At 40.0% G+C, this 72,089-nt stretch overlaps 2 protein-coding genes and 1 long non-coding RNA gene across 6 annotated transcripts in view; 2 read left to right on the top strand and 1 right to left on the bottom strand.

Annotated features, from left to right (window-relative positions):
* Positions 1 to 17,449, top strand: part of LOC105921484 (fibroblast growth factor 14) — a 106,750-nt gene extending 89,301 nt beyond the window's left edge. For all 3 annotated transcript variants that reach the window (XM_036128434.1, XM_021313379.2, XM_012857226.3), the window contains exons 4-5: positions 15,011 to 15,209; positions 15,287 to 17,449. In XM_036128434.1, the coding sequence (XP_035984327.1) occupies positions 15,011 to 15,209; positions 15,287 to 15,435 (348 nt within the window). In that variant the 3' untranslated portion in view covers positions 15,436 to 17,449. The remainder of the gene's footprint in view (positions 1 to 15,010; positions 15,210 to 15,286) is intronic.
* A 30,067-nt stretch (positions 17,450 to 47,516) lies between these two features.
* LOC118557722 lies at positions 47,517 to 49,960 on the top strand. Its single transcript, XR_004927957.1, has 3 exons — positions 47,517 to 47,587; positions 47,733 to 47,932; positions 49,806 to 49,960. It is a non-coding gene; the product is annotated as an uncharacterized LOC118557722 (long non-coding RNA).
* A 4,928-nt stretch (positions 49,961 to 54,888) lies between these two features.
* tubgcp3 (tubulin, gamma complex associated protein 3) lies at positions 54,889 to 71,845 on the bottom strand. 2 transcript variants are annotated; one of them, XM_012857220.3, is made up of 24 exons: positions 71,649 to 71,845; positions 69,973 to 70,080; positions 69,416 to 69,483; positions 68,733 to 68,810; positions 68,142 to 68,350; positions 67,177 to 67,355; positions 66,526 to 66,638; positions 63,965 to 64,090; positions 63,799 to 63,867; positions 63,566 to 63,698; positions 63,303 to 63,469; positions 61,585 to 61,695; positions 61,390 to 61,498; positions 59,394 to 59,583; positions 59,171 to 59,306; positions 59,006 to 59,074; positions 58,792 to 58,927; positions 56,715 to 56,803; positions 56,276 to 56,407; positions 56,043 to 56,183; positions 55,816 to 55,932; positions 55,610 to 55,704; positions 55,384 to 55,399; positions 54,889 to 55,185 (listed from the first exon to the last, which is right to left on the bottom strand). In XM_012857220.3, the coding sequence occupies exons 1-24, from the start codon at positions 71,722 to 71,724 to the stop codon at positions 55,114 to 55,116; spliced, it is 2,739 nt and encodes a 912-aa protein (XP_012712674.2). In that variant the 5' UTR covers positions 71,725 to 71,845; the 3' UTR covers positions 54,889 to 55,113. The 2 variants fall into 2 exon arrangements, with proteins under 2 accessions (XP_012712674.2, XP_012712673.2); XM_012857219.3 differs by lacking the exon at positions 55,384 to 55,399.
* Between the last annotated feature and the right edge of the window lie 244 nt (positions 71,846 to 72,089).

Raw genomic sequence — 72,089 nt, 5'->3', positions numbered from 1 at the left:
ACTTTAGTACTGCCATGGTGACAGGAAATAAATAACATGAAAATACAAAACTGTAAAAGTAATCTGTTAAAATTAAAAATCAGCCCAAGGGAAACTTGATTTACTTTCATGCACAGCTGTACGAGTCAGAGATTCAATAGCATTAAGTTGGTAATATTGGAATATTTATTCTCTCATATATACTGTTTGCCCATTTCTTTCAGCTTTTGTTGCCTTCAGCCTGTTAAAAATCAAATAAAGACTGTGGTAAAAGCAGCAGATATTTTTCGACATCAAAGATTTATTCTAAAAACAATTTCGTTTTAGTTTTACTCTAAACGTATCAACACCAAATATCCAAAACACGTTTTGTAAATTAATATTGAAGCATAATAGGAAAAAGTATCCACGTCCTTTGCTATGACATTATAAGTGAGCTTAGTTGTTTTTGCTTCCACAACTAGATTCAGAGTCCACCAGGGGCAAGTTCAGTTAATTGAGCCGGATGTGGAGTGGAGGCTATTGCCTTTCTATGGTCTCACTGTTGACAGCATATCAGAGCTTAAACCACAACATTAAGTCAAATGAACTGAGGACATAAATCTGAAGGAAGATTCTCAAAAGCATTGCGGTCTTCTGAATTTGGACATACAGTAGAAGAAGTTTGAAACCACCAGGACTCTCCCTAGATCTCTCTAATCAGAGAAACAGGTCAGTGAGGTGATCAAGAACCCAATGGTCACTGAGCCAATCTTCTCTTGTGGAGATGGGAAACGTTTTGGCCCTAAAGTGTCACGTGTGGAGTAAACCGGCACAGCCTATCATTTGGGTAATACCATCCCTACTATTAGGCATGGTGGTGGCAGAATCATGCTGTGGGAAAGTGGCCGGGACTTCAATGTGATTAGTCTTTTGGAAAGTCCTAATAAAATCTGTCCACCAACTGCGCCGATCCAGGGTCACTGATCTTGAAAAGCTGCTCGCCAAAGAAACAGGAATGTGAAGCTTGCAGAGATATGGGCAAGAAGGCCTGCTTTGGGTTACTTTTGCAGCTGATTTAGAAAACAAAATCTACTCTTCTAGAATAAATCTGTGACGCAACTATTTGAAAAAAAAAAACAACGTAACATGGGGCGACTACTGGATTTAGATCACAGTTTGGTGTGAACAGTAAACTAAACGGTCATGCCAACACATGGGGCTATTGTCTCAGTCTTGAAGCCTTTCTGTCATGATCCCGTCTGAGAAAGCAGGAATGGAGAGTCAGAATATGCCCCTTCATATCCTCGTCATTTCGGCCGGTTGTCTGTGTGGTTACATTACTACTGGGAGAGAAAAGTTGCAAATTCCCCCAATTTGTTTTTACTGAACATTTCATGTTTCGCTCGTGGTTCCGTCCGTCTGCAGTTTTTTTGTCTAACTCGAAGCCATTGCCATGGAAACTCTCTGTTTTTTCTAAACTTTTTCTCCGTCTTTGAAGGTCTCAGTAAGGGCTTTTGTTTCACCGTCGTTGGTGACGGAGTTGCATTTGATTCTTGTTTTGTAACTTCCAGTTTTTGTAGATTCTTCTAAACATCCAGAAAACACTAGAATATGCCCAGATTTCTCAGAATGTAGTGTAACGTCACAGATAGCTACAAGAAAACTTGGTTGTACTTGGTCGTAGCACAAAGAAACGCACAGCTTTGTCCTTGGTTGGCTGATGAAGCCGTCAAAAGCCTTAAAACAAATTAATCTTTTATTGTCATGTGAAAAAAAGTAGAACCATCTAAACTTTTATTTGGAGAATATTATTGAGTCAGTGTGGAAAAATGGGCAAAAACTGGTTTTAACAAAACATACCCAATCAAACATGTTGGTACCCCTGCTACTAAAATGATATATTACCCTTTAGCCAACAGGACAGCAATTAGTCTTCTCATTTCTGTTTTATAAAGTCGGAGCAGACATAACGAGGGCTTTACACCATTCCACTTTAGACATTTTCTCTGAATTGTCCAGATTCCTGGGTCTTCTCATCTGCTCATCATACAGGTTTTCTCTAGGATTTAGGTCCGAAGACTGCGATGGCCTTGTTGTTTTGGATCATTACACCTTTCAGCCTGTGTAGTCAGCAACACTGCTGTGTAACAAAATAAGTATATTGGACTTTCACAACCTCCCTTTTCCTTTTCTTTACATATACACACACTGTTATACCTAATATCTGCACACTGTAATCCAGGTCAGATTAATTGATTTTGCACAAACCTGGCAGAATAAAGATGATTTGGTTCTGATTATCCGATTGAAGCACCGAGAGACAACTTTTATTTTATTGGTAGATTCGACCAATTTTCTGTTCAAAATGCCCTCTTAGTCTAAGGAGTTTATTATGCCGTGCACGGCAACAAGTTTTTCTGGCCCCTGGAAAGAGAAACAAACTCAAACACATAGTTGGTGAGGGCAAGACGTTTATGGTTGCTGTTATTGTCGTTAATTTTCTCTGACTCTAAATACGGAGCAAGTTTAGGCCGGTAGATATTTTCTTATTGCTCTCACCAGATTAAGGTCAACATACATCTGTCTTACTTGAATGCTCTCCTTTCTTTCCCATTTTTTTAGGGAAACAGGTAGTCACATAGTACTAAGAACATTTTCTTAATCATCCTAAGCCATCTGTATGTATAAATTATTACCAATTATTTCTGTTTGCATACTCTTCCACGTAGTATGGCATTGTTTCAGCGCTGGGGTGACGACTCGGATCCTTACATCCTTTTGAACATCGTGGTCCTGTCATTTCATTTCTTCACACAGCTCCAGTCTGTCTGGACCGCCTCATGTTTCCTTAGAACAGAATGTTTTTGGCAAACATGGAGATGTGTGCTCTGTTCAAACCAAGCAGTGTGTGTCAGCCGGACGTTTGTGTACGTAGGTGTGCGTCTCCGTTCATAACGCAGACGGCGCAGCTCTCAGACGGATCGAGCCCTGCAAATGTCTACATCCGAGGAGATGAAAAGAGAGAGAAGTGGCGCGGGGAGTGGATGTTAGAACATGCAAGTGGTGACAAACACGTATATTTCCCGGTAACTAGAGAATAAATGAGTTACTTGGGAGCCGTTGAGGCTCTACAAGGACACCGTTCGATAAATTGCAACACTGAAGTACCACAGGACAGACTTTGCAATTATAAGTGAGGCTTGAACATATGGAAAGGGATATTATCCGCCGCCGATGATTCATCCAATACTGAATTACATGTTGCTTTTAACTCGCTTTGCTTCGGGGGGAATAGCTCCTTTTATTGATGATCTGAAAATCTTCACAGGTTCAAAGAGAATTACAAACCTTCTCAAACAAGACAGTTTTATACTAACAAAAAAAAAAAAAACGAGCTCGGATGGAGGTTATTCCAGCGCATGATGTGTTTTTCAGTAATTTGCTGTGATTAAAATAATTTAATTGCATAAACAACTTCAAACTTATTCAATTTACATACAGGAACTCACTTAGAATATTAAACTGCCTGATTTTCCCATAATTGGATATTTTCATTTTGGACAGTTCAGAGCGTGCTATTTGTTTTTATTAAACGATGCCACAGTTTGTTGCACTGCTGCCTTGCATTAAGAAGGTCCTGGGTTTGAATCCTGCTTTGGGATCTCTCTGCATGTCTGCATGTTCTTCCCATGCAGGCGTGGGTTCTCTCCAGGTACTCCAGCTTCCTGCCACAGTCCAAAAGCATGACCGTCTGGGTCTCTTTAAATTGCCTTCAGGTATTATATAATTAACCAACATTATGTACAGTTCAAGACAAAATTATTAACGCTCTATGAAAATGGGATGCTTTTAAAAGAATTCCCCATGTATTGTTAAATAGAGCAAAGACATTTTGAAAAGCTTTTATAAACATCATAATGTTTGTTTTGCATACTTGCATTATTTTATTTTGGTATCCAGACAATAAGATCTATCACGGAAACTACCAGATTAAATCGATTAGACCCCCTGATGCCATGAGGTAGTGGTGTGCTTTCACCAGATCACAGCCCAGTCCGTTCCTCTTTGGTTGATCTCTCAGGCTCCTTCAGATCTGATGACCATCTGGGACGGAGCTTCATCTTCTTTTCAACCCACAACGTTTCTGTGGGATTCAAACTAGGGTAGGGGGATATGGCTTAAAAATAAAATGTCACATTTTGTTATATCAAATCCCAGTAATACATTTTTTCCCTCCTTTTCATTTCACAAAGAGACATTAAAGAAATCATTTTAAAATCTTGCTTTTACGTCAAGCATTTTGTCTGGGAGTTGACCTGAATTCAAAGAGCAACCAAATACAAGCTGTGAAACTCATATTGTGGTAAAAAAAAAAAAATTGTTTCCTCTTTACAATATATTTTTCTCTAAACATATGAACGATGGAGATAGGCACCAGCAACCCCCGCGACACCATGAGGGATTAAGCGGGTCAGAAAATGGATGGATGGATGGATGGATGGATATAATCTGCATTGCATGCTATTCTCTTCATGGTAGCCCGATGAGTGCATTGGCAAAATAAAATCCAGATTTACCAAAAATGAAATCTTAGAAAATTGTAAATTCGAATTAATCAATTAAATCAGTTTATCGCACAGTCCTAATTCCATCCCACATCCATGTTTCTTCATCATTCCTTCCACCTTGACATGATTCCCAGCTCCAGACGCTCTGAAGCCGCCGCCATGTTTCCCTATGGAGACGTGCTCTTTGGTCTCTTTGTTCTCCTTGTCCAAACCGATATCTCTGTGATCAACAAGGCTCTAGCTCTGTCTCGTCTGACCAGAGAACAGCTTCCAGCATGCAGAACATTTCTCCAGGCTGTCCTTGCTATGCTTCAGTCTATTTTGGGGTGAAGTGTTTCTTGGTTTGCAACCTTGCAGCCGACTCCTGTCCAAAGCTCCAGAGTTTGTCTTCTTCCAGACTCCAATTCCTGACTTGGGTATAAGTAATTTATTAGTACCTTGCTTTGTCTTGATGTTCTGGGGTCTTTGAAATCTCTCGTTTCCTGAATCATCCATCTTGTTCTGTGCTTGTGAGGCTCTCCTTGATGATATTTCTCACCCCAGATCTTGACACTTGAAAGCACAGTGATAACTGTGTTTATCTTTCTCTTGCTTTGTGATCTTATCTTCTTGTTTCTAAAGTTCGAAATGATTTCTTTTGTTTTTGGCACAATGCTTCCCCTGACTGACAGCTCAAAGCTTTCCTCAGGTTTTTACACTGTGGGTAAATTCGGAGAAAACCCGCGGTTTGCCTTGGTTTTTACGATCTTTGAGCACTAACAGAGTTAAAGAGCTAATATTGCACAACAGAGGTTTGCACTGCTGCTCGTTAAAAAGCTTTATTTTATTTCAAATTTATTTCAGACAATTCCACCAACTAAAAAGTGACAGGTAAACAATAATTACAAAGAAATCAACACATCACATATTCATCAGTATAAGCACAAGCACCACCTTACATATCCATGTATGAATTTGAACATAAATTGAAACCACTCATTTAAAAAAAACTATCTAATTGTATAAACCTGAAAGTATACCCTCAGATATGACTTTGATTAGTAGAAAGTGTCTGAAAAGGGTATGAAGAAGTCACGCTTAAAGCTCAGCTTTTAATGGGGCTAATAACGCTGACCTCGGTACTTTTTGGTTTCTACTTTCTTCAGCTACAAGCTGATGCACTTTTTTAAGTTTGCGCCAACTCTAATAATAATTTTTTTATGTGTTAGGAGAAACATCTGAATCTGCAGGTGATCTAATGTGCTAACCGAGCATTGCTCTCCTTGTCTTGCTGGGGTAAATTACCTTTTCTTCATATTACCTGGGCTAAATTAGGACAAGAATTGACCAACATGGAATCATCATAGTAGACATTGAAGTCCAGAGGTAGAATAAAAAACTAAAAGGTATCCGAAATTTTCATTTGCTGCCAGGGAAATATTTTTCACTCCTTGTTTTTCCCAGTTGCAGACCCGTTTTAGTATGAGTTATGGCTTTGCTTACTAGCAGCCTCAGCATTTCCGCCTCGTTTTTATCCACCAACTCCATCTTGTAGTTTACCTCAGATCCCCCCTGAATTCAGGCTAGTTCCTAAGAAGCTGCCGGGTTACCAGTCGCAGCAAAGCGGTAGCTGGATCAGCGCGGTGCGGTCAAAATCCTCCCTCTTTTCTTAAGGCAACCCTCTTCTTTCTGTTCCTCTGTCTCTGCTTTCCTCTCTGGGATTCTTTTCTGTATAATGATTATTTTTTTTACCCACAATCCCCCTGGGTAATTAGTGCTGTGATAATAACTGGTGTTGGAAACAAACACACCCACTCGCTGAACAGTGCACACAAACAGATGCACATACAGCGCATATGCGTACGGGGACGGGCGGGGGAACAACTTTATCGTTACGCAAAGAGGACCACAGAACAGCAGGGACAAACGCATTTTGGACTAAATTAGGTTTTATGCTGAGGGTTATCAAAATAGCAAGTCTGGTGTCTGTAACAAACTAAACCTGTGTGAAAAACAGGTGTTTGTGTGAATTCAGACTCTTGTCTGCCAACAGCAAATCATAAAATCTAATTTCCCCCTTAAGTCAAGCCAAATTTTCTCTGCACTGGTCAGTCATTTTTAAATAAATTAGTTTTTTCGGATATGCCATGTTTGCACACACTGATATCTTTCAGAAGGCTGTCGTTTTGAGATGAGAACTGCTGGGTTCCTACACCGTTCTGGAAAAGTCTGGAACGTGTTTTCAGAGAGAAAAGAGACTTTGTTTCTGATCATTATCCTAGTTGTCGTTCATCCTTGCGTCATTCCTTCTCCCCTTAATTCCCTCCTTCTTCCTTCCTTGTTGCTGCTTTCTTCTGCCCTTATTTTAAACTTTTATTTCTTCCTCTGTCTCCATCCAGCCTTGTGTCCTATCTCAGTTCTTTCTTTTACTCTCTTCTCCCTCATGTTTCCTTCCTTACTTTCTTCCTTCTCTCCTCTTCCTCCCTGTTGTTTTTTCCCCCCCACATTTAAACCCAGACCACTGTATAAATATCGTCTATAATTTCATAGTTAACATTATGTTCATTAAATTAAATGAGGTCTGGACTTTTTTTTTGCATGCAACACATAAAACAACCCTGAACCTGTTGGAGGTTTTCAAATCCTTATTGCATAAACCTGAATTATGCAAAATAAAAACATGAAAGACTGAAAATATTTATTAGCTATCAGTTTTTACACTTCATGCAACACATTTATAAATATAACAACATTATGCTGTAATTATAGACACTGAAGTAAAGTTGCTTACATTCTTTATTAAGTTAATGCACAACTGACTTTAGCTCCTCCCCTGCTGAAAGGACACTGCTTCTGTAATTATGAAATATTGTTGCTTATATTTTTTTTATCAATTTTGCTTCAGAAACTGGATCTGAGCGGTCTGTAATAGTAAACATGACTTCCTTAGAAACGTTTTGCTGAAAAGGATGTTTCTGAATCGTGTATTGGAGATGAAAACGTACTCAGCTGAAGCTGATCTTTGGCTCTTCAGCAGTAAAATGATTCACACCCATTGAACTTTTTGAACCCATTAGCTATGTTTATATGGACAAACGTAATTGGAATAAAGCTGGTAAAGATTCTCAGTCATCCAAGTCATGGTCATTCCAAAAAAAGTCAAAAACAAAGCAACTGGACTTGTTTTCCGTAGTTGAAGACGCTTTTTGAATTGAGAAAGCTTCCTGGAGAGGAAGCGAAACGTCTTCAACTACGGAAAACAAGTCCAGTTGCTTTGTTTTTTTTCTTTTTTTGCATTGGAATAATGGGACGATCGGAATAAAAAAGCGTCACATAAACAAGCCAATTGGAATATGATGATCGGATTAAGCTCAATAGGAATGAAAATGTAATCTGAATGAGAGGGGTGGTTTCTGTCGACTGATAATCCGATCAACGTTCATATAAATAGGCTCAAGTTATTCCGAATGTGTCAAACTGGCTTGAATGCGCCCGACATAAACGTGGCGTATTTCCACATTGGCGAGTGGCTGAAATACGTTGTGAAGGAAAACTGTTGGGGCTCCAGATAAAACCTTTCTGTTCGAAAATATAAAAGAGCGCAAAATTGTGGTTTACTCAGTAATGTTTCAACAGCGATTAGAAGATCGTGAAAGTCCAGCCTGGGCGCTCGGAAGACAATAAAGCTTGTATAATGCTGCTTTGTTTACTATTTTTGTGGTTCAGCATAGGGCTGGGCGATATGGATTAAAAAATAAATCTCCGATTTCATCATAACAAATCCGATTAATCGATTTTTTCCTCCTTTTGTTTCATAAAAAGAAATTAAAGAAATTATTTTAAAACCTTGCTTTTATGTCAAGCATTTCGTCAGGGAGTTGACCTGAATTCAAAGTGCAACTAAAAACAAGCTGTGAAACATGCTTGTAAAACAAGATGGCAGCCGTGCCATTATAAACAATGAAAATATAACAAAACATTTGCTGATTACACATTGAGCTAAGAACAGGCTTCACTGCACTTGTTAACTTCAAAGTTAAAAAAAAAAGTATATAAGTAAATGAAGTACCTCGTATTATGGTAAAAAAAAGTTTCCACTTAACAATATTTTGACAATATATTTGCCTAAAGATATATTCAGCATCACATGCTGTTCTCTTCATGGAAACCCAATGAGTGTATTGGCAAAATAAAATCCAGATTTTCCAAAAATGAAATCTTAAAGAATTGTAAATTCGAATTAATCGATTAAATCGATTTATCGCCCAGCCCTAGTTCAGCAAAGACGGAAGTTCTTCTTCTGAGTTTTTTTTTTTAGGGGATGTCAGAGTGGTTCTATACTGAATAAAGCCGGGTTCATATACACGCACGTTATGTTCGGATTAATTGATTGTGCGCCCATATAAAGGGTACAGTCCGATTCATCCCAATACGTTTTAATGCAATCCTGAAATTTTGTGCATGCAAACATGGCTAATGAACACTCTCGGCGTTGTTGATCGCTGGAAGTGTGTTACTCAGTTAAATTACAAAAATCTTACTAGAATAAAACGGAGCATTGATTATTCGCCCTGGTTTATTGTTGTACTGTGAACGCAAATCGACCGGAACGCTCTCGCATCCAAACCTTGGTGGCGCCACGCATCCATGAGCCAAGTTGCGTTATTAGCACCTCCATGCACCGTGCCAAAACCCAAGATTGCTTTTTTTCCTCCCTGTTTATGAATTCTTTATTTTTAGGTGCCTAATTGAGGAGGGACAAAGTGGCGTCTGTATTGATCTCGGGTGTTCTGGAGCGGGGTCTCTAACATGCTAATAGGATCTTCTGGCTGATCATGGCTGTTCAGCGTGCTCGTTAGAGCCCGCAATTCAAAAGATAACAGCGTCTGTGCGTGGTGTGTGCAGTATGTGCGGCGAATCGCTGCAGAATGTGGAGGGGGGGAAAAAAAAGAGAAGAGCGATGAGAGAAAAAACAAAGATAAGAGCAGACAGGGAGTGAGGGAGAGAGAGAATCCCCTGCTGTTTTTCCAATCAGGAGGCGTCGTCCTCCTCACTTGGTGATTTATTCTCTCTCCCCCACTCCTTCATGTCCCAATTTCCACCCCATACACACCCCGCCCTCCATTTCTTTCATTCATTTCTGCCTGTCTCCTGTCTGTGGGCAGCTTGTGAACATAGCTATTTAGAAATAACGACAGAGACTCATTCGGGCGGGCCTTTCTGTGAGAATGACTCACCTGTATCGCCGGGAGGTTTTCATCCTGGCTCATTCTTACAGTTCACTTATTCTTTCCGAGTACACTTTGGAAGAGTTGTCGCTGGCTCCGACATCGCATTTCTTTTATTCTAAAAGCGCTGTTAAATGATGTATGACCTAACTGACCAGCATTAATAAGTTTCTGGCGCTGCTCCGTGCCCACCAGCAAAGACCATTCTTCTTACCAAATGAATAATGAATCCGGGGTTGCAGGTCAGGACTAAATACATTTATAATTAGGGCTTTCAGTCCACAAATGAAATATAGCAAAGCGGTTCAGGGAGCAACTGTGCTGTTGATAGGAATCAAAATCATTTGCTTTCATGACGGGGAAGAAAAATGGAGCATTCATTCAGTCATTCATTTATTATCACCTGTCTTGTTTTGCTGCCAACCAGTGGTTTAGTCACATTTCCTGCACCTCCTCTCCACTCATTCCCCAGAGCCACAAGTGTGTGTCTGTGCAGCCGGATCCCCCCCCCCCCCAGCAGCCGCCCATACCTCTAATAACCGTGTCACTTCTCTGTTAGCATGAGTGGATGTGGTAGAGCATGAGACGTGGCACATTATTGCTCTGTTAGATTACCAATGCGAGTGTTTATGCGTTTGTGTTTATCTCGGAGGCCTCCCTGTAGACGCACACCCGCTGACCCCTCCCTCTCGGTGCTGGTTGGTTGCCACAGCTACAGTGTCGCCTCTCTTCCCCATGTTGCTATGAGACTCGGACCGACAGACCTGAGCTGAATGACAATGTGTCTGTGGATCTGGCAAGAGGCCTACAGGAACCAATAAGAGGCGGTCTAGACAAACACTTCCCAGTCTGGGGTCCAGGGACCTCAGGAGTGATTGTTTGGGTTGGCAGGAGCCATCTGGTTTTATGATGGCCTGTATGTTCAATCTAGCTCTGGTGTTATTTACAGCAGATGAATCAATTTGTTCAATTGATAATTATTACAATTTCCTGTTTGATGAAAGCGTCGCCCGACATATTCAGACAAAACAAACCCAGGCAGCTTCATGTCAAGAAATACCAGGGTTAAATAAAGTTTAGACAGTCAAAAATCAGCAATTAAAAGGAATTTTATATCTAAATCTATATATCTATATCTATATCTATCTATATGTGTATATATATGTATATATATGTATGTATATGTATATATATGTATATATGTATGTATGTATATATATGTGTATATATATATATATATATATATATATATATATATATATATATATATATATATATATATATATATATGTGTATATATATAATATATAATATGTGTATATATATGTTATTAATATTATATATATATATAATATTTATTATATATATATATATCTATTATTATCTATACTATATATATATATATATGTGTGTGGTATATATATGTATGTATGTATATCGAACACTTTCTGAGCTGACGAAAACTCCTCAAAATGTAAAAATCGCCGGTCAAACTGCTTCGACTATACCTCCTTTCTCTATAAATTAAATCTCACTGACGACATATTTCATATATCTTTTATTTGTCACCTTTCTGTTTGTGACTCTCTCTTTTTATAACTTAGCTTTATTTGACCTGATTAATAAAAATCAGGTCTTATTGAAGAAAATTGCGTGCGACGTGCTTAGAAATTTCTCTTATATGTAGATGGTGCTTTGTTCTGGTTTGGTGATTAACTATCCCATAATCTCAAAATATCTAAGCCTGTTCTGCTGATCGAGATAGCCACACTTGTTTTTTTTCTCACAAAACAATTTAAAGACCAAATTATCTTTAAAAACAAAGTAAATGCTTGATTTGTCATCTTAAATAAATGCATTTTATACAGCAGAGCTTGTTTTGTGAAGGGAACAGCTTAATGAACTTAACATAAAAATGCTTTACAGCCTAATTAACGTACTTTTTTGAAATAAAGATTGTTTTGAAGATAATATCCTAATCAACCTGTCTTGGGATAATGACGCATGTTTTTTCAGGGTAACCTTGGAAAATCTAATAACCTCTAGATAGTGAAATTTGCTTTCTTAACTATTTAGTTATCTTTTTAATTTAAGGTAACATCTTATTTAATATGACAAAGGTTAATGATCTCATCATCTCAACAGTTAATATTTCTAATTATCTTAAAAAACACAGCTAATTTAGTCATGATAGTTTCCAGAAAATTTGGATTAATGGCATCTTCATCTCAGTTTTCAACAATGACATGGTTTCCTTATCTTGTGCTGTCTAATAATAATTTCATTTTTTTCCAAAATATATGAAAAATAACTTAAGTTGATTATCTCAACGTAATATAATTTGTTTGGTCATACAAATGTTTCGTTTTGTTATTTTGAGAAAATTAAGTTTACATTGTTGATTGTTGATGAATTTGTGTTTTATTATTTATCTTTTTTTTTTCAGAAATAGAAATTAATAATCATATCAATGTAATTTATTAATAGTTATATAATAGTTTTGCAATAAAAAAAACAAGAAATACTTTAAGAAAAGACCCCAAACATTAGACATCAGAAAAGCAAAGGAAGACAAGACTAAAATTTGCATTTCATAACATCTCGAGATAAATTTCCATATATATAAATGAAATATACCCCAATATATTAAGTCATTTTGTTGTGATAATGGTTTATTTATGCCATTATTTCAATTTTAAAAACCCACAGCATATAACTGTTCACATCCACAGATGTAACCACAGCAATACTACATAATAAAACTGGATGTATCATTTTTCCAACAATGCAAACTGATTTTGATACCAAAATAAACCCATTCTCTGGGAAAAGCAAGTATTTTTTTCCAAAATAATGATCTAAAACTATTTTGTTATCTCAACATGCTCAGTTGCTGCTGAAAGAGGACTAATTAGCTTCTGCAGCTCTAGAAATTAAACACAACATATTTTTGACATGTGGAAAACCGGCACCTGCTGATTTGCAAGCTGGAGCTCCAGAGCCAGAAACTCACACCTGCTCCATCTCTGACCTCCGCAGCAGAAGACAGATCTGTCTCAGACGTCCTGCTCATAGCTGCTGGGATTGCTGCTAGCGCCGGCGACAGAGAGCAGACGGGTTTTCTCTCCTACTTAGAATAACAACGTGTCCCAGTGCTAAAACATGCTCCATTGGAGGCGCCGGCACCCATGGAGGAGAGTTTTGACACATAGCAGCCGAGCGGATGTGGGTGGGTAGCGGAGATGTTGTGAGCTTTGTGTCACAGGAATCAGTCCGGTGGCTGTTTTTTTTTTTTTTTTTTTTTTTTAGTTGGCTGGTTTGTCGATGTCGAGAAACAAGAAGGTGGTGCTTCCACTCTGTGTTGCTGGAAGTTATTTTTTTTTTAAACTCTTATCGACAACCAAGTACTTACAGTGCAAATACATTGCTTTGCAGCAGTATTCACTGAGAATTTCTTCACATTTTGCTAAAGTTACAAACTTTAGTTTATCAGTGAGAATGCTATACAGCATGACTGCTATATCTCATGGTTATGCTAACTTTTACTCTTTTTAAAATATTTCACTTTTTGTGCGATTTTCTTTGGCTGTTCGCATTGAAATCAATGCAAATTGATACAAATTCCTTCAAATTCTTCACATTCTTCAAATTCTTCCAATTCTTCTCATTGTTCTAATTGTTCTAATTCTTCAAATTTTAATTTTTTTTCAAATTCTTTACATTTTTTCAAATTCTTCAACTTTTTAAAATTCCTTCACATTTTTTAAAATTCTTCAACTTTTTCAAATTTTTTAAATTCCTTCAAATTTTTAAAATTCTTCACATTCTTCTATTTCTTCTAATTCTTTATTTTTTTTTTTAAATTCTTCAAAATGTTAAAATTCTTTAAAGGCATAATATGCAAAATTTTTCAGTTAATTAATGTGTTCCATACCGTTTTGGATGATTAAATGAGTCATTTCAGGTCGAACAAAGGTTTTCTCGGCCGCCCTGGTGGTTTGTGGGGGAAATACAGCACTTGCAATTGCAGGAGCCCTCGGCCCGCACCCACAGAAGTCTCGCTTTACGGCGAGAACTCCATGTGTTTTTGCCCTGCCATTCACTATATGCACGCGCGAAAGCAACAACAAAGAACCGCGTGTTAACGTCAAATAAACATGCAAGCATATCGAGTTTTATTATTATTATTATTTATTTATTTATTTTTATGTTGGCGAGACGCTACCGCGGCGGTGGCGGCGAGGCGGCTGCGGCTTGGCGAGGCGGTAGCGTCTTTTTCGACTTTTCGTTGGGACGTTGCTATTACGCAGGAACAGCTTTTTCTAGTTTTGTTGAAATTTAATGTGGAAAATTCTGCTTTCTTAAGACCACTTTGCTCTGAAGTCCCTAAATGAATTTGAACTGCCTTCAGAAGTCACCTAGTTGGTTAGTCCTCCTCAATTAATCTCATTATAAGTCCAGTTTGGCTGTGGAGGTCTAAGAGGTTTGTTAGAGAACATGAGAGCAAACAGCATCATGAAGACCAAGGAACCCAGCAGACGGGTCAGGGTTGAAGTTGTGGAGAAGTTTAAAGTAGGGTTAGGTTAGAAACAATATCTCAAGCTTCAATCATCTCACTGAGAACCTCTAAAGACACTGTCCACCTAAACTAAGGGGAGCATTAGCAAAGAGGTCTAAAACTCAACCGCACCTGGCCATGGTGGGGCAGGACAATGACGGCCAGAGCTACAGTGGGACGGTTTAGGAAAAAACCATGTCTGTATTAATGTGAAAATGGCCCAGTCAAAGTCCAGATATAAATACATCTAATAAAATATATGCAGCAAGACTTGAAAATATCTGCTAGCAGTGGTTCTCCGTCCAGCTTTGAGCTATTCTGCAAGGAGGCATGCTGTAGTTCCAGTAAATGTCTCAAATTATATAAACAAAATATGATGCATAAGACTGAATACACTTCCTCTTTTTTTATTTGTAAATAACAATAACCAAAATAACATATATAATTCTCCTTACAAAACCCAGTTATGTGTTGTTCTATTATATAAACCCTCCAAATCAGGGGTCACCAACTTTTTTGAAACTGAGAGCTACTTCATTGGGCCAATTTTCCTCCCATTTGTAATTATCTTTGTGGATTATTTTTATTATTCTGTGAAATGTTTTCATCATTTTGTCACGTCGTTGCTGATACGCTCATCGGTTTTCTGCCGCGGCTGCAGAGGCACGGCTGCCATGGACGTCTCAGTGAAACAAGCTGCTCTCTTGTCTTCTCAGGAGCTGTTTACGCCTGAATGCAAGTTTAAAGAGTCGGTGTTTGAGAACTACTACGTGATCTACAGCTCCATGCTCTACAGGCAGAAGGAGTCGGGCCGAGCCTGGTTTCTGGGCCTCAATAAAGAGGGGCAGATCATGAAGGGCAACAGGGTGAAGAAGACGAAACCAGCGGCACACTTCCTACCCAAGCCCATAGAAGGTAAGGAAGCCTCCTATCGTGTGTTTCATCTCATATTCTCTGATAAAGCCTCTTCCTCTTTGCTCCTCTCTCTCCAGTCGCGATGTACCGTGAGCCGTCATTGCACGATGTAGGAGAGGCGGTGCCTAAACTCGCAGGGGGCCCGCCTTCCAAAAGCACAACCTGTGAGCCCGTGGTCATGAACGGCGGCAAACCAGTCAGCAAACCCAGTAAGGAGGAGACATAACCCCACCTCTCAGTTTTAGCCTACCCCCCCTACCCCCCCCCACCCGCCCGGCCCGGCTGACTGGAAGCCAGGAAGGACTACAGACTTGCCCTGCTGCTGCGCTCTCAAAAAAACTAACAAAAAAAACCCACAACTGCTAGAAAAGGTAATGATACAGACAAAGAGCGATAAGCTCTGAGGGGACGGCGATGGGGGCTGGACGTCCTGCCTCACCTGTGGGGCGGCGCTCCTGTTGGCGGCGGGGAACGAAGAACGGCGGGTCAGGCTGCTGAACTGGGCGAACTGGGACAGTGACGTACGTTCTCAGACTGAGGACATCTGAATAATCTCAACAACGCTCCATCCTCACGTGCTTATTTCTTTTTTTTCTTTTTTTTTTTAGCGAGGCTCCCGCTCTCCCACCGCTGGTAGTTTTCCGTTGCTCGCTCGCTCGCTCCGGGCCGCAGACACACATCCACACGAGCGCCACTCCACCCCACTCCAAATCGACCGCTTGGACTCGATCTTTAAGTACATTAAAAGCATCAGCAAACACCGAAGGAAGAGGGGTTTTAAATACCAAACGGTGGTGATTCAGGGGAAGCTTAGTCATCAATCAATTAGGATCTGGAACAGGATGTTCTGTGCTCAAACTACATGAAAATGCATCAGGAAACGGCACGTCACACGTACGGTCTGACCTCTCCCTCGCCATACGTCGCATCAAGGAGAAGCTGGCGCGAATACACAGCTCAGAGAAGATGAATTAGGTCCGATTTATAACGAATTCCCAATTTGTAGCAACAAGGAGTGTATGTGAAGTTTGCAGGTGCTGCAGCACCTCGGTAGCAGTCCGTGTTTACATAGGGTAGCAGATTCAGATTGACGACACGATCAGCCACGAGGACCTTTGTAGGGTTTTTTTTTTTTTTCCTTTTCTCGTTGCCTTCCCAAATACTTGAAAACAAAAGAAGAAACAGGGTATTAGAGCGTGGCTAGAGCCTCTGCACCAAACTGGGACCATTGTAATCCAGGTATACAGTCCAGGATTTTTAGAGTATAAATAAATGCGACTAATTTAGAGGACCTAAAGTGTTATAAGCTGATACCTGTGAAGTAGCATTTATAAGATGATCTCAGACTGTTACCAGTGAGTCGGGTTTTTGGCGTAAAAACCACTTTAAACTGGGCGTACGTTCTCCTTTTAGCCCAGTTTTTCTGATTGTTTTAAGGTGCTTGTCACGTCGCCCCTTTTGCCGTTTTCTACCTTTGTTTCATACCGACTTTATCTGTCATAAATATTGCTCTGTCTGCCGCAGGATGCTTCAAACCTACCTTTAATATGTCGCGTAATTCCCTTATGCCTGCATAAACTTCACGTTTAGTTCAATATTTACAATTAAAGCTCAAAATTAAAAATCAAATGTAAAAATGTTTATAATTCTTCATTCATGCCCCTATATTCATCTTGAATTTGTGGTTTCAAGTCAGAGGCTTCCCCAGATGTTTAGCTTCATATTTACATAAAATAACATTATTTTGAATTTGAAAATTGATGAAGTGTTTAATTTTTCATTAATACTTTTATAATCATCTATTTTCTAGCTTCTTTGGTTAGAGGCTTCTACAGACATTTAGCCAGTAACAAAAGAAACAACAACACAATTTTAAACTAAACGATGAAAAAGTATAAATAGAAAATCAGTAAACATACTTCTTGAGTTTTAAATATTTAGAATAGTTAAATTAAAAACTAAATTTTAAAATGAAGCAGGTTAAATTTATCTGTAGTTTGTTACTTCACTCTCCTTCAGATGTTTAGGTACCATTTAAAATAGATACACAATATTAAATTCAATAATTGAACACGTCGTTAATTGTACTTCTTTATTCAGAGGCTTCTTTAAGCCATTTAATATGTTCATATTATACGAAAAATGCAATATTAGATCTAAAATGAGTCTTTAATTTTTCTTCAATAGTTTAATTGGTGCTTCATCAGTTAGTGGTTGTTATAAATTAGCTTTTTTAAATCTTTTTAAAAGAGAAAGAGAAATATATGCTGAATGTGTGAATCGTGGTATGAAATGGGGGCAGGAGGTGGTGGAGGGGGCGCACTGACCCAGAGCCATTATTGTGAGACTGTGTGGAGCACAAGACACTTTTTGGGTTCCCCCTTGTTTCAACTTTTTAAGTTGAATCCTTTCAACAAAATATAAAGACAAACTCTGTCTAACAGTACTTCAGATCTGAGAGGTTTAAGTTGTTTCTTGTTGTGAATTATGGCCGTTCTTGATCTACTGATTCCTCCTCCTAACACTCGAAAGAATAGGTGCCTTTTTCAGCTACAGTCTGGCCGTCCCTCCATCCAGGAGACTTTCCTGTCCACACAACCGTAAAACCGGACAAAAACGATTTACTCCAAACGATTTACTCCCAAACCTGATTTTAACACCGTGTTTAATTTTTCAAGTGTTTCTCCGACGCTAATCTTTCCGCCTCAGTTACACGTCAGCTACGAATCGCCCTGCATAATAATCAATGAAATCTCAAACTTATAAGCTTCTTAAATGTCCTTTTTAATGAATAAATTGCACACGGGGTCATAGGCATGGTGGTCTTGAGTACCACTGTGTTTTTAAAGCAAAAACGTAACAGCAGCAGTTATTCCTTGTGCTGTAACAAAGCTATACGGTGATGATTTTTACTAGAAATGCAGTGAGAAATCGCCTGGTAAGCAAGAGGCAGATGGCAGATTAGGGAGTGAACCATAATTGCTGCCGCGTTGCCCAGACAACACCCTTCTGTGTGGAAGCTGCTACTAAAGGAAGACGCCTCAAACTTGGCTGCTTTCGGTGTCAGTGCAGTGTTTGTAAAGGAAGCCAGAGATGCATGTCGATTGTTTATCCTAGCATCCACAACAGGAACCAAGTCACTCCTTTTCTGTTTTGCCATATTTTAGCAGGGATGGGGATGTTTTGTTGATCTGGTGAGAGGCTGCGTTTACCTGACGCTGACTTCAGCGGATTTATTATCGCAGAGTTACTGTCTTAAGCTTTCATCAACCATGCTAGATTCAGAAATGATGGCCTCCCTTTTGGGAATCTCCAAAGTCCACACTGCCCTGTTTAAATGCCAGGTTTCTGAGACTTATTAAGCCGAGGCCATGGGAAATCATTTCCAAGCTTTTTTCGCATGAAATATGAAATATCCTTTACAATTCAATGGAAAAAGTAATCAGTTAAAGGTAAAAAAAATAATAATGCATGAATAGATAAATAAAGACCATGAAACATCCCAGCTGCATAACTGTGAAAACTTAAAGTAACACTTTGTTGAAGCACTTTTTGATTAAACTTCAGCTTTCAGTCTGGTTGGAGACGGCCAGCAGACCACATATTTACTTTAAAATATTGACCCACTCTGCTTTGCAAAGGTTCTTGAAATCTCTCATTTGGCGAAGACATTTCTGGTCCACAGCCATCTTCAGATGAACCCACTGATTTCCTGTAACACTTACTTCTGAACTTTGACTAGGCCATTCCATAAAATGTAGTTTTCCTCTCATGAAGTCATTCTAATGTTGATTTGGACTCACATTAACTCATAGCCTTATCCTGACTGATACTTTTATGGCTCAGCTAAAGGCTACAACTGAGCACATTTTTAAGAAAATCCCAGTAGGATTTAAAGCTCACAGGTTTATTTGTATTTCATTTGAAATATGCAGGTTAAAATTAACATCTGTTAGAAAGGTTTTGAAGTTTCTAACTTCATGTAACATGTAGTTTTGAAATTATGTATGAAAGCCATTTATCTTTAGAGCCGCTGTAAGGGAAGGGTCCACAGTAAGGGCCTACATTTACAGGAGCGAGCCGCTCTAATCTAGTTAGATGCTAGCATGAGCAGCTGAGACCACAGTACCCTTCTTTCATCCAGCTGACAGGCAGTGGACAGCAACAGAAACATGGGCCAGCATTGCATCGCTCTATCCTCCACTTTTGCACTTTATCTGGCATCTCTCTAAAAGCATTTTGAACCATAAGAACGATGTGATGGTAAAAAAAAAACTTGCGTCATGAGATCTCCACATGATGGAGAATCCTAAAGCCACCCTCTCACTGTGAACTGCACCGGTTTGTCCTGGTGCTTTCTGTTTACACATATTCCTCTGACCGCAAGACTAGACGCCAATCACCTCCTCCAAATATCACAGGAGGAGATACTGTGATCCCACACTCCAAATTAATGGCAGGGACAATAAGCCAGGCGCACGCTAATGCATTCAGGATATGCTCCTTAAAGCAATTAAAACAGACTCTGTGCGTCCCGTCTTGCTTTGAATGCCAATTTTGGACAGAAATAACCCCCCCCCCCCTTTTGCATTTTAATCAGATGATTGAAACACTGTCCTGTTTGCTGAAGATTAATGACCTCCGTCGATGTTGCCACCACTACAAAGCAGCAACAAGACAAAGCAGCCTCGCTGCAGAAATCAAGGCCGCGCGATTCATTCGCACATCAAACGAGCAGCGGCGTCTCGAGCCTTGGCAACAGGTCCGCGTCTGTTCGGCAGGTGAAACGCTGTTTACCCGAATCGGACCGAGTCGGCCGTTAAAGACCTCGCAGTGTTTCTAATTGACATTTCAAAGACTTCTTCTTTTTTTTTTTTTCTTCCTTCTCTCACGTACGCCACATAATTTCTCTCCTTCCCTGAACTCATTAGCTGCTTCTTGCATTCGCGTACAAATATGCGGTTGAGCAGCACGTCCTTTTACATGAACCATTATTCAGACTAATGTGCTCATGGAGGTGTTATCTTTTGGCCTTGAAATGTTTTTTTTTTTTGTTGTTTTTTAAAAAAAACAAGCCAGTGTCTGTGCTAATGAAGAGAAATGTGTAAAGAAAATATAAAAAGGGAGAGGAAATGAAAAGAAATGGCAACGTGAGTGCCTCTTATACCCCAGCTATAAGTTCAAACTGTAAGATCCAAGCTGTAGATCTTAAATCGCTCTATCCTCAAAGTACCCTCGAAGTTTGACGTTAGCTCTGTTCTGTCTAATGTTATATGGAATAATGTTAACGAGGAACAAGTCTGGTGCTGTGCTTTCGTCTCATGTCAAAGAAATGTGGACGTGACATTTATTTATTGACTGTTGTGTCACAGTTGGGGACAAAAAAACAACAAAAAAACGAGAAAATAAACCCTGACAATCACATGCGGCGGCTTGGAAAAACTATTTCTACCGCTTAAACTGTTTTCACATCTTGTCACACAACAGAAAAAAAATGTAAAAGTCATATTTCATTAGGATGTTTTTGAATAAGAACAACACAAAGTAGTGCATAGTTGTACAGTGGAAGGAAAACTAAGGTGGGTTTTATTTAAAGAAATTAAAACCTTCTACTTCACAATTATGCGCTTTTTGTTTTTAGTCGTCCGTCGCATTAGATCTTAACTAAATAAACAGGAGTTTGTGGTTTAACGTGACAGGATGCAAAGACGTTTAAGAGGTAGGAATCATTTTTCTAGGCTGGATATTCCCATTTATTTTCTTTCTTAATGTATCTTGTATCGTCTCGGCTTTCTTGTCTCTGAGCAGAATCCCACCTGTTAGCCATCACGCAGGGTGATTTGATCATTTTTTTTGTTCAACTCTTAGACGATACAGTTGATAACAAGGCTCCTGTGATGTTTAACGTGTCCCTTTTCCTGCTGGCTGAGCCGTCTCCAGTCGGAGAGGCTGCCCCGGGGTTCCCATCAGGGGGAAAGTGGTCCGTGAAGATCCGTGGGGATAGGCTCCCAAATTAATAATGTTTAACGGCAGAGGAAGAAAGAAAAAAAAACGGAGAAAAAAAAAAAGAAAAGAAAAGCCCCCGTTTCCTGGATACTGACCAAAGACGCTTCTACGATATTTTCTTTCCAGGCTGCTAATCAGAGTTCAAAGAACCACTGGCACAATTACTGCCAGCATCTCCTGAGAGATTTCCTTTCCACTGGCGGGTTAGCCAGGTGCCAGGGCTACAATTATGAAAGACTCCACTCCACACAGGAAGAGAGCATCCGATTTAATTAGAAGTGAGCAATCGCAGCGACCGGGGTTGACTTTTAATTTCCACACACAGGTACCGCTCGTGCTCTCGTCTGGCAGCATGCATGTCCCTATCTTAGTTCGCCTGCAAGTCGGGAGACACAAAATGGACACAAGAAGAAAGAGGTGGACACCAAAAAAAAAAAAAAAATCCTTTTGTGACCTGACCACTGCAGTGCAGGAGCACTTTAGAGCCACGGGAACATGTAATGGTTAGCGCTTATGATGTAGCTGGCCTCCCTCAGGTTTTTTTTTTTTTTTTTTTTTTTTCTCCCCCCGTCTCTGCTTTAGTCCTTTTTCAAAAGACTGCCTTATTACATCTGAATCTGAAGACAGCTCTCTCATCCTATTCTCTCTGGGCACTTAGAGCCCACACTCTCATAGAAACACATGCAGCAGATAGAAACTCAGCCTATTTTATTTTTTCAATTATCTTTTGATCCCCGATCTTCTGTTCACTTGAGCCACGCTTGCCGTCGCTCTCTGCTTGTTGTGTAATCAAGCATCCAGAGACGCTGCTCCGCACCTCCCTCGTCCTCCCTCCGTTTGAAATGGTCCCCACTTGTTGCATGGTTTTGAAAAGAGGAAATATGGCAGGGTGGGGGTTTGGGGGGGGGGGACTTATGCATGTGGGGATTTTAGGAACTCAAAAGAAACATTTGCAGCAGAGCACCAGTAAAGCTTGCCGTTTGGCTCATATCTGGCTGTTAGTTTGCACAGCTGGAGAACGTAAGTGTCTACGAGGCGTTTTGTTCCCTGAAACGACTGGCAAACCATCGCCGCGATGAGAGAAACCAAAGGAGGAACGAATCGGAATGACTTCACGTTACTAACAGAGCTGCTCATAATGCATGCCTGGAACCGCAGCACCTATATTTTAATCTGAGGGCTCAAAACGGCACAGTTTCTAACCGTCAACGCACGTCGAAATAAACTCCTTTGAGATCCTTTGTCTTCTTTTAACTGTGATGGATTAAAATCAGCAAATTTGACCACATGTATTTAAAACAACAATCTAATCGTCTAATGTTAGCCGAGTGAATTCGTTTTTTTTTGTATTTGCTTTTTCCAAGTTGCATTACCCTGGATGAATTAGACACATTTTGCATGCATAAAATACTAACATATCCAGTTATTCCTCTGCGATACAGACTATCTGTGCAAATTAAACACAATCTAATGATCCGACGAGCCAAATATCAGAACGCTGCCCCGTTTCGTCCTCCCTGTGCAAACCCCGCCAGCTATAAGCCAAAAGCAAGAAGTGACTGGGGCCAACCCCTAAAGGAGATTACCTTGTGTGTCGGTAAATGTACAGTTAACTTTACATATATTATGCAAACGGTTTGTCTGCACTGTACAGTTTGTGTCCAATCTATTGAATACACAGGAACAATATTGAATAAAGGATTTATAAAAAGGAGGGGTGTCTGGAGTGGTTTATTTCCTGAAGAGTATGAAGAGTTTTGTTCTTCGTGGGGCTCAGTCCCCTCACTGGGGATTTATTTTATATCTTGTTTCGGGGGGGGGGGGCAGATAAACAGAGTTTCTATACAGTCTGGAAAAGTTAGGAAAACAATGCAATCTGTTTCAGTATTTTCCATGTTGTGTTCTTACTCTCTATCCATCCCTCACTTCCTCTGTTTCTCCCTTGTCCCCTTATCTACTTTCCTACTTCCTAATTCTCTTCTTTCTGAACTTCCTTCCTTGTATTCTTGTCCTTCATTCCTTGTGTCCTACCTCCTCCTTTCTGTGTCACTGAATTATTTCTCTCCTTTATTTATTGTGCCCTTCCTTCTCTTCCTCCTTTCTTTTGGCATTTCTTCAGTCCTTCTTTCCTCATGTCCTAATTCTCCATGTCATTGGTTCCTGGTATCCTTGTTTCTTTCCTTAATTCTTCTTTACGTCTGTAATTGTTGTGTACCTATATGTGTGTGTGTATATATATATATATATATATATATATATATATATATATATATATATATATATATATATATATATATATATATATATATATATATATATATATATATATATATATGTGTATATATATAATGTGTAGGAACCCTGGACAGATAATCAAAACAACTATCTACCCCCATCTGCTCACCATAAGCCAACAGGATGGCTGCTAAGAAAATTGATCTACGGTCCTTTGCAGAAGTATTTACTGTTTATTGTTCACGTTTTGTCACATTAACCACAAAATTCAACGTGTTGTATCTGGGTTTATTTAATTGTTGGTTGGTTTATTAATCTGCACAAAGTCATGCAAAATTGTAAAGTGGAAGGACATACTTTGCAAAAATCAGAAAAGTGTGGCAAGCATTATTATTCTGTCAATTTTCTTTATAACCAAGTCTTTCCATGCATGGTCTCTACCAGGTGTCCACATATAAACATAATCATTATTTTAACCTTTATGTAACCAGGTGAAGGACTCATGTTGCCATGAATCGTGTTTTCCTTTCTCATGTAAGATGGAACAAAACTCTTAAAGTGCAATGAATTGGGATTTCTTCTTTTAACTCAGAGGAGTGAAGTGTAACTGAACACACGGTTCCCCAGTTCAGTCTGAACTCTGTGAACAATCGAAGTGCTGAGAGCCACAGGAACACGGTGCATAATGGCAGCTGGTTCTTTTTGAGCAGAAAGCAAGGTAAAACCAAGCCCAAGAAGAGCCTAATAAATCATTGTCATTCAGTGAATCAACTTTCGCATACTCAACGAAGGCCACTCAGCTTTGGCATACAGATCACAATGAGGCGAGTAAAACCTGTAATGTACCTGAAGGTGGATTGATGCACCCAATTCAAAGCAATGGATTGAAGGTAGTTGATAGAGGAGCTTATTGAGGGAAGAATTATTTTTTATGGCATAACTGAGAGCCAATTCTATTGATTTGCTTTATGCAGATGGTATTAACTGATTAAACTGTAGTAATTTGTATGCATTTAAAATACCTTGAATTTAACAGTATCTATGTTGAAAACCAGTTTAATGCATAAGTGACTGATTTGTATCGAAATCAGTTTTTACCAACTCTAGAATCAGGGCAAGCATGGAAGAGCAAAAGTAAAGTACAAAGTCATCAGTACAAGATTGGTACATGACATTAGATAGGTAAACGCCCAAATTATAAACATAAATAGAGAATTAAATGGGTCCTAAGACTGAGCCCTGCAGCGCATAATTTATTTACCGTGTTGCCTTTTTTTTGTGTCAAATGGCTAAAGCTCAGTCAGTTTAGATATAAACCATAAGTGACCAATACATTTTCACATCATTTAATTAATTAAAAAGAAAGTCACCAGTTTCTGGAGCTGTTAGTTTGGGGTCACAGGCTGAGAAGTTTGGGAACCACTGGTTTAATAGATCTATGCTTAGGGTTATCCTCCCTAGTCTCAGGTCTTCTGCAGCCTTTAACGGGTTTTATTCCAGCATTTCACTGTTTTCGGCTCCATTAATAGTTCTATTCACTAAGCTTCCCTAAAAAGATCATCTCCACACCACGATAATAATAATTATTGCCTTTATTTAATCAGGTTTGTACCATTAAGATCAAAGGATGTCTTTTACAAGAGAGACCTGGCCAAGACTGGCAGCATACAGATAATGAATTACAACACATAGTCACAATAAACATAAACTTACAATAAAACATATACAAATGACTCAAGTAAAACAATTGCACTTCTGCAACTGAAACATAATTGGATCTATCATGGTCTTAAATACATCCGGAGATACTAGTTTTTTAAGTTTAAGCTCCAATTGCAAACTGTTCCATGAAGTTGGAGCAGAAAAGTGAAAAGCTTTGTCCCCCCTTTCTGTTCTGACACAAGGAACACTATAATTCAAAAAGTTTTGAGACCAAAGGCTGTAGGTCCTGTTACTTAAAGTCACCAAATATGAAAGATAAGGTGCTGTCAACTTTAAGAATAGCTTTGTAAATCAAAACATACCAATGGCCAAGCTTACGAACATGCAGAGATAAGCCATTTTACCCTAGCGTATATGAGATAGTGATGGGTTAGGGCTCCATAATTTGTAATAAACCACATAGTGCCATGATACATGCTATCCAGCATGTGAAAACATTGAACAGAGGCGGTCATGTATAAATACATCACCATAGTCAATAATCAGAAGAAAATTTGACTACGCCAATTTCTGTTTTACCGTAAAAGAAAAACAGGATTTATTTTGAATATAAAATCCAATTAAAAAGTTCCGTTTCTTTACAGTAAACTATATATGCGCTTTTAAAAGACAATTTGTCATCAATTAAGAACCCCAGATGTTTGAACATAGATACAAGATCAATTTGTTGACCATGGCTAGTGATGATGACAGACTGGTTTGGCCTTGCTGTCGTTGAGTTGCTGAAAAACATCAGGTTTGTTTCGTCAGCTTTCAAGACAAGTTGAAGCTGACGGAGACGTTCTTAGATTCTACTAAATGAATTCTGCATGTATGCAATCACTTTTGTTGGTGTAGATGCAAAGCAATATAACACTGTGTCATCTGCATAAAAATGAAAAATCTTTTCCAATTCAAAATGATGCCTTCTAAGGCCAGCTGTGAAGACTTCTTTTGAACATTGTCTACTAGTTACAATTAATGCACATTTAATTTGGGGGTATCTTTGTAAAGCTGGCTAGTTTTTTATTGTTATCCACTGTTGCAGCACAAAATCTAAGGCGACCGTCAGGCTATTGATCTGTTTGAGCACTAACATGGCTCAGACGTTTAATTAAATGCAGTCTCATAAAGGAGGTGATAATGTCAGCAGCAGAGTTGCTTTCTTGTAAAAGGTAGAACATATTTCTTCAAGTAGGTGTAATAGAAGCCGATAGAGACACAGTAACTGTGGTAAAATGGGTTTTAATTGAGCCCCCTAATGCTACCACTCCCATCCCATTGTGTATCTGTCTCCTTTAAATAGTAATCATGTCGAGTGCAGCCAGCAGACTGCATTTAGCTGCTTCACTACAATTTGATTTCCAGAAACAGAAACCGAGCATCGTGCTGGCTTGCAGCCCCTTTTTAATTACCCAAATTAGCCCATATGTTTATAATTTGTTTAAATCTGAGCGGCGCACATTGGAAGATATAAAATGTCACATTAAAGACCAAGGGAAAGCTGGATCTATGTGCATTATTTGTGTCACAGCTGCAAATTGGCACTGTTTGCAAAGAAACTCATGCCCGAGTCTCTCGGGCATGAGTTTCTTTGTTTGCAAATACCATGCACGCGACTTTAAAACGCGATAGAAATGTATTCTTGATCAAATTACAAACCTCCTCTCGGCACCCTTTGTCACAAATCCACCCTTTGCAGACCCAGAAGCGCAGAGAGAAGCCCCAGCAGCCTGGTGGGTGTGATGAAGGCACCATTAAACCCCTCTACTACCACACAGACAGATTGGCAGCTTGACAGACAGGAAGACTCATCCCTCACACACACAGAGCGCAACGCCTGGCCTCCTCTAAATGACAGGTGAACCAGCAAATACTGTAATTAGGTGGATGTGATTAAAATTTGCATATGTAAATGTAATATAAATGAAGTGCACTCTAAAGAGCAGCACTGTGTTTAATTAGCGAGAGGAGGGGTGACGTGTGGAGCTGTGGAAGACCTGCAGCTTTCACATGATGGAGAATCTCTTGATTGTGTTTTTTCTTTTTTTATTAAAATATTCTATATCATATATCTTATATGGCTGTCTTGCTATACTTTATTACTTCGGGGGGTTTTGTTTCACCTTTTCTAATATGAGCTCATAAGTTTCTGTCTTAGTGGGATTAGAAGGTCCCCGCATATATTTTTGTTGAATTTTCAGTCTTCAGTCCACACTATGTGATTCATTGCCCGGTAGATAAAGTCAGCTAGACCGATTTAATATCAGTAAAGACATGATTCAGCACCATGTTTCACTGTGGGTGAGGTATGCTCAGGGTGATGCGCAGTGTTAGTTTCCCACCACATGTAAGCCAAGCCGTTCTGTCAAGAGCCCCTTCATCCACGTGTTTGTGTTGGTTTATAACATAAAATGCAAAATTAAATATATTAAAGTTTGTGTCTGTAACGTGTAATGTCAAGATGGGGAAAAAAGTTTAGGGAAATTCAAAAATATTGCAAGGCATGGTAACATCTTGAGATGTGAGCTTAACTTGAGTATTTTATAAGAATTTATCTTAAACTCAGTCATCTTCTTTCACGTGTATTTATATAGTTCAAGTAGACTTTGACAACTTTATTTGTCATTTTGTATGCACAGAGTGCGTACAGAATGAAATTTCGTTGCATACAGCTTTGTAAATTGCAGTAAAAGTTAGATTACAGTTTTAGGTGCAGCAGAGATTTAAAAGTAAACATAGATTTAAAATACACTATAAAAAACAATTGAAATGTAAACAATGCAGGAAAAGGTCACAGTATGCAAACCATTGAATGTGCAGAATTTGGTTGTGCAAGGCCATTTGTGCAAGGATGCTTTTAAGGACTAAGAGTTCAGTAGCATTTATAATGCTAGATGGAGATGCAATGATGAAAAGTGTGCAAATATGCAGATGTTGTGCAGAGTATTACCCGAAACAAGATTTACTCAATTAACCTATTGTTCATATTTCAGTTTAATCTCAAACAAGTGCTGTAGGCAGGAACCTCAAAGATTAGTGTACTATGTAGTCAGAGGTGGGTAGAGTAGCCAAAAAGTTTACTCAAGTAAGAGTAGCAACACTTTTTATGCAAGTAAAAGTAAAAAGATGTCAGCCAGGAAATTACCCAAAGCAGAGTAAAAAAAGTATTCAGAAAGCACGCTACTCAAGTACTGAGTAACTAATGATAACAGCTGATGATTTAATATTTAAAAATTATGTAATCGGATGGAGAGAAATATACATTTATGTGCAAATTCTGGTATTTTAAAGACAGAAGCTTCACAAAAAACACTACAGACAAAAGAAACTATTTTCTAAATAATTTTTTTAACATTAAACTTGAAAGCAATACTTACAGCAGTTAATGTATCTACAGAATGTTAGAACAGTGCAAAGTACTTTCAATGACAATATCTGACCTCCAAATGGCTCAATGAGCTCAGCAGACAGAAAATAACATTAAAATAACAAAGCTTGCGTATAAATAAGAAGTCTCACTTTAACATAAACTGTATGTTTTTGTCTCTCTGGTGCATTTTTGGTTAAAACAAGTATGTTCTTTATTCATGAAGTTGCTCGCAGTAGGTAGAGTAGCCAAAAATTTTACTCAAGTAAAAGTAGTAATAAAATGACTCAAGTAAAAGTAAAAAGTACAGTGAAGTAAAACTACTCCTAAAAGTAAATTCTGTTCAAAATGTTACTCAAGTAAATGAAACTAGTTACTACCCACCTCTGAATTTAGTAGATTAAGCAACATATTCGTTATACAAGACTCTTAGCTTAATTTGTGCAAAACAATAAGTTGTAAAACAAAAACTCATCACTAATTTGCTCCGTAACAATAAAAAGACAAGGCCCAGTTAAAATGTGCATAAAGCTGTGTCTAATAGTATGTTTTATTTCTGAGATGTTAATTATTCATTTTATATTTATCTGGTGTCTTTGCAAAACATAAATTTTGCCATTCCTATCTCATAGCAGACATCTGCTTCTGTAGAGTTGTGTCAGGATTGTTATAACATCTGATTTTTTTTTTAGCAGACTTCCTGTAGCACCTTGCAGTCTGCTCTCAGGGTAAATTCTTTCGGATGTCCAAATGTGGGCATGTTGCAGTTTTCTTAGCACCCTAGCCACTTGTAGACTATCTTCAGTACAGCGTCATGGGTGTTTTCACATTATTTTGCAACCTGTGAAACCCTTATTATTTACTTTTTTATTCATATCGTTGGAATTTTGATGGCCAGGTGCATCTGCTGTAATGCATCCGCTGCGCTGCTCTATTGTGGCGGAGAAAGAGCTGAGCCAGAAAGCAAAGGTGTCGACGTTCCAACCCTCTCCTATGGTCATGAGGTATGAATCCGGACCAAAAGAGCGAGATCCTGGATACAAGTGGCCGAATTAAGCTTCCTTCGGAGAGTGACCGGCCTCAGAGACAGGGCGAGGAGTGTATCCAGAGGGTAACTTAAAGTAGCTGTTTCTCCGCATCAAAAGCAGTCAGTCGAGGTGGTTTGGGCATCTGATCCCCTGGGCGCCTGTCTTTGGGGGTTTTCCCGACACGTCTCACTGGTAGGAGACCTTGGGGAAGACCCTGAATTCACTTCAAAGCACAAAAGTGCCAAACATAGTGCCATAAACCCATGAGAGCGTCATGCTAATAATCAGGGACACGGCTCATCCTAGTCCAGCAGAACAGCGTTTTCCTTTTATCTGTATTTTTATTGCTCCAGCAAATAAAGCTCTACTCAACCCACCAGATCGGTCTGAACATCAGCTAACATCTGCTCCACTTTTCACAAGGCGACCCCTCTGAACCCTCATTAAAACGCAGCAGATTGTAGCAGCAAGCGAAATTACATTTTGATATTACATAATAGTAAAAAAAAAAAAAAAAACAATTTCCTGCCTCTACGATTAGTTTTATTAAAACAGTATCGACTCTAAATTTGTGTGCTGATTTCTGCCACAAATGCGCGTCTGTGCAGCAGCAGCAGTCGGGTGGCATTGAGAGCTCACTTGAGAGCGTGTTTCTGTCCGCCTCATTATCATCAAAGACAACAGACGCCCTCATGCACTCACGCTCTCCTACATGCACACAACAGGCGGTTGTCGTAGTAATCATGGTCGTTTCAAGCTGCCCTGTCCCTTGCTGTCAGGGGTTAACCTTGAATCTCCAAACTGTCAACCAATAAGAGGTAGCTTTGAACACACACACACTACATGTTGTCTTTAGCAGCCTCACAGGGAATGAAAAGCGCATCAAATCAAGAGGAATGCGAGACTCTTTCATTCAAGCTGAAACAAATGTTTCTTTAATCAATAATGACTTCAGAAAGGCTCTCTGCTGTTTATATTGAGACAGAAACCCTAACAGTGACTCTTAAACAGATATAAGGACTTTTCCCATTCTAAGCTTTGAAAAGAGACTTGCAACAAAAAGCTGCTTCCCGTAACGTCCTCTAGCTGAAACGCACATCTTCACTGAACGCTTCTTCTTCTTCAAAGAACGAAGAAAATTCCAAGTAGTTTTACGCATAATTAAGCTTTGTAGACAAAGCTGTTGATTTTATTTAACGTGAACAGGCAGTTTGTGGTTCTAGCCAATAATCACCCAACTATTACATGAAACAGCATTTCACCTTTGCGATAACCACCTTCTAATCAACCCTGCAGCCATTCTAGGAAAGGAAGCCGAAACTTTTCACTGTACATACAGAATATGACCATGCTCATGTTCATGTTTGAGCTAAAGGATATTTACAATCAACAGAAAAATGTGTAAGTCCTGTTTGTACAATTTCTGGTGAGAAACAAATTAGGACAATCCGCTAATTTATTTTCGCATAAAGTTAGAAAAATCCAATCAGAAGGATGTGATCAGAATAGCATCACTTATCATTTTAAAGAGGCATTGCTCAGTTTGAACCACAAACATTATGTTTGCACTGCAAAAATAGAGCTAAAAATCAGAACATTTTTCTTGAAATGTAAGTATTTTTCTTTGATTTCAGCAGGTAAATAGGACTATTTGCCAATGGAATACGATTTTTGCTCCTAAAATAGGAACAATTCATCTCCATCACCTTATTTCAGTATACTGTATCTAATTATCTTATTTTAGGGGTAGAAATACTCATTCCATTGGCAAGGGATCTTATTTACCTGCTCAAATCAAGGGCAAATACATTCTTTCCAAGAAAATTGTACTTATTTTTAGTTCTCTTTTTGCAGTGTGGCGCTCCTGCATGTTGAAGTGAGAGTGACGGTGGGATCCAAGGGGCTGTCTGAGGCCTTCAAAGGGAAGATTGTAGCAGTATTACGAGTCTGATAAGAGATTTAAGGAGGTCTAAAACAAAAAAGTTGTAGGGAAAAGAGTCTGCATGTGGAGGGCTTTAAAAACAATTGGCAACATGTCCATGTCTGGCCATCCAAGCTGGTTCAAGAAGTCTCCAACAAGTCCAAAATGTCACGATTAGACCTACGTGAGGCTCTTATTGCTGTTGCAATGTAAGCACATGCCTCAACAAGCAGAAAGACTAAGACTTAGACTTAGACAACTTTATTTGTCATTTTGTATGCACAGAGTGCGTACAGAACGAAATTTCATTGCATACAGCTTGTAAATTGCAGTAGAAATTTAATTGCAGTATAAGGTGCAGCAGTGATTTAAAAGTAAACAATTTAAATGTAGACAATGCAGGAGAAAGTCACAGTGTACAGGTGGGTATTTTTGAAACCATTTGTATGTGCAGAATTGATTGTGCAAGGTCATTTGTGCAAGAATACAGCTTGTAAATTGCAGTAAAATTAAATTACAGTATAAGGTGCAGCAGTGATTTAAAAGTAAAGCAATTGAAATGTAAACAATGCAGGAGAAAGTCACAGTGTACAGGTTAGTATTTAAAAAAAAAACATTTGTATGTACAGAATTTGATTGTGCAAAGGGCATTCTTGCACAAATGAAACTGCACAACTGTAACATTCATGGGAGGTCTGTTAGGGGAAAACATTAAGGCAGACCGGGCGTCTGGGATAATGTTCTTTAGACCAGAGGTTATCAGTCCTGCTCCTCAGGTCCCGCTGTCCTGCATGTTTTAGGTCTTTCACTGCCTCCACACACCTGACTTGAATAAATGGGGTGATTCACAGCCTTCTGCAGCTGGACACCAGCTGAGGAGGTCATGCAATCATTGGATCCAGGTGTGCTGGATTATATTTCATTATTATGGTCATTGTGATCTTTAAACAAAGTTTATCTCGTACTTTTTAAGGCATGCTTACCCCTTGTGTGTAAGCTGAGCTCTAGTACTTTAAGATGTCTGCGCATTCAGCCTGTGGATCGACATTTGTTCCACTTTTTACGACTTAAAATCTTGACTTTGCAGAAAACTGGACACCTGTTTTCCCGCTCGGCACCAAAGCTGCACACAGACCTGACTTGAAAGGCTGACAGCACGTCAAAATGTGAGCAGCTTACTCTAACCTCAAGTTGTTTGTCACATTTTCTGCATGTTGACCTTTTTTTAAACCTTTTTAGTCCCGTTCCATGGTTGGGTTGGATGATTTGGTGCCAAATATTATTTTCAGGCAGAGCAGTTAGAAAATGACGCTCCCCTTTTCTGGCCCATTTGTGTGTTCCCATAAGCTTTATACATCTTTTATGCTCTGATGCCGATTTCCATTTTAATATCCGAGAATTTAATCAACAAATATTAATGGTTTATTTGAAATACGGCGCCGCGGATGATAAGAAAATTGATTAATACAAGCTTTAATTATCCTTTCCCCCCCCCCTCTAGGCATCAGTTCTCTGCGTTATTTAGTGCTCAAGAACAGATCTGTACCAGATTTTATTCTGGACAGAGGGTCGGAAGCGACGTCCTTTTCATGACAGCAACTCATCTCATTATCTGAGGAGCGCGGAAAGAGAGAAAAGAGAACAAAATTAGAGACACTGACAGCTTTTGTCTCGCTGCTTTGGCAATATTGTTCTCAACTGTCATGCAAATGGGGAGCAGCGGACTGAAAAAAAAAAAAAAAAGCAGAGGAATTGGCAGAATGGGAAGAGATAGTAGGAGAAAATGACTGTTCCTTAGGAAAGAAAATGAGTACTGTCGCTTCTTTGGGCAAATTGTAGTTGCTTTGGTTCTAAAAAGCTAGCATGGCTCTGAAACAAACACACGTAAACATTAAATGCACATTGATGCATTTCCGCTGTAGGTTTCTGCAAGTATTTTCTGTTTTGCACATCCAGTGGATATGGTTTGTGACAACTGCCTCATGATTGCACATCCACTTCCCAAGATTAGGATTTCTCCACACATCCTGACTTAAATGAGGGCTTGTAAAGCTGTGAGTCACGGGGGAGGTTTTGCACAGCAATCACAGTCGCTTCATGCGTCTCATAGCCGCATCGCGTTGAGCTTGACCGCTCCAAAAGAGTCGAAGCGTCGCTCTAGTCTGATGCCGGATATAAGCTTTGCAAAATTGCTGTCACGAGTTGACAGCGAGGAGCAGGAGTGAAAGTTTCTACTTTAAAGAATCCTCGAGATGCTCAGACTTCCACCCGTCCAAAAAGGACCGTGTCCTCAGATGAGCTGACTTTCATCCCGTCTGCTCACAGAGCTGCAAACTGCTCCAGAGCACGCTGAAAGTCATGGCCCCAATATGGCAACACAACCACATCATCTGCAAAAAGGAAAGCAGACACCCTCCTCTCCACGACTTGCACCTTTAGATCCTGTCCATGAACACTGCAAACAGTGCTTCAGGGGAGTCCTACCTATTCTGGGAACAAGCTCGACTTTTTTGCCAACAACATTCGTAATGTTTTCCAGATGCACAAAACACACATGGACAGGGAAACCAAACTCCGGGGACCTTCTCAGCACCTCCATAAAGGTCAGATTTGTCCCACAGCCAGGATGAAAGACGCGCTGTCCCTTCAGGATCAAAGGATCAACAAATGCCTGCTGGAACCTTCTTTCCAATCTTCTTAAATTAAACTTTCCTCTGGAAACTGAGACGTTTAATCGCTTTATGGTGCTTTAATGTCTCACACAAGACTGGTTCACATCTAAGCTTCATCAAAGTAACATTTATCAGTATAATGAACACTGGATTTTGTACCACGCTGTCAACAAGAGCAACAAATTTCACTTGAAAATCTGTTGCAGCAGGCAGAGGTGGGTGGAGTAGCCAGAAATTTGATTCAGGTAAGAATAGCACTACTTCTACACATTTTTTTACTCAAGTCAAAGTAAAAATTACCCAACCAAGAAATTACTCAAGTAAGAGTAAAAAAAAAAGTATTTGTTAAGAAGGCTACTCAAGTACTCAGTGAATATTTAAAACAACTGATTTAATATTGAAAAATTACGCCAAAAACATTATATTATGTATGTAAATTCTGGTATTTAAACATCTAACAAAAAATGTACAAACAATAACAATTACAAAGTAACAAATCCAGGCAGAAGAAACACTTTTAAATTTTTTTTTCAACACAGAACTCATGAAACCAAGCAGTTAATGTATATATTTAATTTAAGTTAGGACAGTGCAAAAGGCAATATTAACTGTTTACCATGGTTACTTGACCTGTAAACGGCTCGATGAGCTCAGAAGATATAAAATAACATCAAAAAAACAAAGCTGGTGTACAAACAAGAAGTCTCACCTTTAATGTAAACGGTAGATGTTTCTCTGGTGCATTTTTGGTTAAAACAAATTAGTTCTTTATTCAGTAAAGTTACTCACAGTAGGTAAAGTAGCCAGAAACTTTAGTAAGAGTCATGATACTTCTTAACAATACTTACTAAAGTAGAATTAAGAAGTACAGTGCAGTAAAACTACTGCTAGAAGTAAATTTTTTACTCACGTAAAGGTAACTGAGTATAAGTAACTGAGTATAAGTAACCCACCTCAGCAGGGGATCTGGAAAAAAAAAAAAAACATGCGCCTTGCAGACCCTCGTATGAGCAGTGCGCATTTTCACACAGATTACTACTCTCAGACAAATTGGAGAAGAAATCCTACATAAAAGCATGTTTTTCTTTTTTCTTTTCTGAAGAGAAGAAAAGCTGCTGCAGGCTGAGTGGAAGCATTTTAACTCCGTTGGGTTCAGCCACCTCCAGCTGTTGCCTCCCTCTCCTCCTCCTCCTCCCCTCGGCCTGTAATATCTGAAATATCGCATCTGTCTCGACGTCTGAGTCAGGTACGCCATGAATCAGTGCGGCTTCTTCCGCAATCATGACTCAAATGCAAATTGCACAGACACTGAAAGGTGTGACACATCTGATAGGAGCAGGTTAGCACTTGAGCATATTATTACTGTCTAATACAGCTGTGGGATATGTGACATGAAATCGTGGCTTAAAATCCAAGGATATATATATTTTTTTTTTTATGCTGCGGGTATAAATGTCAAAATTGCAAACCATTTATTCCCCTTGATATTTTTCACTATTTTCTCACGTTGCAGGAACAACCTTCAACGTGTTTTAATGGGTCTTTATTTGATAGAAATCTGTCTTTTATTGAACAACAGCATGAAGAAAACCATGATTAAAAGAAGTTCTGCTTAACTTTTGCCCCCGGCCACGTTGTTTCAGATTTTATGCATAAGGTTAGAAGGAGCTCTTGTCAGATGAGATGGAAATCAGTCAAACTTTTTGGCCAACGAGTGAACCTGTCTTAACTGATGTTGCACGTCACCCTGAACACATGGTGACTGCATCCTGCTGTGGGGATGCTTTTGTTCAGCAGGGACAGGGAAGCTGGCCAGAGTTGATGGGAGTGTAGATACAGGACTGTCTCAGAAAATTTGAATATTGTGATAAAGTTCTTTATTTTCTGTAATGCAATTAAAAAACATGAAATGTCATACATTCTGGATTCATTACAAATCAACTGAAATATCGCAAGCCTTTTATTGTTTTAATATCGCTGATTATGGTGTACAGCTGAAGAAAACTCAAAAATCCTATCTCAAAATATTAGAATATTTCCTCAGACCAAGTAAAAAAAAAAAAAATTCTAACAGCAAAACCAAATCAAACATTTGAAAATGTCCATTAATGCACTCAGTACTTGGTTGGGAATCCTTTTGCACAGATTACTGCATCAATGCGGCGTGGCATGGAGGCAATCAGCCTGTGGCATTGCTGAGGTGTTATGGATGCCCAGGATGCTTCAATAGCGGCCTTTAGCTCATTTGCATTGTTGGCTCTGGTGTCTTTCAGCTTCTTCTTCACAATACCCCACAAATTCTCTATGGGGTTCAGGTCAGGGCAATTGGCAGGCCAATCAAGGACAGTAATGCCATGGTCAGTACACCAGTTACTGTGAGAATCTTATGTCGTCTCTTAACCACTACCATACTTGTGATTTAGTTTACTGAACCAAGCTGAGTGTTTTTCAAGGCTCAGGAAACCCTGCAGTGTTTCCAGTTAATTAGACGATTCAAGTGATTAGTTGAATAGCCTACTAGTATACTTTTTCATGATATTCTAATATTTTGAGATAGGATATTTGGGTTTCTTAAGCTGTAAGCCATAATCAGCGATATTAAAACAATAAAAGGCTTGCTATATTTCAGTTGATTTGTAATGAATCCAGAATGTATGACATTTCATGTTTTTTAATTGCATTACAGAAAATAAAGAACTTTATCACAATATTCTAATTTTCTGAGACAGTCCTGTATAGCTTAATAGAGAGGAAGAAGAAAAAAACAAAAAACAGAGGCTGTAAAAGACGTAGGACTGGGTCGAAGCTTAGGTTTCATATTAATCCATTTACGATATCCATTTACAATCCGGTATATAGACACGTCTTCTGTCATGCATCAGTTTTTAGCTCTCTAACAGTAAAGCCAAACTTTTAGAGTTGGAGCTGAGACATAAATCTGTTCACTGATAAACGCTTTACTGTTCCGGCGCTTTCATTTTGAACTTGATTCATTGGGTTTGTGAATATTTTAAGATTGCATAAAGCCAGACTGATTATTGTTTTTTCCAAGACGGCTGTTGTGGCAAAGCTGAGGCGAAGCGGAGCCATTCCAGGGGTGAGAAACCCTTTGTGATATCTTAACTGACATCTAAAATAAATCACATTGCAAAAAATACACTCCCAGCAATGTGTTCCCACTATGCGACAAGATAAGCACAGCGGAAATATCCTAGTGTAATATTTCCCCTTTTAGCAGCCTTCACTAATCTTTTTTTTCCCCCCACAAGTCTAAGACCTTTGGCGGGTAAATATCACCGGCTTGCTGGGAGACCTGCTGAGTAGCTCTGCCTATTGAGACACGGATGTAATTATTGCAGGATGCAGACGGCTGAACGAGCAGAGGTCAGGTTCAGTCCTAGGGCAGTTTGTCTGGAGTCATTGATAAAGGAAGGGCATCTAAGGGCTCTTATTGCTGGGTTGGTTGTTTAATTTACCATTTTACTGAATTTACAGATGACGCAGATAAGACTGCCTCTGAGTGGGTGGTGTTTTCCCAATTCAATTGGTAAAAGCAGAGTTTCAGACGCCTTTGTTCATCATTTACGACTAATGGACACATTTATGTTCTTTGCTGAACAGCAAGACGCACGTTTTGGTTCATTTCTCAAAATGACACTTTCTAAAGAGAGGATTAACAGAGCCACGCAAAAGTACCTTTTTCACATTTTTTCACATAACAACCATAAGCTAAATGTAATATATGGGGATTTTAGGTGACAGACAATTGTGAAGTGGAAGTAAAAGTATTATTGTTTCACAGCAACATTTTGAAAAGCGTTGTTTTTTGTTTGAATAAACTCCCATTTATGCTACACTAGCATATTAGCTTACATAGTATCAAACTTTAGATACTCTGATATATTGTTCACTATTGATAGATAATATGCTAATGTTAGATTTTCACTCATGTTACATTTTAGCTCATGACAGAATAAGCTGTGACTTGCTTAGCAGATCTTGTTAGCTACCATAAGCTAATATGCTAATAGTAGCGTTTTAGCTTATAAAATATAAATACTAATATAAGCATAATACCTACACTTTGTACATGAGATGTTTGTTCTGAATAGTAACATCCCAATGATACCATGTTTTCTGATGTTGGCATTTAGCAAAGACAATTTTTATATTTTCTTTATTTTAATTGTAGGTTCCAGATTCCAATTAAGCTTTTAAAACGCCCCAGGTTAAAGCGTTTTGGGCCAAACTTGCCAACAAAACTGTTATTATTGTTTAGAGCAGGGCTGTGGTATAAGAAAAAGTCCTTGTGTACATTTCAGCCCCCCCAAAATAGAAAAAGAATGGCATAACTGCAGTCCGACCAAGACATGGTCGTTCACCTTAACTGACAGGCCGTGCAACAAACACCATTAATCAGAGAAGCAGCCAAGACGCCCATAATAACTCTGGAGAATATCCTAGAAGGACAACTATTATTCATTTATTCCACAAATCTCACCTTTTTGGATTACTGGCAAGAGGAAATCCATAATAAGTCTTGTTTATGACTTGCCAAAAGCCATGCAGGGACCACAGGGGGAAGTATTTGCTCTGGTCATAAACAATACAAGCTTGAACTTTTTGGCCCTAAATGCAAAACTCCATGTGTTGACATTGCATATGCTCCTGAACGCACCATCTCCAATGTGAAAGTTATGGTGACATATCATGGTTTTTCTTCAGAAGGGACAAGAAAGCTGGGAAGATGCATGAAGCGAAATACAATCCTGGCTTTATAAATAAACTTGCCTTGGAAGGAAACCTGTTAGATATGGCAAATGACTGAGACAAAAGAGTGAATTCACCTTTGAGCAGGATGATAATTTAAGAGAGAATGTTGCTGATAAATGCTAAAGGGTATTAGCACAAGAAGTGTGTCGCAATTAGCTCTAGCAAGCTTGTGGTCGTAGCTAAAGCTTCTGTCAAATTACTAAATTTAAGGAAGCAAAAAATACTGTATTTTACCACAAGTAGATCGTTAGCGGTCATCATGTTATAAAAGAGGAGAAAATAAATTTAAAAAACTGTTAACTTTAAAAAAAAATGTTAAGTACTTGTTTCCCCTAGCGTTAGCGCTGCAGAACAGCTAGCTAGCTGATACAAGTTAGCAAGTGAAAACTCAGAGGGGTCGTATTGTTAAAAGTCATAGGCTTGTTTATGACTTTAGATTTGTTTCACTCTTTTAAATGATTGTTTAATTATTGACAAAGGATAGGCAACAGGAATAAACTTAATATTGCCTGTATTTATTAGACTGGTAAGCTCAGAAAGTAACACTGTTATTATGATTAAGATTCGGTCTGAACTCTTCCATCTTCCCACCTTGGAGATGTTGTCTTCTTTGTATTTAACAGCACATAAAAAAAAATCCCAGTGTAGTGTTTTTCAGTAGAAATTCAGCTAAAATAGTCAAGGGAAACATCTGGGAGCACTGAGCAGCCTGTTCTTTACAGGTTTTGTTCCACGCTGATAAAGGCGCCAGTGCACGCATTGAACAGAAGAAAAAGCCACAGCATGGTCAAAAGGACTAACAAGCAACTCAGCATGTTGATTCATTCAAAAAAACAACTCTGCCATGCCAAGTAGCAGCCATATCAAGTGCTTTTTATCCCTCCATTTTTAGAGGTTGGCTTTGAAGCCACGGCTTCACGGTTTGAGAGCGAGGGAGAGAAAGCACTTCCTTTGGAGATTTCTGAGAATAGGCGGCTTTATTTTTGTCTACCTCTACGTGCGGAATGGGGAAAAATGGACTGGAGCAGAGAGCGAAGAGAGTCAGACAAACAGAGAGATCAATGGCCGACTGCAGCAAAAACACCTAGCAAAAGAACGTGTTTTTTTTCTCGTACGTGACCTTGGAACCTGCTGACGGAGAGAAACATGGTTGTTTCACAGGTACATGTCAAATACGGGGGAGTTCAAGAAAATTATATATCTTTAATTTATCCTTTTAGTCAGATGAGTCATTTTCAGACCGTCGATTACAGAATGAGACTCTTTCACCCTTTGGTTGCAGTCACCATTCAGCCATTTTTAGCCGCTTGCAGAAGGAAAATGTGTGCACATTTGCTGGCAAATACTGGGGTAGCTGTTCTTGTTTTGTTGCTTTTGTTGACATTTTCAACCTCTCCCTTAAAGCTGTCAGAGTAGTAATACATTACCAGGTATTTGTACAACAATTAGCTTTTAGAACCACTGAAATCTACCCAAGTAGTGGCTTAATCTCCAAAGAAAACCACCTGTGTTATTTCCAAAGGCAATTAATTTATCCCACAAGTAATTAAAATGAGTAATATTTGTTGCGAAGAATTGTCATTTTGCATTATTTTTAAATGTTGATGTTGTTTTTGGCTTATAAGAAACAGGTATAGGTCACCCTAATGAGTAACCTCTACCTTGACAACAAAAAAACACGTTATATCATGCTGTCTTAAGTCGATTGCCCTCTATTTAGCTCTGTCCAGCTTCCTGTTGACGTCTTACAGCTTACCTGTCCCTCCTAAAGGAAAGCATCCTCACGCCATGATGCTGCCAACACCATTTTTCACAGTGGTGATAGTGTGTTCGGGGTATTAGTTTAGCAGATTGCTCAGTTTTAGTCTCAACTGATCATTAGCTAAACTGCAAATCATACATTAAATGTCCAAACTAAACCGATTCATTTTTACTCTCAGAACGCCATGTGTGGAGTTTGCTTTTTTTTTTAGACTCGCTATAACAAGCATCGAGGGAGTGGGAGAATAATAAAACGCGAAGCAGTATTTCCATCAAAAACTTGCAAGACGTCCAAGCATAAACAAATAAACCCACCTGTTTCCTCCCACAGCCCTCTGCCTGGCGATCTGGCTCTCCTTCTGTTTTTGCTGTCTGTCAGTAAAAGAGACGGTGGCATTTCCAGCTAGCAGACAGCTTCTCCCGTCAGGCCTCATGACTGATGGGAGAAGTTCTGTGCATGCAAATGAATACGAGGGTGCGAATAAGCGATTCTCTGCCCGTCCTTTAGCACGTCCATCAATCCGTCTGACCATCCGGGCTGAATAAATATCTTTAAAGCTTGAGTGTGGCACAAATGCCAAATCCAGTGACAGAAATCACAGTCGCCTAAAGCCAACTCTGCTGTTGAGGCTTTGATCGGCTGTTTCTCCACCCAGTAGTTTGGTCTGTTGCAGTAAAGAACCATTTAACTTTATTTAACTGGATCTGGTAAGTTTGGTATGGGTGTCCATAGCCAGTCAGGTGTGCTGTGAAATACATCATAAAGCAATATCCTCCCTCAGATGTAGGAGATAAAATTGCACTTCGGAGAGGAGAAGCAATGTTTCTCCTCTAGCCTACACTCAGTCTCCATGGTAAGCAACTGCAGTCCTGGTCAATAGGTGGTAGAAGTCTTCTATATTTTCATTACTTTCTACACTTCGTGGGTTTATCAAATAAGCTATGAAGTGCAGAGCACACTTGTATAAACAGAGAAACTACAATGCATGTCTGGTGTTATCATTTTGATTTTCATCCAAGCACATAGGTAAAAATATAAACCCAACAGCTGCAAAAGTAGTTAAAGGTGTAAAAAGTATTTTACACTCATTTTGTAAAATATTCACTTGCTTCCGTGAAGTCCATTTAAAATACGGTAAAGTACATAGGAAAAGGATCATTAGAGAAATCAACATTAATTATCATTGTAGTCAAACATTAAGAAGTAAAAAAAGCTTCAACTACAGGATTAAATAGGAACGTTTTATGACTTTGATATGAATGTTCAGAATACTAATTAAACCAATCAAATTGTATGATATATCAAGAGTTTCTTGGTCTCTTCAGAGCCTGAAGTATGGGGTAAGATAACTGTCAATATAAACATATGCATAGGTCTCTGAATTTGTAAATATAAGTGAATAAACATGAATAAATTTAAGATTTGTATTTGTTCCTGGTTGTCAACTCATACATACATGTGACATCAGATGAGTCGTCTGTGAGAATACAAATTTAGAAGTTACGAAGTTACAACTTTACAGAAATACAAGTACAAGTCACAAATTTACGAGTACAAATCATAAATTAACGAGTATGAATCTACAACCCCTGATGAAGCTATTACACACACTACCAGTTGGTGGCAGTAATGACGTGTGACAACAGATGTTTCATATGTGAGAATGTAAGTGCTGTTTTTTTCAAAAAAGTAAAAAACAAAACAACTGAACTTTTTTCAGAAGTTTGAAGACGTTTCGTTTCCGATCCCGGAAGGTCTCTCAATTCAAAAAGTCTGGAGTAATGTGGAGTTGCGAGCTTTATACTACTGCCCAACAAATGCTTTGTAATGGCTTAGATAACATGCAAATTGAACCGAATCAGGTCCACCCCATTAGAAATGGGGAGTCGTGACTTTAACAGACTTTTTGAATTGAGAAAGCTTTCTGGACAGGAAGCGAAACGTCTTCAAACTTCGGGAAAAAGTCCAGTTGTTTTGTTTTTTTACTTTTTTGGAATGACCATGACCTGGATGACTGAGAATCTTCACCAGCATAAGTGCTGTTTCCTTCGTCTTCTTTCTCTTCTTCTGGTTTAATGGCAGTTGAAAATAAATCAGGTGCTTTACCGCCACCAACTGGTAAGGAGTACAAAACAGCTTCGACAGGATCTGTAGCTTCATACATGTAAATTTCTGATTCATACTCGTTATTTTGTGATTTGTACTTGTACTGTTGCAAAGTTGTAACTTTGTAACTTGTATTTGTAACTTCAAAACTTTCTCAGATGAAACATCTGATGGTACGCCTATGTATGAGTTGACAACCAGGGACAAACACAAATCTTAAATTTATTCACATTTATTGACTTACATTTACACATCGAGAGACCTACTACACATACGTTTATATTGACAGTTACCTTACTCCACACTGAATAATGACATTTGTGACTTAATTGAGTTATATTAATGTGAGAGGGAAAAGAGTTTTATCGTCCATTTATTGTTATCGAGGTGAACTGCTCAATATATCGCGATACTGGGTTTAGGCCATATCGGCCAGTCCTAAACGATACTATGAAATATAGATTGAATTTTTTCTCCACATCCTTCTGAATAGAGAAATACTTAAAATATAAGCAACTATTACACATTATGATTTAAAATCTTTTTAAAACGTGATTCTATTAATAAAAGTGACAAGTTAATTAGTGTTTAAACAAAAATCTGATCATTGAATATTTTAAAACATCCTGTTGATTAATCTACAAAATTGCATTTATTGATGTTCTGACAAAACGTTTTTTGGAGGCTACCTACAAGAATAAGAAGTTATTTTGGCTACAACTTAGAGGTCTGGAAAGGGCATTTTTAAATGACTTGGAGGAAAACTATTTAATTGGTTAAAAGGTCAGATCAGAGGTGTTTGCATGCACTAAACTAACTATTTATTCGGGGTATTTGTTTTGGTAGCTAGCCTCCAATGACCTGCTTTACAGATATCCTAATTGTGGCTTACAAGTAGTAGATTATTAACAACATTAAATTCAATTAATTAAATGGGGGCCTTTAGATCCCGCACCAGGCTTGTTCATATTTTCAAAGAGCTCCATTTGTTTTACTTTTAGACAAAAAAAAAGGGTAAGAGTATTTTTTATTTTATTCAGCCAGCTGACCAGCAGTTTGAGCCCAACAACAGGTAAGAAAATTGGTTTATCACTCCAGCACTTTCTCTGGCGTCTCGTTATAAGCACTTTAAACCACAGGGTTAATCTGACAGAAGATATTTATGTTTTAAAACACTATAAAAGCTTTATGTACCTTTATACTGAAACCGCCCCATGCTTTCAATGATTAAGATTTTTAAATATCTAAAATCAGCTTTGGTTTTGCAGCTCATCTACAACGAGTGTGATATAGGACATCATCCATTCTCATTTTAGAAAAGTTATTTTCATCTCTTTGGATTTATACTTTTATAAAAAAAATATGAACACAGAACAGAATACAAAGCACATTTAAGCTCCTTAATCGTCCCAGCTTTTAGAAGCACTAGTGGGCCTGTGAGAGAAATCTGTCACAGTTATGAAAAGTGGGACAAAGGATTGTCAGTCACAAAGGAGGGGGGGAAGAAAAAAAAAAAAAAAATTAAGAAATTATTCACACCGCAAATTTGTCAGGCCTGACTTGAACTAACGATGGGTGAGATTCCGGAGGAGATCCTCCCCGTAGCAGGAGTGCAGACTGCGAGTCTCTGTAGCCTTGAACACAGAGTGGGTGTGAGCCGAGTCTGACAGCTTCCAGCCAAGCCTGCGCCGTCATGTCTCTCCGCAGAGTGTTGACGAGCAGCTCGCCTGTCATGTGGACTCTTTTTACAACAGAAAATACTTTGATCAGAGGGTGATGGCAGCTCAGCTGGAACTGTCTGAGAGACCCCCTGCCCCACTCGCCGCCTATCTGCTTGGTTGACCACCCAGAGATATGTCCCGAAACGCAATTTCAAGAGGCTGACTCCGAAATGAGATCTTGTAAATGATACTTAACTTCTTTTTTTTCTTTTTCTCCTCTTGCTCACTGGGTTTCCCTTCCTCCCCAAATCCTCAGGTGAACAAAAACACCGCCTTGGTACGGATAGCACGGCCCAAAAACACGCTTTATCTAGCTGACAGAGGAGTGGCTGAGGCAGATGATAGATGAGATGCACAAGCCAGGGCTGAATTGTACGGGGTGTGAGGCTTGCTTAAAATTCAAAATGGGGAGCGTCAGAGCAAAGCTGTCAAACAGCGTGGAGGAGTCAGATAATACAGAGGCGAGAGAAGAGAAGGTATCTCGGCTGAAACATCAAGAAATCCAGATGATTTGAAGTAAGCCCACCTGTCTGAGCTTTTAAAAACAGAGAGCAGCTGCGATGAGAAAGAGGAGAGAGATAAGGATGCAAGCTTAGATTCAAATGTGCTGGTGATTTGTCTTCTTTATAACAGCTCTCCTGCTACCTTTGGTGGGCTTTTTGTGCATTTTGGATTTACATCATCTTCATGTGTTCTGCAGCGGCTGACTGTGACTTAAGTTTAAATCGCTATACGGCACCATAGGGGCCTGTCACGGCAGGCTTTAAATCGACTACCCAGACTTGTCAGTAAAATCAATCAAACTCACTTTAGATATGTCTCTGGTGACATCACATGAGGCAGCTGATGAGAGTTGCCTTATGTGAGCATGACCATTCAGTGCCATAAAAAAGTGTTTGCCCCCTTACTGAGTTCTTAAATGTTTGCTGTTCAAATCATCAAGCAAATAATGAGATTGCTGGTGTGGTTTTGGATTATTACCATGCTGTATAACCAGCTAGAGGTTGTAAATTTTTGGCCGGACATCCTCCGTTACGACTATGGTAAGCCGTCAAAGTTCCCAAGAAGCAGCACAGCTTCAGACCAAGCCCCTACAACAAAAATTTCTGACTGTCGGTATCAGTATGATGTTGTTTTTGGGAAATATTGAGCTCATTTTAGACTACTTTCTCAAAAATCTTTATTTTTTTCTGGAAAATGTGTTATTGACTTTTTTTTTTTTTTGTTATTTTGCCTTGCACCTTTCTCATCAAGGATGTTTTTGGCCAGTCTTTTTCATGTACGATAAACTAAACTGCACTCCTAGAGTAATTTCCTAGTGCCAGCCACTCTCGGGAAGTTTAACCACTGTCCCAGATGGACGAATATCAATGACCTTGCATCTCATCTGTTCTTATATTTCTTTAGATTGAAGGCAGGATGTGTGTGTTTTTCTTTTTTTTAGATCTCTTAGTCTACTTCATGTTGTCAGACAGGTTCTATTAAAGTGATTTATGTGATTCTACAGCTCAGGAAGATTATGAGGCCTGGATGTGGATTGGACTTTTTTTTTTTTCAGAAATCATAATCTGATGACGGCATTTTTCATTTCCTCATGTTTTCTTTGTCAGATAATAAAACTCACTTGATGGTCTAAATCATGTAAGTTATGATATGGAAGTCAAAACCGACAAAATTCTGGAAGCAGGCAAATATTTTCAGGGCAGCGTATCTTTAAAAATACGAAGCTGGACATTAACATCCACACCTTGATCTTTATCTTGCAAAAGCATCTGATTTAATTACAGTCTGCTGCTCCAATTAGCCTTATTAAAATTCAACAAATGCAAAAGCATTTTTTCTCTCTCTGCAGGTCTATCCTCCAGACTCTTGTTAAAGCAAACGGCAAACAAGGGAGGTGAAGGTCTTGGACGTAGCGGGGCAGTTTCCAGACTGCATCCGTCCTGGAGCAGAAACTGAACGTTAAAGCTGAGATGTTTTGCCATGAACATGTGCATCGTAGCAGCCATGTTTTACATCAAACCGTGGCTCCAGCTGCCAGAGATCAGAAACAATGGCAATGAAAAGGAGCGACAAGAATCCATCCTTTTTGATAAGATTCTGTCAAACGCACCTGCTGCCGGAAATGCCAGTAAATGTCATCTGTCTGTTTTAGGCTTGACAACATACGCAGAGAGACAGTCTCGTTTTTTTTTTCTCCCCCCTCGTCTCACCTTAAAACGCAGCTGGAAGGTCGAACAACAGAAAATCTGGGTTTTGAACGAGTCACGGGGAATTGAACCAGCTGTGTCTTTCACAGTGGATAAAATTGGGAACAAAATGGATACAATGGCTGTTGGGCCATTCTTCACCCTTCAGTCACGCCTGTTTTGCAGCAACGCCTGAGGACGGGACAACAGTGTGGTTTTTTTTTCTTCCTGCGGGTCAATCAGAGCTCCTGTGGCGATGTAGAAATAAGGCTTGTTTAATTTTGTGGTTTTGATTATAAGAAATTACAAAAATGACCACCAAATCAACAACTCAGAGTTTGTTTTGTTGACACTACACTGCCAGAAATGAAAATAAGTCAGTTCATTAATGCATTAGGCATTATAAATTAGGATTGCAGCAGAAATCATACAATTTTATACTATAATTTACCATGTTAAAGTGCTAGCTAAAGATTCTTAGCACTATGCTTTACATCTGTAGAAACATATCAGTTTAAATAATAATAATAATAATAATAATAATAAAGGAAGCTCTTTATTTATTATTTCATTTCAGCCTTGGCAGATCTCACTGTGCGACCTCTGTGTCACCCTCAGGTAGCCTCCATGATTTTGGTGACTATGTTACACTGTGTGTAAACATTCAGTCAAATGTTAGAACAGCAGCGAATGTATCTGCAGGTAGGTCAGTAAAACAATGAAATATTTAAACCGTGTATGAAACATATTTTTCCAGTTCTGCGAAATGTTGCAGGAACACCAAGCACCAAGCACGCCCATCCAGGGCTGTCAAACCCTCTGAGGACCACGAGCATGATGGGAATAGACGAACACCAGGTCGTTTTTTTCACGGAGGTCTTGTTCAATATAAAGGTCAGCGGTGCAAAACTATTTTCGAAGAGCGTACGGGGGGGTGGGATCACACCCAGGGCTTTGGGAATACTAGGAGAAATGTCTAGAGAGATCAGAAACCATTTCGTTGTCACCGACCGATGCACTCACACCTCTATACACCCAGATATATCACATCAGACACAAAGAGATGGAGGAGAGTGCAGCAGGAAGAAAAATGCCGTTCCAGTTCAGCAGTCAAGCCTCTCAGCGCCTCGCCGCTCCGGCTTCTCAAATTGACAATTTTTACCAACTGTTATCCAGAAAGATGAGAGAGCTTCCTTTATACACACGCCTGAAGAGATGGCTCTTTGGACAAGTAAACAGGTGTTTACTCACAAATAAAGTACACACACAGTTTCACCAGTACTGGACAGCTCCTAGGACAGTAAGGGGTTTTCAGACAGAAATTAAACCATCTGAATATAAGATGGCCGTAAGAAAGAGGACATCTTGGCAGTAAGATGTGAAAAAAAAACAACGATTTTATTTTCCGCCTGTGTCCCCGCTAAATGGTCACTGCATTATTTATAATGTGAAATGCTATCTGCATAAAACCAGGAATTTAAAAGCACAATAATAAGGCTTGTTGATCACATGAAAGAGGAGTAAAAGGAAAGACTCTTGTTCCCTCTAGTGGCTCGTCTGCTGCACTGTTCAGTCAAAACGACAACGACATTCATTTATTATTATTGTATACAGTTGAAAAATAAGGATTGAAAACATTCTAAATATATTTCTAATGTAACTATTGACTAGTGAGGTTGGTAATTACCCAACTAATTCCCACATATATACAATTAATTATATCTAAATGTATTAAAATCTAAAGGTTTTGTCATTCTTTTGCTGTTCTGTGGTGAGAAAACCTAAAATTGATTTGAGACTGTAAATAATATACAGCCAAATTTATTGTTCTACCTGCGTTTTTAAACCATGTTAGAAGACATGTACTGTGTGAAAAGGTCAAAAGTTAACATAGTGATGTTTAAAATAAAGAAACAAACTTGAGTTTGTATAATAAAGTGGAACGACAAAGCATATATTTAACAATTGATGAAAGTTAATGAGAAAAAAGCTTAGAAAGCTAAGAGGACAGATGGAACCCTTTCTCAGGGATTGGTGTTTGGCTCGGTTTGTTTTCCTAATATATATAAATGCTAAATATCTGAAACTATGAATTTTAGGTTATTTGCTGATGACACAAACATTTTCTTTGTTTGAAATAACTTAGAACTGTAAAACAATGTAATTGCAGAAGAGAATGAATTTAAATTATGATTAGATAATAAATTGCCCTGAAATTTGAACAAAACAAAAATAATGTTTGTAAATTGTAGATCAAAGATGGAGTTCAAAATAGAGAGAATTGATGTAAATGTTGGAATGGTTCATAAAAACAAGTTTCTTTCTTTTACTATTGTTGACAAAAAAACTAAACAGGAAGCCTCACCTCAAATATAGTCAAAACAATGGAAAATAAAATGCTTCTGTATTGCACAAAGCCAAGCCTGAATTACACCCTAGAGTGCTCCACGTTCTGTGCTGTCCCTTAGTTTTATACTATTTCAGTTTCTGTGCAGAGATTTGGGGAAACAATTACAAAACTGCAATAAGGTCATTAATCATACTTCAGGAAAAAAAGAGGAATAAGAAAGATTAACAAGGCTGAACACACTAACCCTCTATTTATATTGTCAAAATGATCAAAATGCACCGTTTAGGTACTGCAGATAGTACTAAATATGTTCAAAGCCCAAAATAACCAGCTACAAAAATGTTGGAACATACAAAAATTGTTTAAGAATAGAGAAGGAGCCTATGACTTAAGAGGGGGGAATAAATTTCAAACAGCCAAGGAAAACTTTCTACGTCTCTGGGTGTTGCAAAGCTTGGCCTAGGGCGCCCCCTGCTGAATAAGGTGCATCTGTGAGTCTATTGCAATTATTATTACTATGATGATGATTATGCCATTAATAGTAGTAATGTGTAGAGGCAACTTTTTCCCTGTTATATTACTCTGTATAGAAAATAAATAAGATAATAGATAGATAGATAGATAGATAGATAGATAGATAGATAGATAGATAGATAGATAGATAGATAGATAGAAAATGCTGAAGCAGACACACTACATAAAAATTAATCCTATTATACATTTTAATGTATTTAATATATACCTTACATCTGTTTTGGATAGGTGCACTGGGAAAATATCTGCCGACCTGACTTCCCTCATATCTTCAAAAGTCGCCACATAAAGTGACATTACTGCTAGGTAAGTTGTCAGTACTGTTATTTAGATTATTTATTGCATGAATGGGTAATAATTAATCAAACTGGATGAAGTACTTGAGAGTTAAAGCTCTTTAACATTACCACACCCTTTTTAAAAGGGACCAAAAGTAAATTGGGCAAATTAAGTAGATAGAAGGCCTGACGTCGATCTGAGCTGTGGTGTTATGTCTTTCATGTGGTCAAAGGAGCTCTCCATAACAAGCCATCCTTTAGCTGTAAAAACAATATAAACATCTGAGAAATTGCTGCAATATTAGAAGCAAAACCTACAGTTTGGTGCATCGTGAGAATGAAAGAGAGCATTTGTGAACTCAGCAACGCAGAAGACCTGAACGTCCATGAAACAGTGGAGGGTGATTGCAGAATCATTTTAGGGTGAAAAAAAACTATTTTTCATCACTTCATGGAGTGAACGTCACTCTCCAGGAGGAAGGAGTATTAATATCCAAGTCGACCGTAGAGACAAGGCTGCATGAAAGTAAACACACAGGCTTCACTGCAAGGTGGAAGCCTCTGATGAGCCTCAAGAACAGAAAGGCTAGGTTGTAACAAAACATCTAAAAAAAAGCCTGCAGAGGTCTGGAAGAACCGTCTTTGGACAAGAAAGCAAGATCAACCTCTGCTAGAACCATGGCAAGAAGAAAGCATGGAGAGGGCGTGGAACAGCTCATGATCCGAAGCGTCCCACATCAGCTGTAAGGCACGGTGGAGGCAGCGTGATGGCCTGGGCCGCTAATGTTTGCTGATGACGTGACTCAGGACAGACGCAGCAGGATGAAACCTGATGTGTTCAGAGACAGACTTTCTGCTCAAACCCAGCTAAATGCGGTCAAACAGATTTCATAAACTGGACAATGACCCAAAACGTACAGCCAAAGCAGCCCACGAGTTTATTAAAGCAAAGAAATGCACTTTTCAGTACCACTTTTCAGTAAATGCATAAGGTTTTATTGATAACTTTGTTTAATTAGGGGGAAAAACTGTCAATACCAACCTGGCCCAGTGTGAAAAAGTAATTGTACCGCTTGTTAAAGCACGCATTAACTGTGATTATTAACCAGTTTTTATTATCAGTTCAAATTGACTGTCGGACCTGTTGAATCAAGAAATCTCCTCAACTGAACCTTCCTGACAACATGAAGTAGGCTAAAAGGTCAGGAGCGCATGCACTGACTAGATTCAAGTGGACATCTTTGAAAAAGGAACATAAGAGGAACTTTAACAGCAACGTAATGGTCTGACTGTAACGGATGATTAGTGACCAGTTTGGGTTTTTCAGCTCACTTGGGCTAAGGAGCAAGATAAAGGAGTCAGCTTGAAGTTCACCTCCTAATGGCTGAGAAACAAAGCTTATAAGAAGTGGCCTAGTCAAAGTTTGCATCTAAATTTGATTGAGTTGCTGTGGCACAACCTTCTATTACTTATAGGGTTTACGGTGCCAAGTTAGTCACCTGATCTTCACCTAACAGAGCATGGATTTCACTTGTTAGACTAAACTTTGCAGCAGTTAAGGAGGAACCCCAGCGTCTGGTGACGTCCATGAGTTCAACTTCAGACTGTCATTGCCAACCAACAGTTTTCTAACAAGTATTAAAAATGAATCTTTTATTTTCAGTTGTTATATGTAGAAAAAATATCAGCCAGCTACAATGGCCCAGGTCATCGCTAGACTTGAAGCCAATTGAAGATAAAAGAACATAAGATCAGAGAGCAGAAAGTGGCGTTCAGGACCTTCAGGATTTGGAGGCAGCTAAATTAATACTGTTAAATTCACACCTGAGCAATAACTATGACTAGTTTCTTTTTGACCAAGCATTGAAATAATTTCCCTGAATGTGTTTCATGCTCATTCCCTATGTCCTTCCACTTTATTTTGCACGGCTTTGTTTATGTATTCATTTATATTTATTGTATTTGGGCAGGTTCCTTGGGCGGTTACAAATATCTGGAGTAAATTTTGTAACCAACAGCTTCATTAGAAAAATAAAATACTCGACTTTTTAGTCGAGTAAACGGTCCTGAAGCGTGACAAGCTTCAAGGCGCACTTTTTCCTTCCATCTAACTTTCCAATAACCTTAATGAACACAGGACTGAAAAGCTTCTTTATAGCAGTGACCTATTGTGGCTTACTCACCAAGAGGAGGGTCACAAATACTGTTTCAGAGGAAATATAAAGTCAATTTATTGTAATGATAAATTTCAGTTGATTGCACACCTTAAAAACTTACCAACTGACGCAGGTTGTTGCTTTTCCTGTTTTAAAAGATTTTTTTCTGCCGTTGTTTGTAAAATTAAGGTGCATCATCTTCCTAATGTGTAAACCCTAATCTCTTAAATTTGGGAAACCCTGTGATACAGTTGTTGCTTCTGGCCTATTGCCAGCTGGTGGCAGGATAGTCAAAAATCTAATCCCAAGGCGTCCCACAACAGATGACCATAAAAAGTAAAGCAATAAACACCTTTATGTTAAAAAAGATACATTTTATTAAAAGAAATAGGATGGATTAGTCCCCACATTTACATTATGAGCTATCCAGTGACGACAATGCCTGACCCAGGTTCAGTCAGGTTAAACACACCTGTGAAGAAGGCTATGAAGAAATGTCTGCACCTGAACAAGGTTTACCTGCTCCGACGTAAAAATGTGACAATTACTAAAACCTGAAATAGTTTCTCCAGCTGCAGACGAAGAATATTCGTCACAGAACAGCAGTATTTTGTAGGTTTCTGAACCGAATCAACTGCTGCCTTAGAAAAACACAAATCTTGAAGAGAAACATGAGCTCTTAAAGCAAATATTTTTTTTAAACCCTCCCTGATGTTGGATCACAGCTCCCGCACTTTGTGATCTACATTCGAGACTGATCTGAGTAAGTTTACATGTAGCGCACTTCACTTAAATACTCTCATCACTGCTGACTTCTGAAAAATAAACTGTCCAAGTAAACATTTCTGACAATTATATAGACATGGACTCTATGTGGAAATATGTACACTTAAAAAACTGTAATAGATCCTGTAGTTTATGCGGTGACAAGAAGAGAGGTTGCTGTGGTTTTTGTTGATGATTGCATTCGATCTGAGAAGCCCCTAGGGAAGGAAAGCTTGGCTTATAATAATTTAGAGGAAAAACAAAACAACTAATTCAATCAAACAAGTTATTTCAGAGTACCTATGGTGGAAAAAAATAACTATACTTAAATGAAGCAGACAATTAAGCAGATAAAAGGCCTGACAGCAGATTAATCACTGTAAAAGCTGACGGTGTATCAGTTCCCACTGTGTGACAGTGAACCAGCTGACCTGACAAAGTGAAACAAACTGAATGTTACAAAGTAAAGCAAACTGTTCATAACACAATATTGGACAACAGTAGTGACAGCAAAGTCTGCAGCTGAAATCTGAGTTAAAGATTTATATGGTGGGTTATCCAGGACTAGGAAGCTGGGAGAAATTTTGTCAGTAGGCAGTTTAGCTTGGAGACTTAAAAAACCGGCACCATACCAGGGGATTTAAATGCGCTCTGTGGCGAGCGGCGTCTGCTTATAATAAAAAGGAGCATGACTATAAATGTATTTAAAACACTGAACTTATTGTAGATTTTAAGGTAAATGCTGCAACGTCTGCTCCAATTCTGACCGGCATTGTTACTCTGATGACAACTTTTTTTCTTTTTTTTTCAAAAAACAAAAACTGTCTAACCTGAATCTGAAATAAAGGAGCCACGCAAGTGATTGTTTACGTCTCCTTTTCCCCACACATAATGTGTTTTTTTTATTCTTGTGGGTTGAACTGCACTGCAGTAATAGCTCTCAGAATGTTATTTCAAGAATAACGTCGTTTCATTCAAGCCATCAGTTCGTCCGCAGTTGGTTCCCCCACCTGGCCTTAGAATAAGGTAAATAAAAGAGCAGGTAAATAAAAGAGCCGATGTTTTCAGCTAATTATTATGACCAAACATACAAGATTGGAGCGACCATGACACAATCAGCAACCATGACTGTAAGAGCTGCGGTTGCCTCTGTGGTCTGACTGTTGACTCCCTGCCCAGGCTATCTTAGCTAGCTAAACTATGTTGTGTCTTCTCCCCGTTACCTTTGGATTGTTTCTTCTCTTGAAGCCAAAAGGTCAACACTTGGAAACTGTGGGTGAAAATATTTGTTTATTTTTGGCTGGTGAGGAGAAAACTGTCCTAAACTTCTTTACTTCCTTGGAGCTAACCCATGTTTACCTGCGCATATGATCAGATGTCCCTATAGGAAATAGTTATTTGTAAAGAAAACTATCCTTTGTTTGTTTTACAGACACCACGCTATCGCCCATATATAGAAATGCTTCCTGACTCAAAAGGCTCTTTTTGTGCGTTTTTAAAGGACCTATCAGCCTTGCTCGAAAGGATAAAATTAAATAAAACAGGGTGATTGTGATTTATGTTTCATACTTCAACGATTTTTCAGGTTTTCTGATGCTAAAAGTATAATTATAGGCCCCCTAAGAGAAAGGAGTAGAAAACAAAGTTTAGGTCGACATACAGTTTGCGGATCCTGTTTGTAAATATGAAATACTATTTCGTTTGTTCCTTAAACTTTTGACCCTACGTTGTCTTTTCTGCAAAATAAAAATGAACAAAAACCCTCCCGACACATTTACTGAGCATAAGTACTAACAGCCAATAGAATGTGTTATTTTAATAACCTCCATAAAAACAAAAACGGAAAATAAATGCATCTCAAACTCATATTGGTCGCCCTCTAGGGGGAAGACAGAAAGCCACATGTTGATGTTTAGAGGAGCTTTAACACATACATACACTCTATATACAGATATGTGTGTTGGGACTGGACTTTTTAACCACGCTGAGAAACAAAAGTTTTTGTTTTCCCTCCTTAATAAGGCATGCCTTGTAAGGTGACCCGGAGAGCTCAGTCTGACGGCTTCGCCTTTCATTGCCTCACACTCGTCTGCACAGGTTTCACAAGCTGAAGTCGTTTCTGTTTTGTTTATTGCAGGATTCTCATCTTATGCCAAGATCCGTTTTCAGGGTTGGTTAGCTCTGGACGTTTTTTTTTTTTCCCCCCACTGATGTTTCCAGAGCAGGCTTCTCTAAGGCGTGGCATCATCTGGACGGCGGTGACGCGTGTCGGCTCGTCTTCGTGAGGTCACACCCCCGTGCTGCGATGGGAGGCGTGGTCTGTGCGCGCCGCCTTCGTCACGTCAGATGTTTGACAGACGTCGCCCTCTGGTGGCGCCCAGCGAAGCTCGCAGCCTCGGCTCTCTGGCCCTGATGGGGAAACGGACCAAAGCGTTTTGGGAAAAGCCGTGCGGGTGTTTGAAAACGATGAAATGAAAAACGCACATTTCTCCTCAACATCATTTTAAAACTAATCAACTCGGTCGGTTTGGTGGCTTATCATTTTTTCATATGACAAGAATCTACCTAAAGTGTTCTGCTTTCGCTCTATGAGCCCTTCAGCCTCACCTGACTCCAGGCTCCTCTGTTGGTCAGTCAAAAAAAAAAAAAAAAAAGGAAAAACAGTTGAAATAAAAAAAAAAACTATGGTGTTAAACATAAATTTTGCCATAAATACTCCCTGGTCCCTATGGTGTTGTGTGACTTTATCTGTATTAAAAAGATGAGCTGTGCTTTCAACAACAGGAAGATTTTAGCTTTCAAACGTGAATCATATCAGGTTTAGGAGACGTACTTGTAGTGCTCGTTGAAGTCCAGTCTGAAACTGAGGAAGCGCAGACTCTCATCTGGACTCATCATCAACAGCACAAGGAACTGCTGGATGGTGTTCTGAGAAGGAGCAGGGAGGAGGGAAGCAGGAAAAAAAAAAAAAAACAAGTCAAGCTGCTGATTTGACCAAATATTGGATCAAATCTAAAAAAAGGAGAGTGAGGCGGGTACCTGGTAGAAGTGGGTGAGGACTCGAAGCTCGGATCGCATCTTTGGTATGGTGTCCTGAAACTCCTGAATCCTCCTCTTCTCTTCAGATTCCTGTTCCGCCGTCACGCCCCACTCCCCCTGAATCGGCAGACAAACACCAGTTCTGTCAGGTGTTCTTCAAAGGTTCAAGGGGTATTAATACTTATACTGTGCATCAGTCTCTATTTAAGCGTTTATGGAGTCCTTACCTCCTCTTCCCTCTGCTGCTTCTTCTCCTCAAACTGTAGCCGGAGGGTGAGCTCCTCCAGCGCTGAACGGTAGAGAGAGTCCTGGACGTTTTGAAACTCGATGATTTGGTCGAATATGGCCCTAAGCTCGTTCAAAAGAGACTAGACGGAGAGATGAGAGCAGAATTGAGTAAAGCGTGAGCCAAACGGGGGAGATGGGAGATTATCAAACCGAATAGATGCCGCCGCGTCACCCTGCTGTTGTTGTCGAGCAGGCATCTGGAGATGATGGTGTCCAGGAAGACGTCGTGGGCGGCGATGATGTGGTCGAGGTCCTGGGCCTGCTGCACTTTGCTCCACAGCTCGTCCCACAAGCACTCCAGCACCTGCACGCACAGGCGAAGTTCAGCAGTGGCTTCTGGGAGCAATACTGGACAACCAAACGTGACGGTGGCGCTTTCATGTCGCTTCTACACGCAGACTTGGTAGAAAGCAGGAAACCTTCTGACGTTTAAAAGCATGTTGCCTCTACTTGGGTACCTGAAGTCCCTACTACTTTACATTACCCTGCCATTTCCCCATCATCCTAATCATACAGTGCTATTATTACAAAACAAAGCAATATGTTGGTCTGTAATTGCTCTGTTCATGTCTTCCAGTACGTTACAGCGGCAGCAGAGGTGGCGGTCGAACCTCGAAGGTGATGTAGTACTGCATTTGGTGGATGAAGTGAACCATTTCAGAGGCCAGGATGTGACATTGGTGCAGCACACCAGACAGCTCTAGGAAGACAAAAAGGAGGGCAGGTAGAGGGATATTACAAACCCACACACTGGAAATTTAACAATGTCAAAGCAAAAGCAAGAGTAATGTGTTTACACACAGATTTGCACCATGTCACAAAACTCAGATTATCTCAAACGGGTTTCTTTAACATGGACTCTGGACTCCAGAGGCTTTAATAGTCTCAGTCCAACATGGACATACAGCCGACTAATCTACCACTGCCTTGAGCTGCTATGATGTCAATATGCACAGAAATCTCAAGACGCCTTGCTGGACTTATGTCACGAAGAATTAAAGCAACTCTGAAGGCAAACGAAGGCCCAACTCAGTACCTGCGCCTAATAAAGTGGCCAGATTATGTATATACTGTATTTCTCGGACTATCAAGTCACACTTTTTTTTAATAGTTTAACCGATCCTGCGTTTTATAGTCATGTGCAACTTCTGCATCTTCCAATTTTAATTGGTTATTCATACTGACCAACTTGAACCAACAAGTAAACATTACCATCTATAGCCTCAAGAGGGCGCTCTAGGCTTGTGAGAAGTATATGCTGCTCTTATACCATTTAAAAATTAATTGAAACGTTAACTGAACACACGTTTGTATGTTGCTTCAGTCTGCATTCACGCAGCAGAGCATTGCGCGGTGCAGCAACCATGAAGCTAATAACATGAAGCTAACATGCTAACATGAAGCTAATAACAGCTAGCGCTAGCTTACAGGTCTGTTGTCCAGGGGGTTTACAACTTCGCTGATGTAAATGAGCTTTATGTTGCTCTCAAACATTTTGTGTCGTACTGTTAGCTTAGCACGCAGCACCATTCATGGTCTAATTTCAGCATAATTTGACAGCAAAAGAAGCCAGCAACTAAATAGCTGTTTAGCTTCTTATGCTAATATACCCCATTCAACTTTCCAGGTATGTTCCAGGTTAGTCAGCTGGTTGTAGACGCAGTTTTGTAATTGAATAAGTTGCCTTACCAGATTAAATGTCAGTTTTTAGTCTTGGATTGTTTGAAAGAAATTTCGAAATAAATTCGACTATTTGTTTTTTCCTCTTTACGGTGCATTTTTTGACTGATGCAATTTATATTCCGGAGCGAATTATAGTCCGAAAAGTACGGTAACCTATTTGTTGTAACATTTTCTGCGCTTGCGAAAAACTTTAATTTCTTACGCTGACAGGTGACAGGTAAATCCTCATTAGGCCATTTTCATATTAAAAACGCAAAACCAATTTTATTTCTAAAGCACTTCAAAAACAGCAGGCACTGGTCAAAGTGCTGAACAAAGGCATGGACGATTTAAAGAAAACACCACTAAATCTAACAAGCAAAGAACTTCAAACCAAGAACAAAGAATCGTATTGTTGGTACAGCAGAAAAGGAGCGAGAAAAGCTGCATCAGTTCACAAAAGCTACACCTAAAGAGACAGTGAGGGCGTGGCAAGCTAGTCTGTCCACTACAGATGAATGTAGGGTCCCAAAGAACTCAGAGGTCTGGGTGGAGATGTTTACCATGCAGACTGGTGTACAGAAGGTAATTTGACACGTTTTTATGTGTGTCTGCGGTGTTAATTGACTTTTTAATAAGTGTTGCACTTTGGCGCACAGTTCAACGTGACCAAGATAACAAAAGAAACCCATTAAGTCTTTATACTGGAACATTTTTACATTTAATCACACCACCGACTTCAACATGCCTTTTTTTCTGTTTTGAATGGGAAGGAAAATATCTTTTCTAAAAAAAAAATAGAAATCTTAAATGTGTGGCGTGCGTTAGTATTAAGCCCCTTGAGGAATAAATGTATAAAACCACATGCAGTTTCAGGTATAGCTGCATCTCTCCGCCAGCTTTGAGCACCTAAACCATTCAATAGCAGCTCTGCATGTATGTTGGGTCGTCTTCCACAGACCAACCGTCTTTCTTCCCTGTATTTGGCTGAACTCATAATTCATTGGAGAGGCGTTGTCAACGCACCAGGCATGGTTTTGAGCAGCTTGGCGTTACACATCTGTCCCTTCCAGATGTCCGTCAGTATGTACTCCATTCTCTTGGCCCTCCAGAGGAAGTTAAACACACGGAGGTAGTGGGGCATACACTCTCTGGTAAACACCTGACGCACATAGAGAAACATGTTTCTACAAGCGTGTTAACGCAAAAGGTGATTTTTAGACAGTCTAATGGGAGTTACTGTTGCAATGGGTCCGTCAACATGGTAATCGAGACTGAAGACATCCCAGCCTGTGTCACCAGCAGACACCTGAAGGCCACACAGAGACACAGCGGTACTTAGCAGGAAATGTAAAAATGCGGCGACTTCTGACAGGAAAAATCTAGATTTATATCATAGCGGTACCTCCAGCAGGCGCACGTCCAGCCTCTTTAGGATCTCGGCATTGTCGAACTGAGCGTTGGTGGCCCTGACCGCCGTCTCGAGGATGCCAGTCAGGTTATGCTGGTATAACGTGGTGGCGGGGCGGGCCAGCTCCGGTCTGGGAAGAAACGATACACAGATTATACTCAACATCCAAGCTGGGCATTACAATTCAGCCATTAGAGAACGTTAAAGGTGTCCCGACTTCAGCAGGTCCATGAGGTGCCTGATGAAGTCTCCCTGGCCCAGCAGCAGGTATCTCCTCATGGCCTGCAGGTGCTCCAGCAGCAGGTAGTTACGGTTGAGGACGTCCAGCAGGTATTTGCTGGTGTCGAAGTAGGCCGCGTCAATTTTCTCCTGGAAAGCTCCTTCCAGGTCCGACAGCAGTTCTGCAGCTACGGGGAGAGCGGAGACGAGGCGTCAGCCCCAGCCGTTAACCATGTTCTACGTAAAGGTCCTACTATTAACTCAAAAACAACAATATAATGCATATTTATACAGAACTTTACATTATAGGATGATTTCAACCAGCTGAAGCATTAATTGTAGGTCAGAGCAAACGAGCAAGAGGTTTGCTCTGACAGATCTATTCAAATGTCTCCTCAAAAGGTTTAAATGTCGAGTCTGTGGATTTTTAAGTGTGATAAACAGCAGAGCAGCTGCCGATGCTTCTACTGGGGATCCTGGATTAGAAATGCATTACGGCGGTCCAGTCAGGAGGGGATCAGGAACCGCAGGAGTGGACTTTGGAAAAGCGTGGATGTTTTTTCCCCCAGTGGAAAATCTATAGATCCACGACTTCATGAACATTTCCAGAGTCAAGTTTCCAGAGTTCTCCACCCTTCAATATCTATTTTAAATTGTAAGTATTTTATTTCATTAAGGAGTTATGGCACATCTTTACATTGGCCGAGATTTAAAAGGGAGACTAGAAAACCCTACAGACAGGAAGGATGGAAGAAAGGAAACAAGGAACAAACTGAGAAAGGACATAAGAAACAAGGAAAGGAAGGAAAGAAGGGAGGGCATAAGGAATAAAGGAAGGATACAATGGACTCAAGGAATGATCTAAGAAAAGAAAGCCAAAAGGTGAAGTGACAACTACAGGGAAAAATGAAGGAAATAAGGAAAGGAAGAAGGTAAGAAACAAGGAAGAAAGGAAAGACGTAGACATGGAAAGAGCGGAGTAAGCGAACAAGACAAAGGACGGAGGAAACAAAGGACATCAATGAGGGGGCAAGGAAAAAAGACACAAGAAAAGACCTAAGGAAGAGAGGAAGGACAAAGTAGGGAGGAACAGAGGACAGAAGGATATGAGGAAACAGAGATAAGAATTTTAGATGTGGGTTGGTAGAACCTCATAAAGTTTTCCCCACTTTTCCATAATTCCTTTGGCTGAGGGCCTCAGGGGGGCTGGAGACGATAGTTTAGGGTGGAGTCCAGCTGGATCTCTGCATTTCCACAACTTCTTAAATGATGTATGAACTGAACTGAGACCAAGCCTCTGGAAAGCAGCAAATAAACGACAAAGACTAAAACAGAGCCCGATAATCCTGACTGGATATCAATGTTTTCTGCAGTAGCTCCACACAGTAAAGGCTACAGATCAAACCAAGTCCCACAGTCTGGATCAATGAATTATGGCCAAGCATAATCCGTCTGGTCGGCAGTCAGAAGGGCAGAAGGACGAGGCCGGCGAGCGCTAAGAGCATCGACCCCTGCCTGTCCACCGACATTCGTCAATATGACCATCGATACCGAGTGGACACTGATGTCATTAGCACGCCTCACTCAACAACAACCCTGAACAGCCGACTTCAATATATGCAGCGCTTTGAAAAAGTATTTTTACTCCCTTACTTTACTTGCCCGGTTTTTAGCTCTTCTCTTTTTTTCGTCACACTTAAATTTCACAGATCAAACAAAGATCATGTTTCTAAATGAGGAGAAAAAAAAAAAGCTATCCAAACCAACCATCCTAAACCCTATAAGTAATAGAAGGTTGTGCCACAGCAACTCAATCAAATTTAGATGCAAACTTTGACTAGGCCACTCCTAAAAGCTTTGTTTCTCAGCCATTAGGAGGTGAACTTCAAGCTGACTCCTTTATCTCCCCCCCCCCTAATTAAACAAAGTTAGCAATAAAACCTCATGCATTTACTGAGGTCATCTCGATTCGAGATCCTGGAGACAAACTTTACCGTCTTTTGGCGTGTCGGCAGGTTTGGACGCTGGTGTGATTTTGCCTGGCGGTGTTCTGTCGTGGCAGACTTGATGCAGGAAGTTGATGGACTTGCCAATCAGCAGAACCTAAAAGGGACAAAAACGAAGGAGACGCTCGGCTGTTTTCCACGGCATGTCGTCCTCGTAGTGGAGGGCCTGTGACGTGCGTTTACCTTGCGAGCCTGATCCATGGTGATGAACGAGGGGATCATCGACTTCCTGAGGGAGTACTTGTCATGCCACAGACGATCCGTCTTTACGTTGGGGTCCGACGCCACAAAGAACTAAAAACAGACAACAACAAGGCGGTTACATCCAGGGCCGCTGCTCAAAATGGGAAATACAAGAGAACATAGTGGGCTAAGGCAGCTGTGTGTTTACAAGTCGTGAACTGGATGAAACTGCTCTTCCGCTAATTTGCAGAGGCAGAGATATAAAACCCGATAAAACCTGAAATTTTATACTTTTAGTAGATGTAAGGCGTTCATTAAGTCTGGTTTGTTCAACTAGTTTAGTTTAAATGACTGAAATACATTGAGGTAGCTTCTATGGCTGCTTGAAAACATCTGAATCCAACTTATATAGTATACAGAGTACACAATGTCTCTCAAAGGTTCACCAAGACCCCTCCGGTAAAATGCCAGATTTTTGTGTCAAATGCAAAAGAAAAAAACACAACCATGACAAAAACACATTTTCCACCCAGGGTGACATTTATCCTTCACAATCAGAATGACAAACTAACATTATTTAGGTGTAGAGATGTACGGTAAGCATAAAGAAAATATAAAAACATGGTTCCTTACAGCGTAACTCACCCCAAAATCTGTTAACATGGTTGTCTTATAGTACTGTCTACATATCCTGGTCATTTTAAAAAGTTTGTGCGCATTTGTTGAAATCCTGCTTTTGTGTCCTCCCAGGGTTAAACGGTGGTCTTGCAGTGAATTTTGAATTAACTTTGCTTTCGGTTGACCCGAGCAGCTCCGTCTTAAAAAACTAAAACAACAACTAAGCTCCCTCCATGTTGCACTTCTTTAGTGACTTTTTTTTCTTTAAACGTTGGTAGATTTGTTTCTAGTCACTTTTTTTTATGTGTTATCGGCGAATTTACGTGAAAGCAGCCAATTGTTCTGCCGTTCGTGCTGTGAGACGGTGGTGACGCTGGTTTCGGGTTGGACGGTTTTTATTTCTTTCGAAAGGCAAAATGACCAGCTTTGAAATTTGCACGCACGCAATTTTACTTGTGATTATGAACCAGAAGGAATTTTACCCAATTCCCCACAAAAAAACAAAAAACAAATAATAGCTCATAAATGCATATTAAAATTACAATATTTATTAGTTTGGTTTCAATTTTTCCCTCTATTCTACACAAAAAAATTTTCAAATTTTTTGTGTTAAAAAACAAAAACAAATATTCTCTAAAAATGTCACAGTGTATTGCACTTTAGATGTCTTAAAAGCCATTACCGTAGCCCTTTGCACGGCCTCCTGGGTAATTTTATTCCTTGAAAGGTTTAATAATTCAATTTGCGTAGTCTTAAACACAGCATTTAAATCCAGTCCAGCGCTACAAATAATGCTGAACTCGTAAATACGGTGTGAGGGGGGGTTGAAGAAGAGGCATCCATCATGGTGCTCTCCATTACGCTGCTCTCATCACTTCTCATTTACGAGGCAGGTCTACCGCCCCCCCCAACCCGTTTCACTAATGGTCTCATTCATTGGGGTCAAACATCAGTGCAGTTGAAGGGAACAATGTTCCAGAAATAAGTAATAAACTCTAAATGAGTTTTTCTTCCCAGAGGCCAGCCCTCGGCGGCCTCGTTAAGCACGGAGCGTTTCAGCACCGCCGATCAGATCATCCCCAAACAGGAAACGAACGCACCTCGTGGTAAGTGTCCTCCAGCTCCCCGTCGTAAATCCACCTGTAGAGGAAGTTGAGGATGGGGTGGGACACCAGGCTGAGGATGTGCTGGACCAGCGCTCTCATCTGGGGGTCTCCCGTCTTCCCGTAGGAGTGAACCGCAGAGGCCAGGTCGCCTCCCTTACGACCTGAAAGGCGCGCGGATCAGGTCAGAGTCAAGGCAGCCGGCGTGTAAACGTGCACCGACCCCCCCGCACAGACCCTAAAGTAGGAGTCTGACCCACCTTGGCAGAAGTCGACGAGGGCGGCCAGCGTTTTGAGTCGCACCTTTGGGTCGTACATCCAGACCAGAAGCCTCCTTAGAGTTAAACTGTTCTCTGCGCACATGCTCACGCCCTGCTCGTCCTCCACCTGCAACTAAAAAGCACACACGAAGATCAACAAAAGGGATTTACTCTTTAAATTGGAATAAAGGAATCTCAGCTGAAACCCACGCGTGATCAGTCTGCGCGTTTACCTGCGAGTGGAGGACAGAGAGAAGCCTGTAGTATTCCTTCAGCTCCTGGTGAAGCGACGCGCAGAAGCTCTGGGAGGTTCAGAAGTGACAGAGGATAAAAAAAATTTAAATTAACAGTGTGTGTGTCTGAGGGACAGCTGCACACATGTCGAACACAAACACACACCTGTCCCACCAAGCCGAAGGCCCGGTCGAGGGTCCTGGCGTCTGTGTACTTCCTGACTTTGTTGTGGAGCCAGCCGAGCTCAGCCAGTCTGCTGCTGATGTCCCTCAGGGACTTGCATAGCACCACCTAGTGAGGCCAAGCATGCGTCGAATAAATAGATTATAAACTTCATATACAAAGGGGTTCTTCCTGCAAGTAGCAAAATCTCAACTTATTCAAATAACGGCGAGAAGAAAAGTCTCTGCAAGATGGGAAAATTGTCTTGATGAATGCCAATACACGATTTAAATTTAAATTATGAAAAGGCATCTATGAATCAAAGCTTCATCCCAAAATGTCTCAAAGGCAAATTTTTAAACAAACAGCTGTAGATAAATATGAGAAACGTCAAAAAATTAACTAACTAGAATACATAAAAGTATAATTACAAAGCAACTTAGATATAAACAATATAGTCTCATCATATCTCTTTTAAAAATATCAATATTTTTTAAATATCGATGCACACACAGGCAGACTGGGTTCACCCAAAAGCGCTTTTATTTTTCTCAGTAGGGTGCCTGAGTATTAGGTCTCCAATCTACTAATTCTCAGTCAACATTTTCCTAGACTACCTTTTTATTACCCGGGAACTCGCCACAGAAAGATTTGAAATTCAAGCTTCCAGAAACTCCTCTGTCTCTCTCTTTGGTGCCGATTGTATAACAAAACAACTAATTTAATATTGCAGAGATTATTTTATAACTCTTTGCCAACGTCCAGCTGTGGTCTGGGCTGCCCTGTGCTGCTTTCTGTCTTTGACATTTTATTGACATTTCTCTACTTCTGACATTCACTATAATATCTAGAAAATATTATCATAATACAAAAGCGATGCACCTTTATATCGAGTCCCTGTTGTCACATCAGCGATTGCTATATTGTATTAACAAGACCTCTTGGATGTAATATTGCAAAGGAAATATATTTCAAGGGAAAATTATACATGTCAATAATAATTTTTCCACTTAATTCCCACACTTGATGTGAATTCTCACTGGCCGAGATGCTCAAGCTCACTCAGAGTAGTGGGGGAATTGTGGTAAAGCGATTTTAAAGGAGCAATAAGTAATAATAACACCTTGTGGCTCAAATCGGTACAACGGCTTTCCAATCACAACAATCCAATACGCTGTTTATAAACGGTCTGTTATTGCACTGAATGTTTACTTCTTATATGCTGTTGTATTCTGTTCCATTGGCAAAAGGCTGCTGCTCTTTTGCCAAGATAAAATACCAAATGCTGCGCTCTGTTTTGGGAACTCTCATATGATTGGCTGAGGAACCAGGAAGTAAACGCGGGCTACACTCTGAACCGAAGTCGTTTTGCACCGTACCTCTAGGCTTAAACGGAGAAAAAAAAAACGTGACTAAGACGTTGTTGATGGAGAGGAGCGATTGTTCAGAGGGAATGTTACTTCCATCATGGGTGACAAATTAGAATAATTTAGGTTGATTTTTGCAGTAAATATTTACTTATAGCTCCTTTAAGTAAAGGGTAGCAGTGACAGGGATTCCCTGAGATTGTGCAGCCTTAATCGCCAACCCCAAAACCAAACAACTGAAAAGAAAGAATTGTAAAAATAACGATGATAGTTAATAGTTATTTACAAGGTTTTGCTAATCTCATTTTAATATGTCATTTATAAATGAGCATAAATCTCATTTATTTCTTACTACAACTGTGTACTTCATAATATTTCACTCTCTCTCTACAATATTCAAACAAGTGTCTGATTAGATTTTTGAAGATTTAACAGGATTGATTTTTTTGGTGTAAATTTCCAATTCTCAGCTGTAGTTTTTTTCCCCCAATAGACCACAATTTCCATCTTAAACACATAGAAAGTCATTTAACGATCCAAATTATCGGCCTGGTAGAAAACTTAAGACTTACATAAAACCTCTCTGACGCAATATGGCCGATTAAGACTTAAACTAATTAAAAAATGCGTCATGTTACGTGTTTACGTGTCATTAACAGAGAACCGACTGTAGTTTCCAACATGCAGCCAGGTTACCTTGAAGGCCAATGGAGCAGCAACAGGCCGGTTTCCCGGCAGGAGTGTGGTTCGCATTTAATGATGCATTAAATTTTCATCTGCTTAACAAATCCTTTTATCTGGGAAGCTTTGAAGAGAGGTTAAGTAGGGGGGGGGTTGGGGGGGGGAACGCTCCAAAATATCTCTGTCCTTGACTAATTTGTTTGCGGCTCCCTTGGGAGCGGGTCCTGATGGAGCACATCGACCAGAAACCTATGTTTAGTCCCACGGAGAGAAAATGGGAACAAATTCACCCCCAGCGGGAGTGGGGAAACGAAAAAAATCAACAAGGAAATAAAAAAAAAAAGATGTTGATGTTTATTGGCGCCAAAAAGCCTTACATCGACCTGCTGAAGCGCACTCAATATATCCCCACTTGTTACATCACTCCAGCTCTGCTTTAGTTAGCGGGAAGCTTCCCGACCAGATGAGGAATTTCTGCTTCCCTGAGTCCCTTAAAAAAAAAAAAAGTTTGCGCACCTTGTTGTCTATCTTGTAGCCGTTGTCCTGGGCGTTCATCTTGACGAACTTGCCGTCTATTCCCTGGAAGACGTAGAGGATGTCGCGCACCAGCGCCGCCTCGCTCACCTCACCTGCGGCGGCACAAGACGGTTGGTCAGAGCTGGACGTCCGTTTTGAGGTTTTGGTTGGAAATAAACGTCGGGGGCGTAATGCCGGCGGTGAATTTAGCACAAGAAATTAGGATTTTATTTCAACAGCACCTTTAATATCAAGAGGCAACAAAACTTCTTTTGTATCTGAGATAGCTTGATCAAATTATCTTTTTAACTAAAGATTCTTGCAGGAAAAACTCAACAGGCCAAATGCTATGGCCTCTGTGTGTTTTAGCATGAATTAATGATACTTTACACTTCAGACTACCTCTACAGAAAGTTTAATTTCAGGTTGAACCTCATGTTGCAGAGAAGTTTAGAGATTAGGGATATTGATGAGTATTTCTGGTTTGTTTTTTTTAAACAACTCTGCTTCTGTGTTAATTTACTAAAAGGGTGACATCAATAACTACTTAAAATGTTAAGTAGCACTTTAATAATTGATCATTTCTTTAAAAACAAACAAACCCAAAGCAGTTTTCCTGATTGGGTCTCTGTCTTCATTCACGTCACTCACCGGTCCCGTCGCCGTCTCTGCGAGGACGGACCGCTCTGGTGTTTGGCACTTGTGGGCCGAGTGGTGGCCGGCTTGTGGGCGGGGCCATGATGGCAGAAGGGGAGGAGCTTATAGGAAGAGCCCAGGCCAGCCGAGAGCCCAGAGACTGAGTGGCTGCAGCTGCAGACAGGGGGGGTGGACTGAAACACACACACACACAAAAAGGCACCGATTCGTTACTGGGAATGATCCGACTCCTGATTGGGTTACTTACTGAGCTGGTCCCCCCAAAAAAAATGGAATAAGGGTAATGGATAGAGCTAAGCATCAATAGATAAGACAGGGGAACAGAGGGATATAATGGATGCATGGACTAACAAACAGAGGAGCAAATAGCCGGGTTTGCAGATGCAATTTTTAGAAAATGAGATAAAAAAAATAATAATTCTCCAGAATTATTCAGGCCTAAAAACCATTACAATCACATTCTGACGTTTTTCAAGGCAATGCAGGAACCCCGGGATAAATCTAAGAGTTCCTTCATCGGATGTCTCCCAAAACGCTAAATTGGCTCCGTCAACAAAGCAGACCATTAGGATCATTAAGGTGTAGCTACCTGTTTCAGACCAGACAACCTTCCCAATTAGAAGGTGAGCCCAGAGTGTTTACTGGCCATTTTTCAGATGAAGGACTCCTGCATCATTAATGCGAGCAAATGGGGCAAAACAGCCTCTGAAGCCTCATAAACCTGCGTTCTAACAGCTCGGGGCTAAAAGGTGAGATCGTGTTCTGGGGCTAATTGGTGCTCGTTACCTTGTACAAGGACGTTTACAGAAACATCAGATTAACAACCTTGTTCTGCTAACAGCCTCTTAGGGTGGAGCCGCTGAACCGCAGCCGACACGTAATTCAGCTGTGACGATGACAGCCGAGCCCAAACAAACATCACATCTACCCTTTTAAAATCAGGATTTGTGGAAACTCACCCGGCTTGCAGGGACTGCGCCGTCGGCGTGGGTCCGTTCAGCGTGTAGACTCCCAGACTGGAAATCCCGCTGGTGCCAACGCTCCCAGACAGGCCGGCGCTCCTTTCCCCGTAGCCCAGGGCCAAGCTCTGGGGCCGGGTGCAGTAGAACGGGGTTGAGTGCGCGTCCCTGGGGAGGGCTTGGGCAAAAAGCGCCCCGTAGTTTCCAACCTGAGGGGGCCAGTTTAAACCGGGATTAAACTCGTGTTCAGACAGCTTTATTTGTCATTTTGTATGCACAGAGTGCATACAGCTTGTAAATTGCAGTAAAATTAAATTAAATTACAGTATGAGGTGCAGCAGTGATTTAAAAGTAAACAATTGACATGTAGACAATGCAGGAGAAGTCACAGTGTACAGGTGAGTATTTTTAAAACCATTTGTACGTGCAGAATTGATTGTGCAAAGGGCATTTGTGCAACAATGCATTTCAAAACTAAGAGTTCGGCAGCATTTGCATTGCTAGATGGAGATGCAATGATGCAAAATGTGCAAATATGCGAAAATTTGCTAATTTTCACATCCTAAGGCTGTGTGGGTGCGTTTCCCCTACCCGGCTGGAAGGTTTGCGGGGGTCTTCGGAGAGGCTGAGCAGCAGGTACAGAACTGACCAGCGGTGCTTAAGAACCCCCTGAGGAGCAGCGCAAGAAATTTCAAAGGTTACACAGTGGCTTGCAAAAAAACAAAAGGTATCACATTTTTTGGCACATTACACCGACACGTAGCACGTAAATACGACTCAGTAGGATAACGACGCATCGTTTTCTACTTTCTTTACAAATCCAATTCTAAAAGATTACGATTACATTTGATTAAAGCAAGGATAGTTTATTTGTGTAGCACTTTTCAGTAACGAGACAATTCAAAGTGCTACAGAGGAAAGCATATGCGATTAACCCCCCTCCCCCCCTTTACTCTGGTACCACCAAATAAACCTGCCGTTTTTGCAGTGTCTAATCCAAGTAACTCCTGTAGAACATCTAAATGCGCTAATAAAACATTTCCTGCTGCTTTAAGCAATAGATATCATCTCACGTTTAGAGACCCTGAATGCTTGGTATTTATTACCGGCCAAGCACTTTTTTGCAATACTGAGATAATGTACAGCGACATTGTGAGAATACATTTGTGATATATCGTGCAGCCCTAACTACTATCACGTAAAAAAAAAAAACAAGATGTTGGATCGTCGTTTTATGCTTCACGCAGATGCTTTTCTGTGCGAGCGGGACAAACCTGCGTCTGAAGTTTTCTGTGCAGCTCTGAGAACAGCGCAGCGTCTGCTTCCCTCCTCTGCCGCAACACTGCAAAGGCAACAACAACCCAAAAACAACCCTGTTAGCTGAGGAGACAAGCAGGTCAACGTACCCTCAAACTACTGAATCTGGGGCAGTCCCCTGATTCAGTGAGACTTTCTTTTAAAACATCAAAATAAATTAGAACTAAGCGAAGTCTGGGCATCCCAGTCTCTGAAGTGTTGAGATATTTCTGTTAAAAAACCTCAGAGCGGTACCTCAGATCAATGCGTTCCTGCTTACTGTGCTTCATCAGCTACTATACCAGTCCGCCGGGATTAGCTGCTGTGGTGAAATTAATGTTCTCCTATAGCTGTTCCAGCATAAAAAAAAAAAAAATAGAATACACACACAGCGTGGATTTATTATCTGCTATGCTTATAGATCCAACGCCAAACGCATATCCATACGCCGTGATTCTGTGACAGTCTAGCTTGGCATGCAACCCGTGTGATAGATGCATTTTCATTCACACAGTCCGAGTCCTGCTCCGCTTACGTTCCTTCTTGATCTTCTCCGACACCAGGAACTCGTCTCGCTCGATGGTGGGGGCGTAGTTGCTGCCAATGACTCGCACGGCATACTGGAACTGGTGGGCAACCTCCGCTGGAGAAACACAAAATCACTAAAATTATTACTAAAACAAATGACGCATTTCAGGGCCTTTTGTACTACAGATGTCATGTTTGGTCCAAATTCAAGACTGACACCCATAAATAATATCTAGCTCAACCATCTTCCGTTAGAAAAAAATAAAAATGAGTGAAAAAGGTCCATAGGTCTGTGATTTAATCTTAGTATAATGCAGCTGTTTTCTGAAGGCCTCGGAGGGTTTGTTATTAGGAACACTGTTGAGAAAACTGTATCAGAGAGCCCTGGTTTAGGTTATAAGACACCCCGAAGGCCCAAACTTTGTACATCTCACAGTAACACTGACACCGTTTGGCTCAAATCAGCCAACCCTGGGAACTCTCATATGATTGGCTCAGGAACCAGGAAGTAAACACGGGCTACACTCTAGGACTGTAACTCTAGGTTTGGACGGAGAAAAACGTGACTAAGACGTTGTTGATGGAGGAGACTGACTGTTTATATGGAACGCTACTTATATCCTCGGTGACAGATGAGAATGATTTAGGTGGATTTCACAGTAAATATCTTACGTATAGCTCCTTTAAAGGTAGTCCAGTTTACACATTGCAACAAAGTAGTTCACGTTGGGAAGGAGCTGCTCTGCTCTGGCCCACATGAAAAAGGCAAAGTGTGGAGGAGAACTAACACTGGAGATCAACCTGACCGTGCCGTCCATACAGTGGAACATGGTGTTGGCAGCATCATGATGTGGGGATGCATTTATTAAAGAGGGGCGGGGGCAGATGACTTCTTCTTCTGGGGAAGAAGGCTGCCAACAACTTGAGAAAAAAAGGTGAGTCTTCATTTATAATTGTCCTACTGCTTCACAATCAGACTTTAAGTAAGATCTTATCTGTTATTTAACGTGGTCAATTAAAAAAAAAAGCTATAGGGGTGTAAGTTGACTGAAAGCCAGAGTATAGGATGACAAGCTTTTGGTGTGGGTGTCTTCCTGCCAACAGGGGCCTGCACCTAGCAGGGATGCAAGTGCATCCAGAAGCCGTGCAAACCTCCCATTGACCGGCGGGGGTGGCTGAAATGTCGACTAGCGAACAAAACAACTGAAATAACCTTTAAACCAGTCCAGCAAAGCATTCAAAGCTGTAAATTACACCAGCATCTGTGAAGCGCGACGTGCAGCACAGCGATCCCGCTGCGTGCCACCTGTCCACAGCAAAACCCCCACAACATCATGAGCATCATTTTTAACATGTTTGATAAGTCTGCGATCTTGTTGAGATCGCTAAATATAAACAAACTCCATCTTGGTCCGTTTCCTGGGCCACTTCAACCGTTACACGTCGTTGAAACCCGTGAGTCGAAAAACCTTTAATTATTCATAAATAACGAGACGCCTGGCGTAAAATGATCGCGCCGAAATGTCCACCCTTCACCGACGAAGAGCGCAATATATGTGTTGTGTGTGTAGGGAAACCGATTTGACCAAATACGCATAGCTGAAATAAAATGACGCGTTTTTTCAATAGGAGTTCGCTTGGGAGCTTCCTTGCAGGCGGCCAGGCTAGCGTTAACTGACGTACCTTCGCTTTTTCCCGTGATCCTGCAGCACAAGCTCTGCAGCAGAACATTGGGCGATTTCTGGTCCAGACTTGCCATCCTGGCCGTGGAAATCGGGTTTCGTGTTCCCTAAAGGATAAACGCGTTGGATGGATGTCCACTAACTGCCGCCTCCCAGTTCTAGCAACGCCATTTTGACAAAGCGGGTCATGCTAGCACGGCGCCGGAAGGAACGTGACCGGGTTCCTTTCAAAATAAGGTTCCAGACGTTTGACGACGACTGAAGCCGAAAAAAGCCGACAGCAGTCAGAAAGATGAGTTTAAAATGTAACTCACCCCAATATCTACTTTTTTTCCCCGCGGATAAACTGTTAAAATTGGCGAAAATGTGCTACTTTTATCTTACTGTGAGTTTTTTTTTAAATATTTTTATGTGAACTGGAATGAAATAATGACTTCATGAT

This window comes from Fundulus heteroclitus, chromosome 24, assembly GCF_011125445.2.
Source record: "Fundulus heteroclitus isolate FHET01 chromosome 24, MU-UCD_Fhet_4.1, whole genome shotgun sequence".
In the NCBI taxonomy this organism is placed as follows: Eukaryota; Metazoa; Chordata; class Actinopteri; order Cyprinodontiformes; family Fundulidae; genus Fundulus; species Fundulus heteroclitus.
Note: the sequence above shows the minus strand (reverse complement) of the source record. Positions and strands in the feature narration are given on the sequence as shown.

Bases quoted from the DNA above. Each gene is read 5' to 3' on its own strand.
- tubgcp3 (XM_012857220.3), bottom strand. From the start codon at position 71,724: ATGGCAAGTCTGGACCAGAAATCGCCCAATGTTCTGCTGCAGAGCTTG. The intron at 68,811-69,415 runs GTTTGTCCCGCT...GCTGCTCCTCAG, and splicing joins ACAGAAAACTTCAGACGCAG to GGGGTTCTTAAGCACCGCTG. The intron at 61,499-61,584 runs GTAAACGCACGT...TGTCCCTTTTAG, and splicing joins CCATGGATCAGGCTCGCAAG to GTTCTGCTGATTGGCAAGTC.